The 72,089-nt window shown below is 41.9% G+C and overlaps 1 protein-coding gene and 1 pseudogene across 1 annotated transcript; both read left to right on the top strand.

The window, feature by feature from the left end:
• The first annotated feature begins 31,607 nt into the window (after positions 1 to 31,607).
• LOC147421798 (uncharacterized) lies at positions 31,608 to 32,377 on the top strand (annotated as a pseudogene).
• A 15,715-nt stretch (positions 32,378 to 48,092) lies between these two features.
• Positions 48,093 to 51,445, top strand: LOC147421797 (GDSL esterase/lipase At1g71250-like). The gene is made up of 5 exons (XM_086503237.1): positions 48,093 to 48,711; positions 48,939 to 49,066; positions 49,397 to 49,636; positions 50,434 to 50,689; positions 50,983 to 51,445. The coding sequence occupies exons 1-5, from the start codon at positions 48,477 to 48,479 to the stop codon at positions 51,171 to 51,173; spliced, it is 1,050 nt and encodes a 349-aa protein (XP_086359363.1). The 5' UTR covers positions 48,093 to 48,476; the 3' UTR covers positions 51,174 to 51,445.
• The last annotated feature ends 20,644 nt before the right edge of the window (positions 51,446 to 72,089 follow it).

Here is a 72,089-nt window from a genome sequence, read left to right as displayed (position 1 = left end):
CTTAAAAATCTCATTCCAACTATTGTGACACGGGATCCTTTTGTGAAATTATAGCTGGATCATGACCAACATTACGTCCTTCTTGACGTTGAGAGTATTCAAATACATATATACATGTTTGGGCAAATCTAGACTGTCCTTTCTAGGAAGAATTATAACAATTTTGTCATAAGAAGAATCCTTTACCGCATCAAGAAGAAGTGTAATTAGCTGATTTTGTGGAATAGGGTCACCCCAATAACAAGTTAATTAATTATGGATTTGAAAGACTCAATATGTCTCATCATAGTAGTACCAACTTCATAATGTAATTTGGTAAGAAAGCCTCTCAAATAAAGTAATTTTGTAACACGGTCCTTTTGAAAGCTTGCTACCTTGGATGTTTTGGGTGAAGCAACTAGTTCTCATTGCACTTTCTTCATCATCTACATGATTTGTAATTCAACTTGAAAAAAAAGTAGAAAGGTCTAATTTAGGGTAGTAACATTTCATTTTCAACTCACTATAAAGGAGATGGCATGTTGTGTATGCCATGTGTGGTTGATCATTTGTGATATTAATGGCATGCATCTAATCTTCCACTCATTGAAGGTCTTCTAGAAATGGCATGTACATTAGGCTCTCAAGGTGGACGCTAAAACAACCCCTTATGTCACTATATCCTATCTATGTGTTTCTTTCACTATAGGGGAGGATCTCTCACGCTCTATAGAGCAAGTTCAATAGTAAAATCTTGTATCTCCACCAATATGAATGACATTAGAGCCATAGAAAGAAATTCGTATCTACTAGGGAGATTGTTGGGGGGTCATAGCATAGTGAAATCCACCAACGTAATGTCAAAGTTACGGATCATCGACCCAACTAGCTTGTGGGTGCATGGAATTAAATGACATGAAAAAGGAGGAAGATGGTGAGTCAAGAATATGGACGGAAAGAGGAAGAAACCTACACATTCATTATCTCTAATCAATACTCTATCTTGCTAACATCAAAACAATGATGCTAATTTCTCTTCTAGTCGCAATCTCCAGACAAATAAGACAAGAAAAGAGCGAGTAATATCGATTTAAATCTAGTCAACAAAACCAAGCATCACTAACACAAGATTAAAAACAAGAGCCAATAAAGAGATAATTAACTTCCATTAGCAATGAAATATAACTCCAAGAGTGTGAGGGAGATTTCTCCCCCTTCAACTTTTAAAAAATGACATTCACACTAAAGCATTTTCATATATGTAGCTAGGGATATTTTGCAAATTTTCCACCGCCCAAAGTATGCATGAATTGAGCAGAGCATCTTCTATACTCTAATCATATTGGATCACTAAAAATAGAACATGGAACTCACATAGAGTCTAATCACTCAATATACATGTGTAGATCCAAAAATAGACATGCCTAAAAACAGCAAATGGTCAAAGAAAGGTATATGCCACCCATATCCAGTGAGTATGCTAGGTTTGTGGAATCTATCAATATAAATTCTAGTTTCATAAGGCGCTTCTTTCTTTCAAATAGGATATCTAGCAATCGATGCCTTTTGCATTTCAATATTTCAATCATGAGAAAAAATGGAAATTATATAATGCAATTTTTTGTTGATTTGTGAATGCATATCCGTGTTTAGGCAGTTTCCACAAGCTTTGATAGGGTGAGCCTATTTTCCTTTTCATTCCAGCCCATGCAAGAAATTGCATTGTGAAAGAATTATTTATTATTGTTAGGGTTGGTGATTTGTGCAAGCGCATAACCTCACTTTACAAAGTGGGCTTCAGTATCCTTAGTGCATTGTATTAATCTTTGGTGTAGTCAACTAGGGCCCAAAGATAGTCAAACAAATATTTTTTTGGCAATGAACTAACCTTTGCATTATATGTTGCATCAAACTCTAATTACCAATGCATAAGCAAAACAATTTTATTGCTTCTTATCTTATTAATCTTTTTAAAGCATAAAAATCAACCTATCTTCACCTACCTTGTGTTATCCTTCACATACCTTGAAAACAAATTGCAATAATAGCTAATGGAAGCTTGAGCCACTTGTATTTTGTGGTTGCTTTATATTTCAGTGCCTTTTGAACCCCCTCATGATTAGCAGTGACAAATTTCAAAATAAGTAAATATGGATCGGCCAACCCTACCTTCTACAACATGAAAATATCATGCCTAGGGGTATTTGGTACGTGCACAGAGGTGAGTTTGTACATGAAAATAATTCATTAATTATTAAAAAACTACAAAAATACCTCTCAATAATATCACTTGAATAAATAGGTACATTTATGTATTGATAGTGTGCAACACCATCGAAACTCTCTCTTCATCCTTTTTGAACTTAATACATGTGCTTTCAACTTTAGGCACTAGTTCCTTAACCATTTTTTCTTGCTTGGTCCACTTATGCTAGATACAAAGACGGGGGTTTCTATGTCAAGGTACAAATATCTTATTTCAAAATGTGGCTCAGCTGCACAACCAACTCGTGAGAGAGTTGCAAGTCCCAACCATCTGCGGCTTGTTGATCAAAAGGTATAGGCTCTCCATAATGATGAATCATGCGATAGTTGTTTGATAGAACTTGTCACGATGTTAGGAATTTTTTGGATGAGCATAAAGCCATTAGATCATGCCAAAGGGCTTGCTAGCTGGCCTCATGTATATATGTGTACATAGTGCTTCGAGTCTTGGGAGTGACCATGTAAAAATTCATGTACAAATATTTGATTTTATCAGGATTATTTACTGAATATTTGGGTTGGTTGAGTCCCCAAAAGTGGTTTTCAATAAGTATTTTCAGCCATGCTTTATAGCTTGTGAATCGGACTTGTACATCATGAGATATGTGCGTCCGAAGTGGGCGGTCTCGACTTAGAAAGTGGTTGCAGATGCATGCGACAAAGGCAACTGGGCCAACTTGATGATTTAAATTAGAAATGTTGAGTTTTAAAAGTTTTTGAAGTAGTCAAAGTAATGGGCTCCAAGTCGTGCTTTACGGCATTGCACTGTTCGGTGGCCGGAGTGGTGCACCATGCTCCTGGAAAGCTAGTCCAGAAAGAAGGTTGAGCTGAGAATTTTTGGTGGGGAAAGGAGGACGTTGGGAAGACTGTGGAGAATGTGCCAAGTGGAAATGGGATGAGTCTCTTTTGATCAAAAAAATTGCTTATATAAAGACATTTACCAATTTTGATCGAAATCGACGATTGTCTTTTGCATTGCAGAGGTTTGAGAGACTACCCAATTGGAGAGCTCCAATGCATTTACTGATGGATAGAGACTACTCAGGTATAATTTTTCACTTGCTTATGTGTACTAACTTGTTTTTCTGTGTTGTGCTAGACTCGTGTAGTGTAGCAATTTTTCTCTCACCACAGAGTTGGCTTGCAAGCTATAGGTAACTTCGTGGTGTATAGCCATCCGGCTCACCCATAAGTGAGTAGAATTTAGTCACTCTTCTTGTGTTGTGTAGCCACTTTGCTCACTGCAGCCTAAAGGTTTTAAGAAAAAACTTAGATTCTCACTCATGTGGTGCAGTAGTATATCTCTCACCACATAGTTGAGTTAGAATTTGGTGGTCAACTTGTGGAGTGTAGTAGGAATGATGCTACACCTCTCACTTCAGAGTGACCTATAGGTTTATGAATTTTTGATCAAGACACATCATCATTTGTACCACATAGAAATGCAAGAGTACTGTCCGGTCATCAAATAGAGAGTGCAGAGATGCATACTTCATGTCCTCTTCATCTTTGTGTGACGCATTGTTTACCCTTGTGCTTGAGACTCCAAAGACACACCATTGTTCATCACTAGATGACTTGGTGTTGTCTTGGATGTAGATACATACGAGATTTGGCCTGCATCTGAGATTGTTAAGTTGTTTGCTGATGTTTGTGTTGTGAGTTCCACATACTTTATCAGGGATTAGATTAGGCCACATCATTGTTCTTACTACATTGAAATATGAGGGTTACGCTAGTCTACCTAACAATGGAGAGATGCATACATATGCCCTCTTCATCATAGCATGATGCACCTTGTCTTTGTATTTTTTGATCCATAGATACGCGAATGTTCATCACTAGATGACTTGGTGTTGTCTTGAATGTAGATACGTACGATGTTTGGCCACAATTTGAGATTGTTAAACTATTCGTTGAGATCGTGATGTGCGTTTCACACACTTCATCATGGATTAGCTTGCACATATGTATGAAAATATTGTTGCATTAGTTTGTAACTTCCACATAGCTTGCCATATGCATGCAATAGTATTTCATGTAGTTGCAAGCAGACAAGTTTGGTATGAAAACTAAACAATCACTGCATTCACACCTTATTCCACATCAATCCTAATTCAAAAATTTAGAATAGTCACACAGTCTTATGTCTAGATGGGTTCCTCGAATTGAGTTGAGAGTCCAAACAGCTGGCTTGTCAAGCTCAATGTAGACCAATCTCCAGTGGTGGTCGCTCTTCTATGGAAAAAGTATTGTTGTGACTTGCAGCATTGGCAAACCACTTCTCGAATGTGCCATGAGGGGTGTTTCTCATTCTGAGAAGGACAGATAGTTGAGGATCCATGATATATATTTCTCACTAACTTTGTTTAGGAAGCTGGCTCTTGATCAAACTACAAAATATTTAATGGAAGTTATGCTCTATTCTAAATCCTGAAGCCAAGTATATTAAAGGATGTGAACATGTCTTATTTTAGGCATATATAGACAATTAAATCTATTATTTGAGCACCTCGATCCTGCAATATATTCTACAAGATCAAGTGAGAGTCTCCTTGGACCATCTTCTAGTGGTACATCTGCTATCATTCCTTGCTATCAATCCAACTTTCATTGATGATAAAATTTCATTATTACTCATGTCAATTTCATGCGTTAATGTGTCGTATCTTTTAATCTCTTCTTCAAAGCAACTGCTACTTTTTCTTTCTCTTTTAGCTTCTTCCTCTCCTCTGCACGACAGTTTTCTTGCTCAACTATGGTCCTGGTATTTACATCATGGGTGACCTCCACAATCTTCACCTCTGACTGTGGCTTTGATTGAGGTATGAGTAAAATGTCCATCATTTTCTTGTCTATAAATTCATTCAGTACAAGAAGTTTATCATATCTCCATCTTAGTCTCTTCAAGGTTTTGTTGTCCTTGTCCATAATGATTACCATGTATGCATGTGTTGTAACAATAGTTATATGATTGAAGTATTCAACCAAGAAATCGTATGCTGCCTCTTGGAGTGCCAACAGTGCAACAGGCTTCCACCTGATTGTGCTAGCGCATGTCTCCTTACATATTGATCATACTAGCATCTAAAAGGGAGGCTTAGGTACAATAAGCTCAATGCATTTATGTGCCTTCCTGATTTCTTCAAATATAGATTTAGGTGTCTTTGTATCCTCTTTATCCTTGGAGCCTTCAAAATTTTCACAGGCTTACCAAGTCTCTTCTTCTTGCTAGCCAACCTACCCCCTGCTTTAGCGACTAATCCAAGATCTTTTCTAGCCTTCCTAGTAGTCGCCTTTGTTCTTGCCATTTCCCTGTAAGAATATTATCTCTCTCTCTCTCTCTCTCTCTCTCTCTCTATATATATATATATATATATATATATATATATATATATATATATATATATATATATATATATATATATATATATATCTGTGTGTGTGCGTGTATCTGTATATATATATATGTGTGTGTGTGTGTGTGTGTGTGTATTTCTATCTATATGTGTGTGCCCACCTTTTAAGATCTTGAGTGTGCAGCCTTTGGCAGTAGAGGCAGGGAGGTCGGCCAGGTAAACCGAGGTTTCACTTAACATAGGTGCTAAGAAAGCCTTGTTGGGCAGGACCCAAAGATGATGGTCCACCCCAAAAGACTCGATTTCAATCTGTCTAACAGGTAAGAAAGGAAAAACTTTAGAGATTTTTGGCACCATTTCCAAGAGGTTAGAGTCATTGAGTGAACAAAGATTACTCTGAAACTCTTTGACGGCTTCAAGAGTTGCATTATCCCTACAAAAGATACCGCCAGTTTGAGGGATAGTAGGGGTAGCCGGGGTACTAACAAAAGATGGATTGAGGCCACACAGCTTCCTCAAAAAGTTAGACAGATTAGCCCCAAAAGAAGAGAATAGGGCAAGCTCATGTTGGTATTGTAAAGAGAGTATGGGAAGTTGGGCTATGTACTGGGAAATCAAATTCACCCCTTCCTTGGAGTCCTTATTTAAGGTAGCCAAAACTTTAACCCAATCATTAAAAGATAACATGTGCAAGATAGACATTTTCTTGTCTAATGTAAGAGCCGAGTCATATATTAGTTGAGATGCATCCAAGTTGTTAATACATCTGAGGACAAGAGACATGGCCACAAAGAGGGGCTTGGAGTTCAATTCCAAACCTTGTGAGAGAGCAAGGGTCTGCAATATATCAAAAAAAATTGGTGAGGTTACGATTACTTACTGTAATAAGTAATACAATCTTTGGCCTTTCTAGCAAGGAATGATCTGGTTCTAACTGCCAAAGCATTTTTTGGTTTATGGTCTTTAAGGTATAACTTAATCTGCTCAAGAATCTTTGTATGATTCTCAGGGCTATGTTTTACACTCATGCGGGCTGTCATTCTGAAAGGTTTGTGGTCCTGAAAGGAAATACATAAGATCAGTTATTGTAGATTGGGCCTGCAAACCTTAAACCGGCAAAAGTCAAAGACTATAATAGCCGTGAGCAGGAGACCAGAAAAATAGTCTATGAAGGACCACCTAACACCGATCAACCAATTAAGGGATTAGAGACTATGGGTCCATCTTAGAGCTAAGTTTCAGAATTAGTTTCCAAAGCAGCATCCCGGTTTTTCCATAAAAGAAAAAACCTTATGTCTAGGAGGTGTGTGTAGTTGTTTTATCATAGATAATAAGACATAATTGAACTTCTTATATTCAAAAGACAGCTGGCTTTAGAAAAAAGGAAATGATAAGTACAAAAACAATTCAGTATTAGAATTATTTTTGTACAATGATTGTAAGAATGAAGCCCCATTCGAGTATATAAATAACAAAAGAACTTCCCAAGCAGTAGGTGAATGTGTAATCCAGTGCTGGACAGCTCGCTACAACCAAAAAAAACTTTTCAAGACAAGATAGAGTCCTTACCTGCATCCATCCAAACAAGACAACAGATATGTTAGCCTTGTATGTGTTTTACAGGTATCAATGGACTATACCAGTTGTTATCCATGTCCATCTTACAAACTTTTTTTAAACTTACAAGCTAAGTCCATAGTATTTATGAAAAAATGTTTTCTCCGTTTTACAAAAATCCCAAAGTTTCTAGTAAAAGAGTATCATTTTGATTAGAAGGCCATCACCCCTTCTAATCTAAATCCCCCCTTTTTATTTTATTTTTATCGGTTTTATTAGTTATGACAGCTTCACCAAATGAGGTTTATACAAGACGTTTTTCTTAAAAAAAGTTCCATTTACAGTTCTTATAAAGTATCAAGCTCGTTTAAGTTTGTTTTTAGGTCAGATACCCATCATGGTAAATGGACTCCAAATCATCCCACAATATGTATATCACTTACCATATACTTCTCTTAAGCAATCCAAGTAGCAAGGAGCCGTGATACAAGCCAGGCCTTGAGCTGAATCCATGAAGTTTAAGGGAAAAATATACCATGATTAAAGTGCTAGTACCACATCAATACCCAAAGCTACAAAAGGAGCAACATCCGCCAAGTGAATGCAAAAACTGTAATGCATATCCTAACCTAATTAATAAAGTAAAGACCAAGTACTCCAACAGTGTGCAACCGGGCCTAACACCCCTAAGAACCCATTTGTTTTCTTAAATAGCAGTGCACGGTTGCCCCCACTGAGGATCACACTGATCTCTCAAGTGATGTCTTGGTTCAATAACATGATGCCAGATTGTGAGTTAGTGTTCTCAGGTGAGCAAGATGCTGAAGATTGGATGTCAGATGTGGAGCTCTGGATGTTGTCGATGCGGATGGTGACTGACGAAGCCAAGTCAAGGGCTGTGCCGCTGGTGATGCGAGGGAAAGCCAAAGCTTGGTTCGAGGGGTTAGAAGTTCTTGATCGGCAGCCATGGAAGGTGGTTCGAGCAGGGTTTATACAAGACTTCAAGCAAATAATTTCGCCTGCAGAATTGGATTCCAAACTGAAGGTTTTGAAGAAAAATGTAAGCGATGAGTTTATAACCTTTTTAAAGCAATTTGAAGATATTTGGCAGCAATTAGAAGCTGCTACACAATCTTGAGGCAATGACTACTTCAAGTTAGAGAGGTTTTTGGAGTGTCTACATCCAAAGATAAGAGAGAAGGTTGAGCTTGCTGATATGGAAAGTTATGCAGATGTTGTCTCCTTAGCCAAGGCAAAGAAGAAGCTGGTGATGGGTTTGTTGAAGCCGGCAGACTATGGATATAGCTCGACAACGGAGTTGCGTCATGCCATGAAGCCAAAGGTGAGTTCAAGAGTCAAAGACGTAGCTACTTTGCCATTGGTAAGCCATTCTGGTCATTCACCATTAAATACGTTTGAGGGCCGTATAGGGAGGGAAACTACGAGTTTTGAAATTTTTTTAAAATTTAAAATTTTTAGTATATTTCTAAATCTGATCCAAAAAGTAGGGGAAAGAGGTCAAAGTGGTCCCCCCCCCCCCCCCCCCCCCCCCGCCTCCCCTCACCTTTTCACTAGGTAAGAGGCCATTAAGAGGTATAAGGCTACCTTGTCCCCCTACTTTTTTGAGGGTATGGAGTGTGCCCACCACCCTCTTCTTATTGGATGGCCTCTGATTGACCTTAATTCCAAAAGGCCCCTACAGGGTTCATATACATCACTTCCACACTCCAAAGTCCCCCCAAACATATCTATAGCTAAAAAGTGATTTTCTCTCTCTACAAACCCTTTCCCAAGCTCTCCATTGTTGTAACAATCCTAAACCTCTATAGTCCAATATTCTCTCTTGACTAGCTTTCTCCCACCTCCATTGTAGCACCAAGCAAGCTCCTTCCCCTTCTTTTATCCTTGTCCATTACATATTTCACACCAAGCTAGCTCCTCCTCTTTCTCTCACCTCCCTTGCAGCATGAAACAAGCTCCTCCTCCTACTACTTTCATTCACAAACACTACATACAAACCTCTACTCTCGAAGGTGGCAAAAGTATGAGCTCACATGACTTGTATGCCACAACAATAGGAGGTGTAAATGGTGAGTGGGCATTGCAAGGGTTCATCTCCAACATAAAAACTAAATGGTAAGGAAACTATCTTTACCATTGCAAGGGTTCATCTCCATAGAATGGCTAGAAAAATATCCTTACCATTGCAAGGCGTGGGCATTGAAAGGGTTCATCTCCAACATAAATAGAATGGTAAGGAAATTATCCTTGTGGCTTACATTTAGAGCTTGACATAATTTCCATCTATGAGTCTATCATGCTGGAGACAATCAATGTCTTCATGAATTTCAATGCCTAGGGCTTCATAGGTCTATCATCAAAAGTAAGGAAAGCTCCTCATACCATTGGGGCGTGATATTTTGTTGGTGGCTTTACTGCACCATCTGGTGTTGCATAGCATGTGATTGAGTCTCATAATGCAAGTAAGTTACGCTATCTATGTAGAGTCATCAAAAATTCTCCTTCTAATGTCCTCTTTGTATAATTGTCACTAGATTATTAGAATGATATCATTTTGTACTTATACCTTTTTGCTCACAAAATCTATTGCTTACTTACATAGTCAACTTGTTTTGAGGGGACATGAGTAAGCAACCATGTGCAGAGATGGAAGACGCTGCATTCTTGGTCCATGAGGAACCTTACAATACCATGTTAAAAGATTCTGATAAGAATACTAGGATTTGTGTAGAATCTTGAACCAATAGAGAAACATTGTTGACCTTTATGGATATTTTGATTTTTTGTTATTGGTCGTCTCTAAGATGTTTCAAGTCTCAAGTCTTAATCACTCCACCATGAAGGAATTCAAGCAATATTTTGATTGCAAATTAATTATTAATGGTTATTCTTATTAATGTGAATCATCAAGATGTCATTATTGCGGGATGTTGAATATCATCATGCTTCATTAGAACATTTGACAAGTTGAGAAATATAATTCTTGCTTTCCAAAATGTTATTGTTCCCACATTAGTATGCCTATGCTAAGCTTGACTTAGAGATAGCTACAACCGTTGTGAACTTAACTGTTAAATTGTGGATTTGACTCCTACTATGTAGCTAATTTGGATATAGAAAATGTAAATATAAATTATAGATGCATGTATTGTTAACATAGAAGATGTGTGACACTGGAGCCTATGTAAATTGCTAATCAAGAAATCTTTGGTTGGATATTATAGCAATAGGGGTCACGTGGGTTTTCAAATACCAAAGAAACAACTTTACCAAAACATTGCCAAGAACGGGGGGTGGCCACACAGGAGTAAAAATTGACTCCTTGTTTGGCCAATTTTCTAGTGCTGAGTGTTTAGTGCACATGATTGTGAGGCCTTTGAGCAAAATGGCCCGCGAGAGAGGGGGGGGGGGGGGGGGGGGGGGGGGGTTGCTTTCAATACATGTAACACCACATCTCTATCTCATGTCCATGCATTAAAAAAGGGCCCATTTTCCATTCTAAGGCCCTAGGGCACCTCAACAAGAGGGGCCACAAGGGTGCACAAAATGACCAAACATGGACCCTTGTTTGGCCATTCTACATGCCCTTGTGGCCCCTCTTGTTGAGGAGCTCTGGGACCTTAGAATGGCAAAGGGGTATAATTTTTAGTTGTATAATTTCTTATTTTAGTTAAGTTTTTTTCTTAAGTCCTAAATTTTTAGGTTGTTTTCAATATCTTATAGCTCTCAATTAGCTTTGAATCTTCCTGCACTTGTCTCACATCAATTTATTCATCATCTCATCATCCTCTTTAACCATCATGTGATGGTGAAAAGTCATTTCCTACTTGGATTCTCCAAAAATCAACTTGCAAGTTGGAAACTTCTACAAAAATAATGTAAAATAGACATTTCTTACTCTTTCCTTAATCTACGGGCTTCAACAAGCATCAAAACCATGGAATATGAAAATACTCAAAGAACCAAAGTTTTTCCTTATGTTAAAGGCCGCATTTCCTACCTACAAAACTTTCCCAAAATATCGCCTTAACACCTTCAAAAGTGGCTCCCAAAGAGTGCCCTGAGTCAAAATTTGAAACTGGAGGAAAACAATCAGAATGAACTCCTAACCTGTGTACAAACTTTAACACAACCAAAATTTCCTTCAAATATAAGTTATTGCCAAAACTTTGAAAATAGGCCCCCCCTAGAACCCCCACAATGATAGAAATCAAAGGGTTCAAGGAGAGATATGGGACCTTGACCTATGGTCAAGCAACATAATTGTTTCAACAATATGATATTTAGTTTTGATGTCACAACTGCATAGTGGGAATCTCACCGAGGTTTATTCCTCAAACATCATTTGTAGATATATTCTACTTTATCACATCTTCTTGTGTACAATCTTACCAAAACAAAAACAAATTTACACTTTAAATGATTACAAGTCTTATTTACTTACAAACGAACTCAAAATATAGTAAATCTAGAGTGTTCTTACACAACAACAAATAATAAAGTCCAAAATTCCTCTCATTGATTTTGATCAAGATACTCCACTATACAATGGCATTGCTTTAGGAGAGCTTTGTGCCACTTTAGAAGAGTCATGTTATGCGAGCAGTTTGAAGCTTTGTCATGAAGACCACTCAACCAACATCATAAAACTCCACCTTGTACGATACCTTGCTTTTAGAGAACTGTTCAAACAAAAATATGCATAAGTTCAACATATAAGCTTGCTAAGTATATTTTGTACTAATTTGCAAGTATTTACATCCAATTTGAACTAAAATATGTGGAAATATACATTATGGTGTCATCGGCGACGCGGCCTTCTTGTGATGATCTTTGCTCACCCAAAGCAACCTTCGGTGCAAACTCCATGGGCAAGTGGATATGTAAACTCATGGTGGAGGAACACAAATTGTGATGTTATTGAGAACCATGGCAGTTGATTCTACGGAAGCAAAGGAGGAAAAGAGTGAGGGGGGAAGAGGAGAGGGAGGGGGGAGAGGGAGGGAGAGAGTTAGGGGAGAGAGAGAGAGAGAGAGAGAGAGAGAGAGAGAGAGAGAGAGAGAGAGAGAGAGTTAGGGGAGAGGGAGGGAGAGAGTTATTATTTTGGAGGGAAAAGAAAAATTCAAAAATTGGCCTTCTAGTGAGTGTAAGTCAAAAAAAGATCAAATAATGTTTTTATTATATATGTATATAGGTTGAGAGGAATTTTTAAGGAGAAAATAGGTGAAAATGGGGGTTTTGAAAAATAAATTCATTTTTTGCTTAGGGTTATGTCCATTTTTTATGATGTGGCATGGGAAAGGAATGGAAGAGGGTGGTTAATGCCACAACACCTTTTTCCTTCACTTTCAAAGAGCTAGAGAGAGAAAGGGACCTCTAGGAGGACCACAACATACATGGCCCGGAAAAAAGGCTAGAGAATCCTACTCAAAAGTAGCTTATTGAATGCACTTGTCCCCCAAAGTCTACACAAAATTAACCTTAATCCCTTAAAACTAGGGATTCTTACAAGGCTCATGCAAAGCTCATATTTTTTTCTAATGGAAGGTAATGCCTAAACTTTTGCAGAGCATAGACAATGTCCAAGCCCTCTCTATCTATGGTGTTATAGTTTCTCTTGGCCTTTGTGAGTAGACGACTTGCGTAGCAGATAGGCTGATCCAACTTGTACTCTTTGTTAGGCTGGGTAAGTACGACACCTACAACTATGATGATGGCATCAGTATGCACAAAGTGACAAATCTTGTGTGACCAAGATGGGTGCATGTGTGAGGTGTTTCTTTATATAACTAAAGGCTAGTTCTTCTACAGAGGTCCAGTGGAAGGTTGGGCTGGACTATTGAGACGAGACAAAGGCCTAGCAATATCAGCATACATTCTAATAAGTCGTCGATGATAGCCAATGTGGCCTACAAAGCTATGCACTCCTTTGGCATTGATTGGCCTAGGCATGTCTAAGATGGCTATAATCTTTTTTGCGTCAAGGGCAAGTCCTTTAGCTGATACAATATGGCCCAAACAAAGTATCTAGCCATAACATGACACTTATTGGGGTTGAGTTTCAGATTTACCTCTTGATAGCGAGCAAAGATGAGGGCCAGTTGCTCCATGTGTTCTTGGAAACATTCCACTGGACTTGCACATCCTTGGCCTAAGAATCAAGAAACGTTGTCTATGAAAATCCGCAGAAACTTGTTGAGGAAGGGCTCAAACACAATGTAGGGCATTCGGTTCCAGGAAGCTGGTGATTCTTCAAGCCAAAGGGCATCCGCTTGAAGAAGAAGACTCCCCACGGAGTAATAAAATCTATCTTGATCCTTCATCTCCTAAAATGGCCATTTGATTGTAGCCGTTGAAGCAATACATAAAAGTAAGCAGAGCATGGCCGGCTACATCTTCTAACACACGCTCAAAAAATGGTATCAGAAATCCATCTGGAATAGTGACCTTGTTGAGAGATCTAAGGTCTACACAAACCCTGATCTTGTTTGAATTCTTCTTTACGGTGATAACCATCGGGGAGAGCCATTGTGTGTGTTCAATGTGCTCAATGATACTTGCGGCCAACATCTTATCAATTTCCTTCTTGACTACTACTACATACTTGGGGTTAAGCTTTTATGCACGGATGTCGTGCACAAGCTTGGCATTCTCTTGTAGGGGTATGGAATGAACGCCCAAAGGTGGGTCAAATCCTGTCAGGTCCTTGTAAGACCATGCAAAAATATCCTTCCAACTAGTAATGAAGGAAACCATCTGATCCAATAGTTGGAGAGATGATCCTAGAGCCATGCTACCAGCAAAACTGGGTTGGGTTCATCTTCAATACCTAGGTTGACTTCTTTAACTGGATCTTAATAGTTTTCCACATTCCACTCCTCTACTACATCCTGGCCAACTTTAGTCAGTGCTTCCACATCATGAGCAAGATTCTGATCAATGGGAAAGTATTGTGTCTACTCTTGTAAACATTCTTGAGGAAGTTCATCCACAGTCAAGTCATCTCTACCTTTCTTGGAGCTGGTCTACTGACTCTCTAGTGGGGCGATATCAGGCCTAGCCTTTCCCAAATTGGACTGGGGAGAATCATCTATGTCTGCCTCCTATTGTGAATTCTCTTCTTGTTGCACATGTAGGAGATACTTATTACCACACCTGTGATCAGTGATGGGCTCACCTAGACCAAGGGACACTACTTCAACCCCTGGTGTTGGCTCCTCGAGGCTTATGTCTTTGTCAATTGCTATGAAGACTGTAAAAGTGTGGGGGTCAGTTGCTTCTTCTAACCATTTGAGGAGCTCACTTTCTTCATTAGGGACTATCCCTCTAGGCAAGACCAACTCCTCTTGTGGGACTTGTTCTGCTTGTTTATCTTCTTCCTTCTGGTTGTCATAGTGTGCATGATGAGGGAAGACCTGCTATTGGATGGGTCAGCTCCACTCTCCAGTTGGATATGTCTATGCCATGTGCTTGGTGTGGTGATCCACATGGTATCATTACCTCAATTGTGAAGTACTCGTGTATGTCATAGCCAAGGCCTACCAATAACTAGAAAGAAGCTGCCAATCACTTTTGGTAGATGGACCACCACAAAATCCAGCCAAAAGGTGAAATCTTCTACTGCCGTTGGTACTTGTTCCACCACTCCCACTCAATATTCTTTGCATTGGTCAACCAAAGTGAGAGTGAAAGTGGCAGTCTTGGTGGACACCAACCCAAGTTGTCACATGGTGAACTCTGGCATGAGGTTAATACTTGAGCCACCATCCATGATCACACCTGTAAACTATTGTCCATAAATGGACATTGTGAGGTGAGGTATTTTATAGTTAGTAAGTGGGGATGGTGGGTACTCGGGGGGTTCACTATGTGTAAAACTACCATATCATGTGTGTTCAAGACATGTTTGTAAAACCCCTTATCTATGAATTTTGTTAGGAATATAATGTACCCTTTTCTTTTAAAATCTGTAAGTTTTTTAAAAATTTAAAAAACTAATGTCCTTCTGTATATATATTTTTGTAAGTTTCAAGAACTTTAAATACCCTTCTGTTGAACTCACGTGATAGGTTACACTTTTCTTAGGTGACCTCCCCGGGGGTCGCTAGGATATCATGTATGACTCTTCAGAGGTAAGAGTTGGTAAGTGCTCACCACTATTTGTGCCTAAGGGGTAGAGAGCTAGGATTGCCTTGAGAAGGTCACCCCTAAAGGTCGGATCTATTTGGCGAAGTTCGTACATGGAGACACTTTTATAGGTGGTCTTCAAAATCTCCTCAGTTGGAAATGTTGTTAAGCTCTGTAGCCTTCCTTTTGGCAGATCTTGGGCTTCCATGTCCTATAGGGATTGTGTGTATGTTTGTTCCAATGCCGAGGGCATAACTGCATGTTGTGGCTTTGGTGTTGTTTCTTCTTCCACTAGTGTTTGCAATCCACTAGTCGACTCCTTTAGAGGTATCACATGCAGAGGCTTGTTTATGGACAAAGGTACGACTTGGGCTATTCTTTGAGCTCTTGTGAGTACTCCAATAGAGCCTAAGATTTGTTGTGGGACAAGGTGGAACGTGAAGGTTGAGGGGTAAGGACATGAGTGGATGGTGAGGGAAAAGTGGGTACAGTGGGCTCTTGTGAAGTATGCAGTGAGCTTATCGAGATCATGTTAAGAGAAGAAGATATGCGTTGCTTTGGGAAATCTCTAGTGTAATGGTCTTTGGCATTTGGACAATGCCTGTATGGTGGAGCCACACTATAGCACATCACTGATCGGTTGTCTAGTCGAGGATTTGTGGGGCATGGAGGACAAGGCTTCTATAGAACAGAAACTTGGTCTGGCTAGGAGTGGTATAGAAGCTTAGTATCAAAGGGCCACCATATGGGGACATTGGGGAATGGTAACAATGGAGGGGATGTACTAGGGCCTAAGTGGGTATCCTAGGATGAACTGGTTGAGACGCCCATGGGAGCGGAACTCATGTGCATGGCCGAGGCCAGATTATGGTGCACATGATGGGCAAGTTTAGTTAGCACGGTTTCATAAAGCTTTTGCTGAGACGTAGTGGGCAAGGCCTTCTCCACACACTTCTTAATCATGAAATATCTCGGTTGTTGGGGTAGTTGGCTACGAGGGATCTAGCCCATGTCCTCAATTTGGCGAAGGTTTCCCCAGGTCCCAACTCCAAACTTTCCAACTAGTCCAAGCACTTCTCCCTAGTCATATGGTTGAAACCTAGTAGTGAAGGCCACTTTGAGGGCACTTAAGTTGGTAAAGTGGCCCTCTAGAAACTGACTATACCACTTGTCGACTAGTCCCTCCCAAGGGTGGAAGGGAAAAGAACTAGGCATCTTCTCGGTTTAGCCCACGGCTTTGGTAGAGTGACAAGAAGAACCTCACATGGTCAACAACATCCTTAGGAGACAGTCCCTTAAAAGTAGGAAACTTGATGCTGACACGCGACAGAAGGGTTGTCAATTCCTCCGCCATGACAGGCCTGATGAGAGGGATGGAAGGTGGCTCTAGAGAAGAGTTTGGAGAAGGAGATGAGGGTGGGGATGTCAAGGTGACCTTTGTGACTATCTGGGTAAAGGCTCGGGTGAAGATAGAGGCAATGGTGTAGGCGAGGTTGAGTACAAGTGACGATGGTGATCAATCTTCATAGGACTTCTCAAAGATGCTCCATTCGACTGAGTGTGAGTACCATGCATACATAGACGCTAACATGCATACATATATGCAAGACGTGGTTTCCTAAATTTTAGGACAAGTGGTGAGAGTGGCTACAGATGCCTATGGTGTTAGCATATACATGTGGTAGTGATGTGTGTGAACACACTTAGGACCATCAGGGCATTTTTTCCCTCACTAGGAGGTTTTTTCCCCGTGCATTGTATATACGCCCAATCATTCTAGGGCTATCTATCTTTCCATCGCACACTAAGTAATACACTCTCTGTTGTGTGTCTTGAGCTTCTTTCGTCTTCTCCAAGCTGTGTGTGTTTTCTTGCAACCCTAATTCTAACAATTGGTATCAGAGCAGTTTGCGTCCTCCCAGGCTTAATCGCCAGCAGCTCCAGCCTACGCCTGCTCACTTTCTCCGATTTCAGTGAGCTTTGGCAAGTGTTCACATGTTGACAAAAATTTTGGGAGATCTTGTAGAACTCGGTCTGCTCAGATTTCTGAGTCGGTCTCATTTCGGCCTCTGTTTTCACTATAGGCAGTACTGTACTGCACATGCTATTTTGTCATTTTGTGCAATTTTTTTGTTAGTGTCGTTTTTTGCATAACAGGTCCCTTACAGTCTTCTATGGTTTGTTCTATATAGCACGTATTGTTCCCGCTTCATTTCTCCTCTTTCTGGGCAGTTTTCACATTAGATTCAACATTTACCATGGCTGACAACGACATAGATGTGTTCAAGATGTTTGCTACTCCCGAGGACAGATTGGATGGAGACAATTACCCTATGTGGGTTTACATGATGCAACATGTTCTTGTGTCAAAGGGCGTCTAGAATATTGTGCATGGCATTGATGTACGTCGTGGTTCTGAGGATGTAGGCGATGTTGAGGATGTTGCAGGTCTTGCTACAAGTATTGCTGTTGTTAGAGTTGTTTTGCCTACGGTAGAACAAGCTTGTTGGGATGTAAAGAATGCGCAGGCTCATGCGTTGATTGCATTGTCTGTGAAGCGCACCATTACTCCTCACATTCGTTCAACAAAATCTACAAAACAAGCTTGGGATATTATGGTTGGTCTTTATGCAAGTTGCAATGAGGCTTAAAATTGCATTGCTACATAAAGAGATGGAATCGAAGATTATGCATGAGGAAGATGACATGGAAACTTCCCTTGCTGTTGTCAAGGATATCAATGAGCAACTTATTTTTGCAAGTGAAGTCATTTCAAACAATTCCCTTGTGCAAACTGTCCTTGATGCCTTGCCAGATTCTTAGCAGACTTTTGCTAGTACTTGGAGACTTATGACTCAAGGAAATCCTGAAGTTGTCAAGTTTGATGCATTGTGCACATTGTTGTTGCAAGAGTCACTTTCAAGGAAAAACAAGACTAGACAGCATGCAGTTGAGCAGGCTTTTATTGCTGCTTAAAGAAAGGGTGGTAACAACAATGCAGCCACTTCTTATGGTTCTTCTGCGAGTGGAAAATCACTTGTTCCTAATGCTTCTACTGGTAGCAATTCATCTAGAAATTCTGGTGATAAGGGAAAAAGAAGATACGTTTCCATTATTGTAAATCTAATGATCACTTGATCAAGCAGTGTCCTAAGTTGAAGGACAAAGAGACTAAGAAGAAAGAGGGCGGTTCCACTACAAATGCAGCTATTGTTGAGTCTTCTGTGAAAGGAGACTGTGATGCTGATGTTGATGCGGAATGGGCTTTTAGTACAAAGTGTACCTATAATCTTGTTGTCCATGATGCATGCATGTCAGTTGTTGCAGATTCACATGTGTGGTATCTTGACAGTCGTGCTACAAAGTACATTACCTCACATCGTGATTTGTTCACCTCTCTTGAGTCTGTCCCTCATGGGAATTTAGTCACTTGTGCCAACAATGCCTCTTATCCGGTTCAAGGAGTTGGAAAGATTGTGCTTCGTGCTACAAATGGAAATTCTTTCACACTTGTTGATGCACTTTATGTACCTGGGATCAAGAAGAATCTTTTGTTTGTATATGCACTTGCTAGACTTGGTCTTGTAGTCAAGTTTGTGGATGACAGATGTACATTACATGATCTCAGTTTCGGTGATGAAATTCTTGCATCTGGCATTTTATTTTGTGGTTGTATAAGCTCACTTTGTATGACAAGTGTGGGCAGAATTTTGCAAATGCGGTTTTGGATTCAAAGGCTATTCCAAATGCAAAACTTTGGCATGCACGTTTTGGTCATCTGAATTTTGCCAGTTTGTTGCGTTTGCAGAAAACTGATATGGTTGCTTCTTTGCCGCCCTTGAAGCACCTGTCAAACACATTTGTGAAGGTTGTATTTTGGGTAAGATGCAGCGTTCTAAGTTTCCAAAGGATGGTTCAATTAGGGCCACATGCAGGTTGCAGCTTGTGCTTAGTCATGTTTGTGGGCTCATGAAAACTCCATCCTTGGGCAATTACCTTTAATTTGTGACTTTCATTGATGGTTACTCCAAGCATGCATGGGTATTTCCGCTTAAAGCAAAGTCCGAAGTATTTATGTGCTTCAAATTTTTTTTGGCTATGGCTGAAAATGTCTCGAAATGTACTATGGGCACCCTCCGTTCCGATCGAGGGGGGGAATATATGTCTCATGAATTTAATGCATTTTCAGCTAGTCATGGGATAAAACACCAATGTACAGTGCCTTATACGCCTCAGCAAAATGGTGTTGTTGAAAGGAAAAATAGGTCACTTACGGAAATGGCATGATGTATGGTCAAAAGTCAAGCTTTGCCGCATTCTTTTTGGCTTGAGGTCATCATGTGCACCACTTATGTACTAAACAAGTGTCCTACAAAATCTTTGCAGTCTATTACTCCATATGAATCATGGCATGATAGAAAGCCTTTTGAGCACATGTGTATTTTTGGATGTTTGGCATATGCTTTGGTACCACAAACACGGCGCAGAAAATTGGATGATAAGGCTGTTAAATGTATTTTTGTTGGTTATACTGTTGAAAGCAAAGGTTATAGGTTGTATCATCCATAAACAAAGTGTATTTTGGTTTCACGGGATGTTGTGTTTGTGGAAGATTCTGCTCAGCCCTTGCTGTCATGTACTAGAGACAGTAATGTAAGCTCACAGGACATTTATGACACTTTGTTGCCTCTTTTCAGTGGTGGAAGTACGAACGTAAATTCCAATGAGGCAAATGTATAGCCTATGGGGGTTTCTAAAAATGTTACAGATCATCATATTATTGATGTAGATGTACATGATGTACTTGACGAGGAAAGGGTTGAAAATGAGCAGGCAAGAGGTATGCCAAAATGGCTGGTGCATACATTTTGTGACAGTAAATTGGATGCACCTTTGTCTAGTTGCACTCGTTCAGGCTCTCCCCATGCATCTTATGCATGAGATTGTTATGCTTTGGTTGTGTCTAGCTTACATGATGTTAAGGAACCTCTATCTTTTGATGAAGCACAGAACTCAAAAAGTTGGAAGGCTAGCATGCAATCAAAATATGATGCACTTATACACATGAACTTTATGTGATTTGCCTCCTGGAAAAAAGGCCATTGGTATGAAGTGGGTTTACAAGTTGAAACGCAAGTCAGATAGTGAGATTGATCGCTATAAGGATCGAGTTAGGTCATGGAGCAAGCTCATTGGAACGAGCTTAGGAGCGAGCTTTTTTTTTTTTTTTTTTTTGCCGCCCTCCTTAGCTCTACTTCCTCCTCTTGCCGCCCATGTGCCTCCTCCCCTCCACTTGCTTCTCCTCCTCAGCCTCCTCCTCCAACATCCTCCCTCCCCTCCACCTTCTTCCTCCGTCACCTCCTCTAGCCACCATCCTCTTCCTCCTTAATTATCCATCTCTTCTACCTCATTCCTCCCTCTCTCTTTTCTCTCTCTCTCTCTCTCTCTCTCTCTCTCTCTCTCTCTCTCTCTCTCTCTCTCTCTCTCTCTCTCCTCAGACCTTCACTCTTTTCCTTTTTCACACTATTCCGCATACCGCCCCCCACATTGCAAAATGTTTTTTATATAATTGAACCAAAAAGAAAACAATTACTCTGACTTGGGTGCATGTTCACGCTATCGCATGCTAAAATCATTTAGGCTACAATATTCGCACTCTCTCTCGCACTCTCTCTCTCTCTATCTATCGAAGTGAACAGGTTCAACAAAATTGATTCTCATCTCCTATTTTACATACAATGTCTTCCAGCACTCGCAAGGGTTCTTCTTCTTCAACAAGGTCCACAACCATTGTGGAAAATGATCCAAAATCTCCTGAGTGTGGAGATAGCAACACAATCACCCAACCAACGACATCGGAAACCATGATCATGGCGTACTTGGTATCATTGCAAGAGACCGTAAACAAACAAGGCGAAGACCTACGAGCACTTGCAATGGAGAATGGCACACTAAGGGTACTTGTGGTTGAGAATGAGAATCTCAAGAGGACACTTGAGATGCAAACAACACGTTTGATGCAACTTGAAGAGGAAGTCAAGGAATGTAAACGCTCTCTTGTGGACTTGAATGCTTTGAAGGAGCGGATGAGCAAAGTAGAGCATGACCATGTATTGAAAGAGGAGAAATTTGACACTATGAGCCGGGATTATGCGACATGAAAAATGTATGCACAAACAAGTCTTGGGCTGATGTATGTGGTAGCAATGTGGTTTCTAATTCCTCACTCATGCGAGCTATGGTTCAAACAAAGAATGTTGAGAATGTGGATGTGGAGGAGTCGAAGGAACGAGAGCGACGTTCCAAGAACATTGTTATTCGTGGAATTCCCGAAGAGAAGTTAGAGACACCTCCTTCTCTTGCCATTGTTATCGAAGATTTCTTCAAAACCCACTTTGGCATGTCCGGAGTTATGGTCTATGGAGCACATAGAGTGGGGAAGCAAGGAGCTCCTCGCTCGAGAGAACGGCCAATTGTATGCACCATGCCGGATGAGACCAAGCGAAAGATTATCCTTGATAATAGTTGGATCTATTTGAGGGATACAAAATGTTTTGTATGTGAAGATTGCACTATTAAGCAACAAAATATGCGTCGCAAGGCATATGAGGAAAAGAATAATAAAAACAAGGAGATCTCTCATGAAGAAAATGTGCCCAAGGAGGAGGCAAGTCTCTCAAGCAAATAGGGATGCGTGACCTATGAGACCGAGTTACAATTGAAAATATGCTTTTGAAATTGTAATGGATACCCATGGAATGCGGGGGTTGGCATTGATGAACTAACAAGCAAAGCCGATATTGTACTTCTTGTTGAAACTTGGGAGCATGATACACAAAGGATTAACGGCTTGGAGGATTACAATGTACATTCATTGATGTGGTCAAAGAATCTCAAGCAACGAAGAGGACAAGGAGGGTTAGCATGTATGGTTAAGAAAGGATTGGAAGATTTTGTATCAATTGTGAAAGATGACAAGTACAAACGTTATGTATGGCTGAAAATTATGACACCAAAAAGAGCACCCATTTTTGTAGCCGGTTGCTACATTCCTCATCATGATTCTCCCTTTTATGCTTGCATGGATAGAGATCAACCATTTTCAGATTTGGAAGAGGACATTGCTTATTTCAAAGGTGAAGGTGATGTTATTGTATTTGGGGATATGAATGCTTGCACAAAAACATTGCAACATGATACTCAACAATTCGATATGCCATACATTTCAAGGGAGTTGGAGGAAGTTCACTTGTATGATCGTACTTCAATGGATGAGAAAGAGCCGGATCACTATGGAAAGTTACTTTTACACATGTGTAATAGCACGGGTATGCTCATTGCCAATGGTGTATCTTTGTGGAGTGGAACCAATGGATTTACATGTAAAAGACATAATGGGGAAATCTGTATGAAACTTCGGTAACCTAAATTAAATACTTCCACTCAATATGCCACCATTTAAAAAAAAAAATGTTTATATTGCACCAAAATGGGTGTAAATACAAAAGGATTTATAGAGGATTCCAACCTCATGGAAAAATTTACAACGGGAGACAATGTTGTTGTTGATAGGCTTCTCTTACAAGTATTTGTCTTCCTAATCTAGAGATTCATATACACTTGAGTCTTTGTGTGTCTATGACACTAGGGAAGAATGTAGTACTTTATAAAGGGCTTTCTCCTAGAGATTAGTGTGATTGACTATATGCTACTCTCTGAAGCCATCATGTATCGCATAAAGAGTTTTATGTTTGGTCAATGGACCCCGGAATCCGACCATCGCACCTTATGTATTGACCTTTCATGTGGAGAAGCAACTAAGCATGATAATCTTAGCCAAAGGAAAGAGAAGTTATCACTATGTATGGATTTCAAACGGGCACCAATGTACATTGAAATGGTTGAGCAAAAATTATGGATGACAAAGCTTCAATGTGATGCACCATTGGAAACTAAATGGGAAGCTTTCAAGAAAGCTATTTGTTCTTGTGCGGAAGAATGCTTTGCCATAAAGCATCTCCATGGTATCAACAAAGATAGATCACGCAAAAGGTGGTTTGATAAAGAATGTCAAGATGCTCGAAAGTCCTTGATAAAGCTTGATGCAACTATGGACAAAGACAACTATCAAAGTCATTTGCATACATACAAGGCATTGATTCAAAAGAAGAGAAGAAGATGGGAAGTAAAGCAACAAGAATTTCAAGTCCAAGAAAAGGCACATGCATGTGGAAGATTTTGGAGAAACTTGAGAGGCAAGCGGGTTGAGAATTTTGGTAACTTGAGTCTAGTGGATATGTACACACATTGTAGGCAATTATATGAGCAAGAAAATACTGAAAAAATGCCATTTTATGGTTCACTCCCATGTATGCCGTCTTTTTTTACTATTGAGGATGTATGCGGTGGGCTTGAAAAGTTGGCCACTCGCAAAGCGGGAGATCTTCAAGGTATCAAGCCGGAGATGATCAAATGGACGGGAGATTTTACCCATGAGTGGATGTGTGATATGTTCAACCTTGCACTTCAACATGGTATGCCTTATGATTGGAGTACTAATTGGGTTAAGCCTTTGCATAAAGGAGGGGATGTAAAGAATGTAAGCAACTACCGGACTATAATGATTGGGTCTCTTATGGCAAAGTTGTTTGGGTGCATAATGGAGATGAAATTGAGTGATTGGGCTGAAGAGAATGACAAGCGTGCAAAGGGACAAGAGGGTTTTCGTCGATGCCATAGCACCATTGATCATCTTGTCACTCTTCGTGTTCTCATGGAGGAAAGTCGGTTGAAAGACAAGCGATTGTATTGTTGTTTTGTGGACTTTAAGAAGGCTTTGATATGATTCCACGTAACAATTTGTGGAGAAGGATGGAAGAACTCCAAGTGCCAAGTGAGTTTATGCTTGCGGTTTCTCGAATCTATGAGAAGGTGATTTGTCAATTGCGCATGGGAAGAGAAATTTCAGAAATTTTTGTAAGCACTATTGGGGTTAAACAAGGATGTCCATTGTCACCAACTCTCTTTGGTCTATGCATTGATCAATTGGAACAAATGGTACTTGACTTTATGAAAGAAGAAGGCATTGAAGAGGTCACTATTTGCAATGCGGTAATCATGCTTTTGTTGTATGCAGATGATGTAGTGCTTCTAGCACACACTTTAGAAGATGCACAAAAGCTTGTGGTTGTCCTTGAGAACTTTTGCTTGCATAGTGGGCTGATTTTAAATGAATCCAAAACAAAGGTTATGCTTGTGAAAACCAACCATAAGGAGAAGCCATGCATTGTGTACAACAACGAGACACTTGAAGTTGTTGAGAGCTTTAAGTACCTTGGCCTTGAGGTTCCATCCAATCACAAGTGGCATGAATGTGCTATGCGTCGTTTGGAAGCGGGAAAGAGAGCATATTATGCATTTGAGAACATGTGTAATGCGGGAAACATCAAGTGTTGTGTTCTCAAGAAGTATCTTTTTGATGCATTGGTGACACCGGTTCTTCTTTATGGAGTTGAAGTGTGGGGCGGGAGCATCTCAAAGTCTACTTGGAAAGAGTTTGAGAATGTCCAAAAGTGTTTTCTTACAAACTTTCTCCAAGTTAAGACACAAACACCATATATGCTCCTACTTCTTGAGTCGGGATCTCTTCCAATTGAGGTTATGGGCATGGAAAGGGTTGTGGAGTACATGATAAAGATGCGTCAAAACCCCTCACGTCGACTTCCTACAATTGCATGGGAAGCAAGCAAAAAAGTTCAAAAGATGCATAAAAGCAAGATCTTGAGCACGGGATGGATGCAAGACATAAAGAAGTGTTTTGGGAGATGGGATGCATTACACTTGCTACATGATGCTTCAATTGACTCTCAAGTGAATGAAGCTTTTCTACAACGCCAATGTATTACGGCTTGGGAGAAATCCGGTGGGTCACGCTTCATACATTACACCACCTATATTGCCCCCAACTACAAAACCATGTTCTTCGCTGAGAGAGGAAACCGTACTCACACTTACATGCTTGAGCCTATTCCCTTGTCCGCGATACGCACTATCGCAGCAATTCGGCTTAGCTCCCATTTCCTTCGATGCGAGATAGGGCGTTGGGGCAATGGAGAAGAGTCAAATCGATTGTGCACATTATGCTCACTGCAAGTTCGAGAGTCTGAGTACCACACACTACTAGAGTGCTCAGCTTTTGATCACATCCGAACTTGCTTCTCTCACATTTTCAGCCATAACTTAGACCTACACACTTTCCTCTCCCAGCCAAAGTGTGGGCTCTCCATTGCGACTCTCATCACTACAATTTTGGAGCATCGAGAGTCACTCATCAGCCATACACATACTACATCACATGTAACTTTGGTCCCATAGGTCATATTTGACCTCCGAGGACGATAATAAAATCTATCAATCTCTCTCTCTCTCTCTCTCTCTCTCTCTCTCTCTCTCTCTCTCTCTCTCTCTCTCTCTCTCTCTCTCTCTCTCTCCTCCTCAGACCTTCTCTTTTTCCACACTATTCTGCATACCGCCCCCCACATTGCAATATGTTTTTCTAACCCCTATACCCCCCCCTCTCTCTCTCAATCTATCCATCTGCTACTACCCTCTCTATTCTCCTCTACCCCACCAATCCCGACCCCTACCCCCACTTTGCCATGTGGTTTTTTATGCAATTTACCAAAAAAGAAAACAATTACTCTGACCTGGGTGCATGTTCACGCTATCGCATGCTAAAATCATTTAGGCTACAGTATTTGCATTCTCTCTCTCTCTCTACCCTCCTTTCCTCCCATGTATCTCTCTCTCTCTCTCTCTCTCTCTCTCTCTCTTTCTCTCTCTCTCTCTCTCTCTCTCTCTCTCTCTCCTCTGTACATATCTAAAACCAAATAGATTAAAACAAAGATAGAGAGTGGATAGTAATAAGTGACCCAAATAATTGTATTTATTTGATGACGTTAACAGCTAAACAATGTTGTGTCCATAATTATCTTGGTCCCTCATCACATGTACATATCTAAATCCAAACAGATTAAAACAAAGACAAAAAGAGGAGACTAAAAAATGACCCAAATATTTTTATTTATTTAATGACGTTCAGTTACAATATAACAGCTAAACATTGCTGTGTACACAATGTTCTTGATTCCCTCATCACATTTTAGGATGTGCCATAACCGCATCTCCTCCAAGACCAAATGTCGCATCCAGTGTGTGCTCAACTTCCCCACCATGCGCTGCAGAAACTACAATCAAATTTTGGTTAGGGACAATGCTCTTAGCAAAAACTACATTAATACTAAAAGTTAACTAAGAAGCCGTAGAAGACAATATTTGAAACTAATCACCTATTAAATGAATCCTATGACACACATTGCGTACCATGTTTGAAAGGCGTGTTCTTGATATAATCCGTTGCTAACCCAGGATATGCATGAAGACCTTCTAGATATGCGAGTAAATTCATGAGGAGCACATTGTCGTTGCTCGCTCCATCGTAAAATCCTTACTGTGACAAGCGTATGTGGTGGGTTTTCAATTGCCTTCTCAGGATTGTCATCTACTAGAATGGTGTCCAGAGGGTCCTTGATATATGAGGCTACCAATTGAGATCTAAAGTTCTTCACAAACACAAAATTGATATTTTGGATGCTTGCCTTCGCAGTACTGAACCCTTGCCTCCAGAGGATATAGTTCGTTGCCCTTTTGCCTGGACACAAAATGTTCGATGTTGCTTTCAAAAGAGAGCATGTAAGACTGAATAAAATTAAGAGGTCTCATTACCAATTCTCTTATCGGCCATGCCACAACTATACCCACTGTTGCACCTACGGTGCACACATCATCGTCAATGGGTGGAACATGTGGCAACATGAGACCGGGATCTGATGCCGATTGGACGGCTACTCCCAATGTGCCTCTAGGCAACTCTCTTCCATGTAGCTTTTCGTGGGGTAGAGACTATATCATAATTCCTTTCCCAACTTCCTTGCCCTTGCTTAAGAGCACCACGTGCTCATTCTTGCTAAAAGACAAATTTTTCGTAGCCATCTGTTTTTCGCAAGAAATTGAAATTGTCATCAATGCACAAATGCTATGAAGATGGTAAGTTGTATATTAACTATATTGGATTGCATGTGAATAATGAATCTCAAAAAAATAGAATGCTTCGGCATCTGTTCAAAGTCTAACCTGTACAGCCGAATGTGGATGAATGTCCTCTAGATTTTGTTTTCTCCAATACTGCAACACCTTCAACAAAGTAAAGTGGGTTTTGTTTAGTCTTACATCAACATAGAGAGAGAGAGAGAGAGAGAGAGAGAGAGAGAGAGAGAGAGAGAGAGAGAGAGGACAGGGAGAGAGAGGAAGAGGACAGGGAGAGAGAGAGAGAGAGGAGGTCCGAGAGAGAGAGAGAGACAGAGAGAGGATGGTCGACGGAGAGGACAGGGATGGAGAGATGGAGAGAGAAAAGTAGAGGGTGAGGGAGGATGGCCAACAGAGTACAGGGATGGAGATAGAGGACTAGGAGGAAAGGCGAGGGAGAGCAAGAGGAAGAAAGAAAATTGGTGGGAGGGATACAGGAGGAGGGAAGAGGAGAGAGGTGGAGAGGATGAGGGATAGAGAGAGGATAGCTAAGAGGGGAGGAGATGGTGAGAAGGTAGGGGGTATAGAATTAGGAGGATGGGATGAGGTGGTAGAGAGGGAGGAGGAGGAAAGAAGGGAGGACCATACCTGTCTGGAGCAACAACATAAAATGGTCCTCTCAATCTTTACTCTTCTTTTTATACTATAGAGAGGGGAGAGAGAGACACACATATAAAACACACTCACACAGACACACAATAAAGGCGAACATGCTTTGCTGCAAATTCAAACAGCAGCAAGCATTGATCTTGATCAACACACTCTGGTCGTGAGGGGTATACATAAGAGACATTTCACAAGGGTTATACCAAAAATACGCCAAAAACACGAAAACAAACTGCCGACACACTTAAGAGCATTATCACATGGAATCTTTCTTACAACAGTATAATCACCATCACTACTTCCAGGAATATGGTGAGCATATGGGCATTCCTCAGCTCGCCTAGCACACCTTCCACGAGTAAATCTCTGCATACTTGTGCCCATACAAATTATACCCTGCTTGCCCACCATGCAAGCACAGCCAGATTGAAGGCTAGAGAGTCTCTCTCTCTCTCTCTCTCTCTCTCTCTCTCTCTCTCTCTCTCTCTCTCTCTCTCTCTCTCTCTGTGTGTGTGTGTGTGTGTGTGTGTGTGTGTGTGTGTGTGTGTGTGTGTGTGTGTGTGTGTGTGTGTGTCACAGTACAATGACCTTATAAAATTACCAAACCTCAAAATAAAAAAGCAGCGCCATATTTGACACACACACACACACACACACACACACACACACACACACACACGCACACAGAGATGGCCCTTGTCGGCTAAGCACGCTGACTGAACATAAGCTAGCCCCTTGTCAGCTTAGCACGCTGACTGATCTCTCGCCTACCCCTTGATGAACACACTGGCCCTTGTCGGCTGAGGCGGCAATACACGCCAGGCTTGACTACTGCCCAATTCACGCCATGCTTATGACTGAACATAAGCAACCTCTGAGGCCGCTTTAATGAACATAAGCTGCCCCATGCTTTTTACTGAAACGGCAGAGGCGCCAATCAGGACCATATTTATTTATTTATCCATGGCTCTCGAAGCGCCAATCTCCTTACTCTACAGATTCCATGGCTCTTGCAGTCGTGGGCATGGTAGCAATGGTGGGCTTGATCACGCCCATGTGTGCGTAGTTGCATAAGAGAGTGCAAAACAGGCTCTTGAAGCTCTACTTAATTGATGATGAAAGAGATGAAAATGAGCTCGACTAAGACGGAAACAAATTGTTGCTCTTGCAGTCGTGGGCATGATAGCAATGGTGGGCTTGATCACGCCACTAACAAGGCAAGGCTGCAAAGCAAGGCAAGGCTGCTAAAAAAATCGCTTACAAATTAGCCTCAATTGGGGGCTGCCTGCTGCCGCGCAAGGTGTACTTGTCCCCCTTGTCATTGACCTCTTGTCCCCCTTGCCTGCTGCCTGCTACCTGCTGCCGTCTACCTCTTCTCCCCCTTGTCGGCTAAGGTCGTTTCTAGACAGCAGTCGGCTAAGGCCGTTTCTGGACAGCAATCGCCATGCCTTGCCGGTTCGAGAGAGGACCGCTTGGCGAGAGAGAGAGAGAGAGAGAGAGAGAGAGAGAGAGAGAGAGAGAGAGAGAGAGAGAGAGAGAGAGAGAGAGAGAGAGAGAGAGAGAGAGAGAGAGAGAGAGAGAGAGAGAGAGAGAGAGAGAGAGAGAGAGAGAGAGAGAGAGAGCGTGAGCAGCTGCAGGAATTGTTGGCTTTTTTAAAAAACACAGGCTCTATTTTTTACTTAAAACAGGCAAAAAAAGGGAGCAATAGCGATATCGCTATTGCTCCCTTTTTTTTACTTAAAAATTGGCCAAAAATTTCACTTTAACCAGGCAAAAATCCCCAAAGTTCAAGATTACATCATCTTTATTCCATGTTGACAATTGAGATTGTTTCTGGCGATCATGTCTAAAATTAATGAAGCAATTCATCTTCAAAGCCTACGTAATCCTACGTAAGCTCCACTTTTAGCTCGAATTAAAAAAGGCAAAAAAAATCATATTTTTGACTTTTAAAATGCCAAAAGATCATGTCCACAATTGACATCGGTTTTTGCGATCATGTCTAAAATTCCAGGAGCAATTGATCTTCAAAGCTTACGTAATCCTACGTAAGCTCCACTTTTAGCAAAACTTTAAAAAGGCCAAAAAATTTCATTTTTTTGACTTTTAAAATGCCAAAAGTTCAAGTTTTTCTACTCTTTTCCCTGTGGACAATTGAGTTCGGTTTTTGCGATAATGTCTAAAATTAATGAAGCAATTCATCTTCAAAGCCTACGTAATCCTACGTAAGCTCCACTTATAGCTCGACTTAACGATGGCCAAAAAAATTCATTATTTTTTACTTTTAAAAGTCCAGAAGTTCAAGATTTTCTACTCTTTACTCCCTTTTGACAATTGAGATCGGTTTTTGAGATCTTAGCCTGCAGTTAAATTACCTCACAAAAAGGAAATCATGTCTAAAATTAATAAAGCAATTCATCTTCAAAGCCTACATAATCAACTAAAATTCTAGTTTTATCATCTTGTATTGATAGACATTCGGCCTTCTTATGAAAACCTACAAGTTTTATCATCTTGTATTGATAGACATTCGGCCTTCTTATGAAAACCTACAAGTTTTACCATCTTTGACCATCTTTTAGGGGACGTAGGTTCTTACCCATTGCAGCTCGACACTGAAAGCTCCATGTGTTGCAATAGTACCACCACAGCCTTGGAGCAACATCAACGTGCAGCATCAATGAGAGTGCAATCCTTCTAGAGTTTTGACATGTTTAATGGAAGCTACAACCCAACAAGAGCCCAAAGATGAGGGAAGGTTGCATGAACAAGATACCGTACCTTCACTATGTGCATGTGTGTGTGTGAGGGAGAGAGAGATTAACAAGAAAGAAAAAAGTGTGCGTGTTTGTGTTTGTGTGTGTGTGTGTGTGTGTGTGTGTGTGAGAGAGAGAGAGAGAGAGAGAGAGAGAGAGAGAGAGAGAGAGAGAGAGAGAGAGAGGACCGAGTTTTAATGTGGTATGAACAGACTCCTCTTGTTTTTTTTTGCTTGTGACCATTTCAAACTCCACCCTCCCTACTCTCAACATTTCACTTCTATCAAGGAGTTATATAAAGATATGGCTCAATACAACTTACCATTTTTTTCCATCTTTCCTCCTCCACCTCTCTACTTACCTTCACTCACCATCTCTACTCCTCTACCTCTCTACTTAGAATCACTCACTATCCACTCTACCTCAATTCTCTCCTCCAACCTCTCTCTCTCTCTTGACTATCTATAACATCCTCTATCTACTCTAGCACATTTCTCTATCATCTTTCCCTCCAGCTGTCCCTCCCTTCACTACATCCACATACCTCTCTCTCAGCTGTACTTACATCCCGTGCTCAGGACACCTTCACTACTATCTCTTGCTCTTTCCTCTATCTCCCCTTCTCATCCTCTCCTCCTATCCCTCACTTTGCCAACACATTCCTCCCACCTCCATCTCTCTCTCTCTCTCTCTCTCTCTCTCTCTCTCTCTCTCTCTCTCTCTCTCTCTCTCTCTCTCTCTCTCTCTCTCTCTCTCTATATATATATATATATATATATATATATATATATATATGGAAAGCTCTCATTTCATCGTTCACGTGGGTGGTGTGGGGGTTGGCAAACCACACCACCTATCATCGGAAGGATCTTTGTTGGTTCTATCTGGAGCTGACATAAATGCACCAGCTGGTTATAATGTGTTTTCCCTAGCAAAATCTGTTGAAGGTGAACCGTCAACATTTCCTTTGCAGAATGCAGGAAAAGGTAATAGCTCTCCTCTTTATGTTTTGGATGCTAAAGTTTCCACAGAGTATGTTGCATTCTTGGATTCCCCTGTGAAAGCTACTACAACACTACAATCTGCCGAAATACTATTGTTTTCTTCTGATGAAGAGAAAGAAGACTTTCACTTTGACCCCACCAACAAAACACCCAAAAATGTGGTGGTCGACCTAGACTCCCCACTACAAGAGGGATGTAAGAAGGACCGGGCACCGATGGGTGTTCCTTTAGCATAGTGGAGCTAGCGTTAAACCGCAATATGAGATCTCCGAAGGTGAAGACCTTGATTGCAACATCGAAATGGGAGTGGGTGGAAGAAATTCCATCAAGCTACAATGGAAACATGGTGTTTGAATTTCCACCTCAGCCTGATATCGAGAGGTCAGCTATGGATGGAATGGAGCAATCAGTGGATGGACATGTGTGGACAAAACCAACAACCACAAACATCAAATTTCCAGCAACTATAAGGAAAAGCTATTGCGGAGGTGATTTCGAATGTGTGTTTGCAGAGTGCTCGCAAGTGTTATCTACAGGAAAACCCAACCGTTCGTCTTAGACAGGTATTCATTATTCTTTTTTTTCATGTACAAGGGAAGAGTGTCAAAATCACAATTGTAGGCATGGAATAACAGGTAAACTAATTGAGAGACCAATGCTAAATGGTGACTTGCAAAAGTATGGAACCTTGAAGTGCTTCTATTGTCAACATGTGCCTGCTATTCGAAAAACTTGCGACTGCCAAGTATACTACATAATGCCAACCGACAAACGCTATTCTCGAGCCATGGTGCACCAAGGCTTCTATGACCATGATATGCGGTGTTGGGAGCCACATTGAATGCGATGTTGCATTGATCGAAGAAGCAAACTTCCGTAATTTGAACCTCTTGTTTTAGCTTTGGTCCATAGCTAGCATCAAGTGTAAAGTTGACGCTTCCTCTTACCAATTAGATTTTGATTCACTTGAGGTGGAGCGAGTATTACAGATAATCAACGTTCTCCATGGAGTGTAGAGTTGTGTAAAGACTCACCAACATTTGATGACTCCGACACTGAGATAGGAGTGTTTGATTCCACTTGTATGGCGGTCCGCCTTGAAGATGATGCTAATCCACTTGCAATGTTTGCATTCTCTCTTGCTTTGGCATCTTCTATTGCCTTCTTGGCCTCTTGTAACTTCACTTCAATCTCATTTGATTGCAAAAGGAAGTTGCAAAATTTCTCGTATCCCCTCAAATTTGGAAGGAAGACCACCATGTGCAAAGAATATGCTTTTTGGTACTCGAGAGCAACCATGCTCACCTTTTGATTTCTCCAAGTGTAGTGTGCTTTTACACGACTAGTGTCTCCATGCAAAGTATCTCCACAATACGATTTAGTGCTGCTAGAGGTCCTATATTTCATAATTAAGAACAAATCTACCCATGCACTATATTGATCCGTACTCCTTGGAGGCATAATGATTTGCAGTGGGAAAAATTGAGCAGTCAAACTAGGTTCATCCAAAAGTACCATTGCAAGGGTGAAGTCTTTGGTGGCTGAGGCCGTTGATTCGCTTGGCATCCAAGCTGGGCCGAGAAAAATCCAAATGGAGGTGGTTAAGCTTATTTCCCAATCTGTCCTTCAACCTTCTTCAGGTGAATGCACTTCGCTTGGACAAGTAGAGTTGTCAGTTCTACTTCAAGAAATATTTCCTCTTGTTAAAAGCCAAAGGTATGGGAAATGCATTTTAATATACTTTATAAACTTAGAGTCTTATATATTTCTAAACTTTCATGATGTTCTACACAGAATTAAGAACTGGGTGCATAAATTTCGTGGGGAGTCGAGTGCTCGTGGAGAGGAGTCATTGATAATTGACTTAAAGAGACGCTTGACATTTGTGTTTATCCACGGAATGCTTTTTCCCGGTCATCTAATAGAGAGGAGGATAGATGTTTTGTATTCAAGATGTCGACAACAGGTCCTGGCTCAGGCATAGATCTTGTCAATAGAATGCGAAGAAATGGAAATGGAGATCTAAAAAGAGCGTGGGTTTGCTTTGATCACGTTAGACGGGTAGAAGGATGGACAACCATGGCAGCCCATGTTTACGATCCAAGGCAAGTTTTAATTTAATTCTTTTAATTTTGTGTTCAATACATCCTACAACCTATTCTAGAACAAATTCTAGAATACTAAACACATATTGACACATACTTAAATGTTAATGTGGCTTTGTGTTGATGTTCAATGTCCAAGAATTAATGACAATTGCCATATGTGAGATGAAAGAAGAGGACACTACAACACAGATGATATTTTGGCAACAAATGATCATCGTGCTAGAGCGCAATGGGGTGCCCCCACCAGATTTTGTTGGCTTTATGGCAGATGAAGCCCAAGCAAACTGGAATGCGGTGCGCACAATTTTCAAGGGAGGTCCGGATATGGTGATGAAAGGTAGGGAGAGATCATTCCTTTTCCATTGGGAACAAAGTCTAGGGATCCACACCACAAAATATGTTCTCAATGCATTTAAAGACGAGCACAAACGACTATGTTGACTGTGGCGGTGCACGCATAGCAGTGAAGATGCAGAGGCCCAATATCGGTTCATTCGAGCTTGGTGGGCAACAGGAAAGGTGGCAGATGGGAATCTAGGCCCAATGGAGTGCTGGTTGAGTTGGTGGCATGTGAGGTACCCTCATTGGAGGAAGGAAATTGTTGGTGTAAGTTTTCAAATTTATTCTACAATAGTTTGTAGGATGTCCATTTAATTAGACCCTTCATGATATCAAAGAAGTAATTTTTTTTTTTTTTTTTGTAGGCTTTAGATGACTATTGCATCGAGGTCGTCCCTCGAACAAATCTCTCAGAGTCACGTCACGCTTCATGGCTAGCAGGCGAAGGTCACAAGCCTAATTTATGTATGCAACACAAGGCCATATATTCAGTTTGCAGTCTCACATGTCATCAGATTTATGCATAGCCCAGGGTCTAAGCATTGGCAGACTGTCAAGAGTATTTTTTGCTACTTGAGTGGCACTCTACACCTTGGCTTGTTTTATCCCAAGGGGGGATCATTGCCGCCAAACTTACATACTTTTTCGGACTCAGATTGGGCTGGTTGTTTTGACATGTGAGTGTCCACAAGTGGTTTTTTTTTCATTCTTGGTAGTTCATGTATATCATGGTTGAGCAAGAAGAAGCCTATTGTGGCCACTTCGAGTTGTGAGGCTGAGTACAGGGAAGTCTTCACAGCTACGGTTGAGTGTGTATGGCTCAGACACCTTATGGCTCATTTGGGTGTTGGACAGAACACTGCCAACACTATCTACACTGACAGTCAGAGCGCATTGGCAATTGCAAGGAACCCAATTTTTCATGCTCGCACAAAGCACATTGAGGTGCATTACCACTTTGTCAGTGAGAGGCTCTCAGCAAGAGAGATCAGCTTGGTTTATGTGCCAACACAGAACAACCTTGCATAACTTTTCACAAAGGCATTGTCTCTTGAGAAGTTTGAAGCTTTTTGCAAAGCTTTGGGCTTACTCCCCTTTGTGGACTGATCATGTCCTCAAGGCATGGCATTTCCCTTTACTCATGTGCCAGCTCTCGTTCACCGCATCACTCTAGGGGGGATTTGTTACCATATACATGTGGTAGTGATGTGTGTGAACACATTTAGGACCACCATGGCATTTTTTCCCTCACTAGGAGGTTTTTCCCCCCGTGCATTGTATATATGCCCATTCATTCTAGGTCTATCTATCTTTCCATAGCACACTAAGTAATACACTCTCTATTGTGTGCCTTGAGCTTCTTTCGTCTTCTCCAAGCTGTGTGTGTTTTCCTACAACCCTAATTCCAACATATGGCACCCTAGAATGTGTCCACACTATTGGCTTGCCTCAATTTGACTTCCTAGGGCTAGCTTGCAAGACCCGATCGAGCGGTCCCCTTGATCGAGTGGTCCCTTCGGGCGTGCCAAAAATGAGAGCAGTTGTAGAGGGAAAATGGTGCACGGTTCTCTCTAATGGTGGGATGCTCTAGATTCAGTATGCATGCCGACTCTCAAGCTCGCTCAAACCAAGAGAGAATATGAAAACAGGCAGAGAACAAGAATTGAAATAGTCGCCAAGGCAACCACAACCCCTCCAAGGCAACACCCTATACATAACCAAATGACCATACAAGTCTAGTCTAGCTATGGCCAACTCTGCCCAGTCCACGACTACAACAACAAGGTACAATGGGGATGTAGAGACTGAGGTGCAATGGAGAGTACATGACACAACTAAAATCACAATGTAACTAGCTAACACAACTTCAAGGGTCACACGCCCAACTTGTAAATAACCAAGGTGAAGTGCCCAAAGGGTAGTTCTTAAGAGTGCAAGAAAGTGCTCCAAATGTGACACATAGTGGACTCTCACTCCAAGGCAAGCGTATGGCAAAACTATCTCTGTTATCCACATCATGCTGCATATATCCACAAATCGAGGCCATTGCACGACCACCACATATCTACTGCTACTGAAAAATATCTAGCCAAGGCAATTCATGGGCAACTAAAAATATCCAATGCTAGTGGCCTAGGGAAGCCCTTGGTGAGTCTGGCCACTAGCCACTTGATTGGCCACTAGACAACCACTAGCTCGCAATCACTCTAGGCCACCCAAGAACTGATGTTTGTTAGCTCGTGAATGCTCTGAATGGGGTGTCCATAGGATGGCCACACTCTGTATGATGAATGCTACCTCTCTGGCCTTGGTGGTTCGAGCCCCACCTTGACCGGCCGATGTGTCAGTGTGGGCGGCCCAAGAGTGCTCGGGTGCCCATACCAAGTATGGTCCAACTGGAAGAGAATGTCCTCTAGAGCACTTCCACCAAGGTGGCCATGCAAGGTGAGCTTTATGTAGTGTTGTAACCTTGCTACACATTACATGAGCCTACACATCTCTAGCATCCCAACCATGAGATTGCTCAGCTGTAGGCAAAAAAAGTCTAGCAACAACATGTCTACTAGGACATGCAACATCCCCAATAGAGTCAATATCCATAGAAGGCGGATGTACATCAATACCCTACACAACATTCTAGATTCCGGCCTTTGACATAAGAATTCCCATTATGTAAACCTACATTAAGTAATTATGACATGCAAGATCCCCAATAGAGTCTATATCCATAGACGGCGGATGTTCATCGATGCCCTACACAACATTCTAGATTCCCTTTGACATAATAATTCCCATTATGTAACCTACATTAAGTAATTATCCCCATCCAATTTGTCCCCAGTAAACATCTTGAAAATATCTATGTTGTTGTTAGGCACGGCGAGTGACTGCACGATGTGAAAACTACCTCGATAGAGGAAAAATGAAGTAGGGATAACACATGCTATATAGAACAATCCAAAGAGGATTATTCTGCAATTTTATAACACCGACATAAATTTTGCACAAAAGGAAAAAATTTCATGCGTAGTACTGCTTGTAGTGGAAACAAAGACTGAAATGAGTCCATATGAATTATTAGTTGAAGTACTATCTACTTTTTTGAAGTATTAGTTGACATGTTGACGCTCGCCAAAGCTCCCAAAAATCTGAGAACGTGAGCAAAGGGGTGCTGATGACAGTGCCAAGAGAACATGACCTGCTCTAATACCATTTGTTGAAATTAGGGTTGAAGGGATGCACATAGAGCTTGGAGAAGATGAAGAAGCTCAAGTCACATAGCGAAGAGCATACTGTTGAGTGCACAAATAGAAAGATAAGACTAGGTTCAAACGGGGTGGCGGTAGAGAGAGGGGCAAGTGCGAGCATCCCCGTTGGCATCTTCAAATTGGGCAACAAAATTGAAGTTCTTCTCCAAATCCACCCAAAATTGGGCAAGTCCCAAGAAGAATCAGAGGATTGCTTTCTTTCCAGCAAAAATGCGGACAACAAGGCCTGAGCACAACGACACAAATTGTCAGCCATAAGCCTTACCACTTCACTACTCCCATTGGTTGATAGCATGTTTTAAAGATATGCTATTACCTTCGTTCTATGTGAACAAGGGAAGTGAAGGAAGAAAACAAAGCCAAAGTTGTCAGTGGGCTCATTTTAACCCGCCCTAATTAGCCCTAAAGTGATTGGCATATATACAATGCATGGGGGGAAAAACCTCCTAGTGAGGAAAAAATTGCCCAAGGATCTTAAGTGTGCTCACACAAATCACTACCACATATATGGGAACACTTTTGCATTGACTGTTGTATGTAATTATTCTTGTATTGTATTTCCCATTTATGTTTTTTTAGACCTTATGTGTAATGAAGAAGAAGAGGTAGCTTTCAACCTCCTTGTCAACCTCCATCTTCACTATGTGCTCCCTTGGTTATATGCATGTGTGCTTGAAAGAGCTCACACTCTCTCCATCTCTAGCTCTTCTACTTTTAGAGAGCTTGCTTTGGAGGTGGCACCTTTAGCTAAGACATGGAGTGGCACTCTAAGATTCTTTTTTTTTTGAGAGACAAAGTTTAAACTATATTATAAAAGGGCACTTCACAAATTCCCTCTCTTTCAAGGTGAGAACCACAAAGAATAACTGTTGTAAGCAATCCCAGGTAAGCAATATACAACAAGTGAGAGTGACCAAAACTATGGACCCGAGGGGGACCCTAAAAGTCTAGGAAAAAGTATCAATAGAGCTTACAAACTTAAATTTGTGAAAGAATCTCTCTATCCTTGAATAATCTACAATCTTTTTGGAGATTAGAACTAGACTTCAAGCTGACATAAGGCAGGTGATAAAAAGGAATCTAGTAAAAGGTAGGATCATATAAGGTCTTCAGCAAATAGTTTAGTGTTCTTGGCTTTCGACATTGTCCATAAGTAGGTAATCATTCAATTATGCCAATAGAGAAGATCCAACCCTTTGCATTCCTCTAGTGAGATTTCCCTTTAGGTGAAGGCCACTAAATGTAAAGGAAGGAAAGCCCTATGCAACACGTCCAAAGAAACCTTCTTAGCTTTACATGAAAGAATAGATTTATAATGTCCTTCTTATGTGTTTTACGTCTCTGATAGAGTCCATCTCCTATAACAAGTTGGCATGTTTTAGTGTTTTCTGTATAGCTTTGTGCATTATTAGCTATATGAGGAAGTAGTGTCTAATGTTTTGACTAAAAGCTCATCATGTTTTAATTTTTTAAATGCGCGGATGACATGTCCACTTTAACCTCCATGTCCCATTAAACTAGTTATATGAACTTCTCCTTGGAATTGCCTATTGAAAGACATCTTTTCTCAGAGATGAGCACGGCCCCCTTGGCATTTTCAAATACAAGGCAAGACCTATGAAAGAAGAAATAACAATATTAGCACAAACATCAAAGATTTTAGAAGTTTGAATCATTTCCTCCTTATTCATCCAACCCCATCACTTTTAATCTCCCTCCAAGCGTGAGATACCTATTGCATGACACTTGTGGGCCCTTACTCTTTGAGCCCTATACAAAAAACCAATGAAATTAATGAACCAAATGGAGCCACTTAGAGGTCAACTATATTTCTCCTATTGAGTAATCTTAAAAGCAATCTTTTTGGTCTGAAACCAAGAGAGTCAAAACTTGTAGATCAGATGACAACCTTTACAAATGAATGTGGCATTGGACATGCATTGATGTCTTCTAAGGTAAAATTTTTCCACTTCCTACACAATTCCACTTGGAAGGAAGGTATTTTTCTCTTGATGACTTTAGCACAATAATATGTGGAGTTTGTTGCTCTTAATGTCCATTTAGTAGCTAGTTTGATTGAATGTTGTATTGATTCAAAAGACCAAGATCTCATTAATCTTTAAGTAGAGAGAAAATGTGAAATGCCACCTTTGCCACCTTTTATACTTTTTGATCCTCTCGATTCTCCAGAGGAAAGACCTGGCCAATGCATATACTTGCTTAAGTTGGTAAGAAATGGGCTTCCAACTGCTACAAAACATCATTGCACATACTCCGAGCCGTACGCAATACGAGAGAGACCAAGAGCGAGAGAGGGCAAGAGAGCGCGTGCAGGTGCACCTCCTAGAGTGGAGTGCTACGCCAGCACGGCGAGAGAGAAGAGAGGAGAGGGGAGAAGAATACACAGACACTAGGTGCAATCTCCCCCCGTGCAAGATTTCCCTCTTGCACGTATTTAATTTATAGATTTCTTGAATGGTAAAAAATGATTACAAACTGGCCGGCCGGTCATAAATGGCCAAAGCTCATAAAAGAGCACTTGAATAATAAAATGTACATGATATACATATCCATTCGCATAGGCCAAGCTGGGTCTAGTCTTTTCCACCTGTCAGCTGCAATAAATAATAAAATATCAATTCTATAACATACCTCTCCGTTGGAAAGCAATTGTCCTCAGTTGCGAATGTAAAATCTGCAAACAATACTTGTCAAAAACAATGATTAGAAATCTGTATCAAATAGTAAAAGAAAAATACATAAAATTAGACAATATTGCTTATGCCTGCCGTCATCCACATACTACCTATTCTAGTGTCCCATACCACTAGAATAAACAGTATATGTCATACCCTGATGAATCAGGATATCATTGGTCACACTCATCATTCAATAATCAATTCTCATGAATCTCAAAGTTCACTTCCATAAATACTGTCGCAACAGAAAATCAACATATACCAATTCCAAATCCAGTTCCAAATCCAAATCCAAAATATCTTTCTTTTTCTATACCCCGATAACAAAATCATACCAGTTGCAATGGTGGCTAGCCATTGCAGCATGATTTTGTGATCGGTGTTGCCTTAACCGGCGAATCTACACTAATAAGATGTGCTGCCTAGATCGGTGAATCTGCACTAATGCTGCCTATATCGGTGGATCTGCATTTACCGTTGTGAATTTTACAAGTTTTCAGTGTGCTGCCTAAATCGGCGGATCTTCACAAATAACTAGTGTTGCCTAAATCGGCGAATCTACCCCAAGATGAGCATTTACACACTGCCTAAATCGGCGGATCTGTGTGCATGTGACAAATGGACTAGACAAGACATAAAAATTTCCTGCTTGATATCAAATTGGAGTAGATTGTAGTGTGAAACCATGTATCAAATGGAAACAGTTATCCCAAATCAACAGGTCTCATGCAAGTAGCTGTCTGATCAGTTATGTCAGTGTAGGTTTCAATAAATATAAGTACATTGACAACTTGTAACACAATGGAAATAAGTTAAGGGCTCTGTTGTCGAATAAGGAGATGTTGGAAAAGGTGATTTTTTTTTTGGAGTGCCAACATAAGAAAGTACGTGGAATAAGGACTTGGGTGGGGAATGAGGTAATATTGCATTCAAATTGATAGTTATATAGGGAGGGAGATTACTTATCAGGGAGAATTTATCTAGAGGGATGTAGTCATAATTCATACCTTGAGGTTCTCTGACTGTAGCAATGTAGTTGAACGTTATCTGCAAAAGTATTACTAAAAGACAAGGCGCCAAAAATAATTAAACGGCACATTAATATTGTCAAAGTTGATAATGGTAAAACGGATGCAAAGCTAGGATTGAAAGTGGGAAAGTGTAACTACAAACAGGCGAATAATGAAGGTCCTAAATGAGAATACCTAGCTGTCAATTCTTAGTGTTGCAAGCTTATAGAACGGTTGAGAAAATTACAACAGGAAGAGTGACAATAATGGACATACATATCTATAAAAGTCTTGAAAACATGATAGCATGCTAATTAGTAGCTTCTTATGAAGTATCATGTCCCGGTAAGGACTTAGAGTGAATAGAGTAGTGAATGTGGGTGTATTTGTGGATGATTTTACAATGAATTTATATTAGCTTGGACAAACGAATAATGTCCTTTGATATGTTGTGGGACATGGTGTAAATTTGGAGAATAGGAGAAAAGGTGGGACATCCTAGGGAAATGCAGGCACGTCACATCAAACTCCCTAGGTTTTGCTTATCTAGTTCATAGCGAGTTTCAAAAATCATTGAATTTAAAGAAAATAGTGATCGATACTGTTGATAAAATGAGGTTTTGCTTTTGTGAGCGGTATTGTTTTGATTATGCAAGAAGTAGCACTGAAATGTTAGCAATAGGTTTTAGAGTGCTTATCGAAATACCTCGATTGTTAGTCAATGAACATATTCTTAAGTAAGTGAAGCAGTTATGAGTAGTGTATCCCACACATGGTCTGTACACATAAGGAGGCTATGATTACTTGGCCAACACTTTATGTGCATAGTAAGTCAACCCACAATTTAAAACTATTGGGCCTCATGTCAATTGACAAAGCGAGCTATAGGCAATTTTGAGAGACATAAAAGCATTGAAGCAATTTATTTGACTCCAATAAAGCGACATGTTTTGATTCCATATGTTACAGTTTGGTTCAGATAAGTCTGCAAGTATCACCGCTTCCAAATCTTGGGCGGCACTAGTTCTTGATAAGAAGGAAAAATTCGGCAATCATCCTACAATCAGGCTAGACGAGGTGGAGGAGCCTCGAATACAAAAGTGGACCCCGCAATTTGGTGTGATATTCATTGTGATTGAGCATCGTGAGAAACGAAATGGAATGAAATAAAATGTTAGATTTAACGTCTTCAAAAGGCCAAAATGATCTACAAATAATGGTAGCAAACTAATACAATGCTTGTGTATTTAATCCATTGTCTAGCTGTAAAAATAAAATGAAGTAAAGTAAAAAACTACTAAAAGCCTAAAGTCTAAGATTGAAATCATCATCGTCGTCGTCAATGCCCGAATATGCCTAACATCGTGCATTTGTAGTGGGACGGGGAAGAGAGAGAGAGAGATAAGAAATGAAATGTTATATTACTTGGCTTCAAAAATGCAAAAATGGCCGATGAGATTAAACGGATACAATCCGTATGAATCGAGTACAATTTCTGGGTAGAAAATAAAATGAGGTAAAGGGGAAGACTAAAGTCGGCTTGGTTCTGATCCGCCACTTGCTTCGCAGGTAGTGAGGTACCATGCCTCGTGCCAATGCCTCTGTCTGCATAGTCGTAGTGTGGTGCCGCTATCTTGCACCACTTTGGGCACCGCTCGCCCCCAACGGCGGCGCTGTTGTACTGCCATCCTCACAACCCCATCTTGAAACTCCTTCCACGGTGACGATTTCATGCTAACATAAGGTGAGCTTCCATCATTGTTGTTGGTAACCATGTTCTGGTCCTGGCTGCATGTAATTCGATGAGAGAGAGTCGGTTGACTCAGGTTGGTGGCCCGATGAAATATTGTAGAGAGAGTTGATGTAGCAGGTAACGAGGATATGAATCTAGTGGCCTCCGGTGCTAGCTGTCGAGTCAGGTGACGAGGAGGGCGATCTCTGCATGGCATAGGACAATGGCAAGTGGCTATATTGTGAAGAGGTTGATGGTGCTGGAAGAGGTACTGGAAGGCAAGCCCAAATTATGGTCGAGGAAGAGGGGCTTGGTGGACTAAGTAGACCCGCTAGCTGCAAGGAAAGCATCTACAAGATATTGGGTGGGGTCTGCAGGAGTTTTGCGGTGGGGGAAAACAAGGACACAAGGTTAGCTATGGAGGGAGGAGAGTGCAGATAACTGCCAGCAACTGCATGCAAGTGGAGCGGGTGTTTCAAGTGGTCAGGGTTGATAGCCATGCAAAGGACAACAAAGGGTTGGTAGGCGCTACAATGTGAGTGAGAGTGGGAATGTATAGCTGCCAGTTGACGATGGCCATGGAGTGGGATAATAATAAAAAATAAAAACTGGTGTGCTCGTGAGTAGTTTTAAAAAAACTATGTCGCAAAGTTTACTCAAAGGAGCGTGGTACTATGCATGCAGCCATTCAACACAGCCAGACGCAAGCATGTTGATGAATGGACACGTTGGTCAAAGGTGTCTGATGACGGGTCTGATCCGGAGGAGCAAAGTCATACGAAGTCAGTGTGGGTGAATTGCATGGCGGTAGGAGAGTTGGGGGGGCCATCCACTTGGGAGTTGGCCTGCGGGTGAGGCTTAGTAGCCAATCAAGTCAGCCCACGTGTGTGTGTGTGTTTGTGTTTTGTTGGCTGGCAGATATGTGGCCAAGCTACGTGCAGTTTGCAGGTATGCATGCGCGTCGGGTTAGAGGTTATAGGGTGTGCCCGATTAACATTGGCGCTTGCCGCCGGTCGCAGTCAATGCCACGCCAGTGTCCGTGAGTGGGCGGACCATGCATGGTGAGGAGGGCGACTGTGGTTCGTCATTTGCAACCCACGAAAGTGGAGGCAGTCGAGGACAGGTCCCCTCTAGTGGTGGGTCGTTAAGCAGGTGGAGACATGGCAGATCTGTGCAGGGGGGAAAAAGGCAGTGTCGTCCCCATGCTGACGACGGGCAATTATATATCTAGAGATATATATTAAAAATAAATAAATAAAATTGGAGGTGGCTCCCACAGAGTTGGGATCGACCACACATCGACACACATAGGGAGTGTTTGAGGTCGCTTGGGATAGCTTTGTAAGATGTTCAGATTCTCGTCTTCTTCTTCTGCTTATGCTTTTATGTGTTGTACATCTCGCTAATCAGTGCAATTGCGACCATATATGTAAATCTTTCTCTTCTTAATATACAAGAGCAATTTCAAGAGTCTCTATTATTGATTATTATTCTCCAATTCGTCATAATTAGATCCTTAATTATACTAATCATGTGATAATTTATAATCATGAAGAAGATTTGTATTGAATGACGAGAAATTTTAATTACTAAACAATCTAGGTGCATTTACAATCTTAAGAAATTGAAGATAATCACCTACATATAATTTCAAACAGTAAAGAATTAAGTTTAAGGTAAGCATGACTCATCTCTAATATCGATCATCTCCACATCTATGATTATTATGAGTTCAAGAGTGTATCCACGGCTCTGATACCATTGCTACAAATTGGAGCGCGGAGAGCCCTGCAAAATACGACCGAAATAGCACATAGCAAGCCATAAATCGACAAAACTGTATACCTGACAAACATCATTGCACATACTCCGAGCCGTACGCAATACGAGAGAGACCAAGAGTGGGAGAGGGCAAGAGAGCGCGTGCAGGCGCACCTCCTAGAGTGGAGTGCTACGCCAGCACGGCAAGAGAGAAGAGAGGAGAGGGGAGAATAATACACAGACACTAGGTGCAATTTCCCCCTAAGCAAGAGTGACCATTTCCCTCTTGCACGTATTTAATTTATAGATTTCTTAAATGGTAAAAAATGAGTACAAACTGGCCTGTCGGTCATAAATGGCCAAAGCTTATAAAAGAGCACTTGAATAATAAAATGGACATGATATACATATCTATTCGCATAGGCCAAGCTGGATCTAGTCTTTTCCACCTGTCAGCTGCAATAAATAATAAAATATCAATTCTATAACACCAACAAGCAAATTAGTACACCAAAGAAGGCATCTTAGGATGAATAAAGCTATTGACAAATATGACTACATACTTTGTAATGTATGACTCTAGCACTAAATTTATCCGAAATCCACTACATCTATGCTTGAAAGAGACAAGAAATTCCAAAGGTATCCCTGGTCATTTGAAAATTTAGCATGCCAAGATTTCTTTATAACCAACATTCTAAAAAATAGAGGGGCATCTCCTTCTAGAAGCAAGAGATGACTTTGGCACTAAATTTATTTGGAATCCACTACATCTATGCTTGAAAGAGACAATAAATCCCAGAGGTATCCCCGATCATTTGAAAATTTAGCATGCCAAGATTTCTTTATAGCCAACATTCTAAAAAATTAGAGGGGCATCTCCTTCCAGAAGCAAGAGATGACTTTGGCACTAAATTTATCCAAAATCCACTACATATATGCTTGAAAGAGAGAAGAAATCCCAAAGGTATCCCAAGTCATCTGAACATTTAGCATGCAAAGATTTCTTTATAACCAACATTCTAAAAATTAGAAGGGCATCTCCTTCGAGAAGCAAGAGATGACTTTGGCACTAAATTTATCTGAAATCCACTACATTTATGCTTGAAAGAGACAAGATATTCCACAGGTATCCCCGATCATCTGAAAATTTAGCATGCCAAGATTTCTTTATAACCAACATTCTAAAAAGTAGAGGGGCATCTCCTTCGAGAAGCAAGAGATGCTGACATCTCTATCCTATAAATCTTTTGAGAGGGAGTGTACCAGCCATAGATTATTTACAAAAACTTGAGCATTGGCATTACCAAAAAGGACATGCACAAAACTATCGAACTTCATTCCTAGCTCGACATCTTGCAGCATTTGTAGCACAAATTCCCATTCTATACTATCACAAGCTTTTAAAGTCAACGTTGAAGAAAATTTAATTTTATCAAGTCTCCTCTACATGTATTAATACCCGCAGCACCGTAAACTTTTTTTGAAATGAATTTGGTTGTGGCTAGCTCAATTGTTTCAGATGCTTTCTGTCCAAAAAGACATAGATTATAGGTTTTTGCACATAAAGCCAACCACATGAGTTAGACATGAGGCATTTTGTTTAGCAATAAAGGAGGCTTTTCTCAACTTTGCTACAATGATTGGACGAGTTGCGGAAGCTTGGTCGTGGCAGATAGCCTGCCACATGCAATGGTCTCCGGTGGTGGCTGGCCGGTTGAGACCCCAACTTCACTACCTATCGGCACCTTGCGCACATGCTGCAGCACTATCGTCGGTGGCTGGCCATTCAGTCAAAAGTCAACCCGCTCCTGTCACACTGTTCCTGTGTTACAGCCAATGAGGCCCACTCCCTCCACGCGAACGGTTCTCATCGGAGGTTATCGTTTACGCACAGCATGTGAAGTTTCGCTGATGTCGGCGAGTCTCTTGGTGCGTAGCTATAGGGGCTGGCGGGCCTTTGGTGGGATCTCAACGCTTTTTCGTCGGGAGTAACCACCGCGGTGATGCATGTGCGCAAGCTAAGAGATGATGTCACACGACCCATCCCCTAAGCTGGCTTGTTAAAAACAAAATTAACAACAAGAGTGGCGGTTTAGGGCCGGGTCGCACCCAGGGGGAGTGGAGGGATCACATTTTCTATTTACAGGAATTCCGAAAAGGCTGGCACAGGATCCGAAGGATGCCAGTAATCCCACTACCACTTCGAAAAAGTAAGGGGTTAAGCGAGGGTTAAGGGGGATTTTCTTTATCCTTGAATGTAGGAGTTCGTGAGCCAATCACAGCACAACACGCACGCTGGCTCCTGCTGAGCTGGTCCTTTCTGCGTCGCTTGCAGCTTTGGGTGCGACTCTGTGCAAGGAACTACTCCCACTCCCCCCGCTGGCCCAGGTGCGACCCAACTCTTAGGTTATGGTATGGCTGGCCTCGTGAGCAATGAGGGCAGTCAGTTTTGGACAAGTGGGAGGGCCAAACTTGAGCTTGTGAAAGTTGGCCGGGTAAACAATAATGAGCAAACTAAAGACGCATCTACGCTAAAAAAAGGCCATCAATGCAATGGAAGCAAGTTTTTTTTTTTTTTGAGAGAGTAGAACTTTGAAATTACAACACACACACCCAACCCCCGTAGGTGGAGGCAATCCGACTCTTAAGGTGAGTCATCCAAGCTGTATGACATGTAGCCCTTAGGGGCTGTTCCCCTAGTCCAAATGATGGATTGGCCACCGCAATGGAAGCAAGTTGGGAAGAATGTTTTTATTTTTTTATTAAAAAAAGATTTGTAATTAATGGGATCGGTAGATTTGGTTGAAAGGTACAAGAAATTAAATAAATTGCAAAGGCGAGAATGAAATTGAGAGTAATTCTTTCATGGTGTTAAATGATCCCACATGTGACGGTTTTTGTAGTGGCATGCATACATTTCATGCCATTGTCATCATGAATATATGGGGGGGATTTATAGGATGTATACAGCCTTTAAAAAGGAGGCTTTTTTGAAGGGGCTTTTGCCCAAGTCTTGTTGGTGTGACCTCTCTCACTGGTTGGTGAATTTCTGAAATTTAGCTGGCTTCCGCCATTGATAGTGACCTTCGTGGGTAGCTTTAAGCATTCAATGCCCCATAGCTTCCTCTCTCTCTCTCTGTCCCTCTCTCTCTAGCTTTTGTTTCCTGTGTAAAATACACCGCATTTCTTTGCTTCTTCAGGCTTTTTGTTTGCCTTTTCTGGATAATTTGTGAGCTCAACTAAATTACACTACAATCATTTCACTGCAGTTCAATCTCTCTCTCTCTCTCTCTCTCTCTCTCTCTACGAGTGCACGAGGCTCGAGCCAGCATGCATACACTGATACACACACACACACAAGCACGCAGCTGCTCTTAAAAGGCCAACTTAATCCGGACAGCTAGGAGAGTAGGTGAGGGCGCTCTCTGCTCTCCCATATAGAGCTCCACTCCTGAATTTCTCTGCTGCAGCAGCCTGCAGGGAGCAGGGGAAGCCGTGCGCCGGAGAAGAGAGGCCAGTAAAGCTAGAGCTTGCCTTCTCTCGAGTCTCACCTGCTCTCGTCGCACAATTCTCTGCGCATTGTCAGAGCACGTGAGTGCGTAGAAGTCGTGTGTTATCCGCTGCATTAGGACTGAGCTGGAGAACAGGGGATAGCAGGCGACTCGGGAGAGTTGTGGGTGCTTTGCGTCCACACCCTTCAAGTACAGGAAGTGCAGGGTGAAGAAGGAGCGAGCGAAATGGGTGTGTGGGCGGTGCTTGTGTGCGTGCTCGCTTGCGCCTCTGTGGGCGCAGAAGCTATTTCTGCGAAGCCATTTCCCGCTTTCTTCATATTTGGGGATTCACTCGTGGATGTGGGCAACAACAACTACATCATTTCGGTGGCGAAAGCGAACAACCTGCCCTTCGGCATCGACTTCCCAAAAGGACCGACGGGCAGGTTCACCAATGGCAAGACGGTGTTGGACGTTATATGTATGTATCTCTCTCTCTCTCTCTCTCTCTCTCTCTGGCAGTCGATCTTCGTTTCTTCTTTCCTATCGATTATATGCTCTGATTCCATGCTCGCTTTCTCTCAATGCATTCTGGGCCGTGTCTTTGCTTCTTGGGGGCAGCTCAGAGAGCTCAGAGAGAGAGAGAGAGAGAGAGTTTCCCTTCATCGCTCTGCGATTACATTTTCATTCCTCATAATGACTTTGCAGCTGAGCTTATCAGCCTACCTTACCCCCCACCATATCTGGATCCTAAAGTCAGAGGCAGTGCTCTACTGCAAGGTGTAAACTATGCTTCTGGTGCAGCTGGAATTCTCCGAAGCAGCGGCTTTAACTTTGTAAGCGTCCATTGCTCTCTGCATATTTGAGTAGCATTCAACATTAATGAAATCAATCCATGGTGTCATTTGTGATTAATATGATTCTCCAGCTGTCATTAGGAGTAGATGCATCATTATACCTATCATTAGTGATTAATGTGATTCTTTACGTGTCATGAAGAAGGATTAGACATCTACATGCATCTTTCTACTATTGGTAGCAATTGATGGCGGATTCAATTCTCTTACCTGTCTTAAGTTCATCCTTTAAGTGGTCAATCTTGAAGTGAATGTTGAGAGAGCGATAAATGGCTGTGCTCAGCATTAGCTTTCTTTCCCTGCTTTCAGATTGGAAGAGTCGACTTCGATACACAGATTGATTGGTTTGAAAATACTTTGAGCCAGCTCAATCAACAGATTGGAGAGTCTGCTACCAAGGATCTAATTGCCAAGTCTCTGGTTGCAACTGTTTTTGGCAGCAATGATTATGTCAACAATTATCTTCTTAGCTATGCTCCCATCAACAAGGTCTACACGACTGACCAATTGAAGTTTGTGCTCTTGAACAAAACTGCTGAGCAGATTAAGGTAGGCCCTCATCTTATACACACAAGAAGTTTTGGACAAATTCTCACAATAATTCCCACATTGTGACCTACCTCTACCTAGGTACTATTGGGGCAGGGGATCACCCCCCCCCCCCCGGTTGGTTCCCTACCCCCCCCCCCCCCCCCCCCCCCCCCCCCCCCCCCCCCCCCGGTTGGTTCCCTACCCCCCCCCCCCCCCCCCCCCCCCCCCGGGTTGGTTCCCTTCCCCCAATTGTACATAGGTAGGTATGCGGTGCCTCTAGAGCACAAGCTCACGATGTTATGCATTGTATGAAAAACACTGAAAAAGATTCTGTTTTCATATATGAAAATTTCAAAATCTTCTCGTGGTACTTAACCATGGCATTGTTGTGGCCAGTTTTGGGGTTAGTTATTATACATATATGAATTTAATTTAACAAATAACTAAATAAATTTTTTTGTATGTTAAATGTATTGCGTACATGTATGTATGTACATATGCATGTATGTATGTATGAATGTACATATGCATGTATGTATGTATGTACCATATGTGTGTGTGTATACACAAAGTTTAAGGGGATGCTGTGTATATCATATGCGTAAATGTATATGTATATGTATGTGCAATATATGTATTATATTGATGTTTACATATTAACATTCGTGTGTGTGTGTGTGTATATCTATTCATATTTACATATATGTGTGCATACAAACACAGTCAATAGTATATGTATGTGGCGTTTGGAAAAGCTCCCACTGCGTGAATTGCGCTTTTTTCTCCCCTTCTCTTAACTACTTGATTGCATGCAGAGAATTTACAACCTCGGAGCACGCTTAATTGCTGTCTCGAACATTGGTCCTCTCGGATGTATTCCATCACAGCTTGTGAGACAGCGAAGTGTGAATGGCGAGTGCTCTGAGTACGTTAATGGCTTAGCCAGTGACTTTAACCAGGGTTTAGAAGGTATTCTGAAGCAGCTGGAACAGGAGCTTCCAGGCTCTAAGATTGTTTATGCAGATGTCTACACCAATGTGCTTGCATACGTCCAGAATCCTCCCAAATATGGTATGTCCCTTAATCCTTAATCTAAGACTGAAACATAAGTCTCTAATTAATGTGCTGTTGAATGAGTAGAGGTGGTATTAAATTTGCTTCTAGCAACAAGGAAGTGATAATCTAGTTTGAGAATGGATAGACATTGAATAATGGAAGTCTTAGATACACACATTGGCTATTATGTTGTATCCAGAAGATGAATACTCGGGGGGGGGGGGGGGGGGGGGGGGGGTAGGCAAACATCATGCTTTTACCCAATGCATTCCTTCACTTGCTAACAGATCATATGTTTTTGCTCGCAGGATTCAAGTCTGGCTCAATGGCATGCTGTGGCCGCGGCAAGTACAAAGGGCAGCTGCTTTGTCTACCTATCTTAAAGGCTTGCCCGAACCGCAAGGACTTTGTCTTCTGGGATGCCTTCCATCCCTGTGAGGCTGCCAATGAGATTCTTGGCAGAGCCCTTTATGAAGGTCTCAAAATTAACATCTCTTAATCCTCTCAATTAAGCTCTTCTTCTGACACGGATTGGTCTCTCGACTCGATGGGCGTTGTGAAAGAGGTTGTAATAGGAGCACTTGAGCATTGAAGAAGAGCCGATGACAAGCTGTTTTTCCCTCATTATTCTTTGCTGATTATGCTTGCATAGAGGGTTTGATTTGCAGTGGGAGGGAGCAGCCTTTTAACTGTATTTTCTTCATTCCTTAATTAACAGGGATGAAAAAGAGTGAATTTATTCTGCTAATGGTTTGATTTGTCTTTGATGTCTCTGGTAGCGTTCTCTCTCTCTCTCTCTCTCTCTCTCTCTCTCTCACTCACTCACTCACACACACACACACACACACACACACACACACACACACACTTTTCACGTTGTAATTGCCAGGTTTGTGGAAAGGAGAAAGGGGGTGCTTGTGCACCAATGGCTGTCATGATATAGCATAAGAAGATTCAATATTTAAAGAGGGAATTATAAGTAGCACAAGCAAGGAGTTGGTTGGTAGTGCTTTATTTTCACATTGCCATGACTAATATTACATTTTACTCTTGTGGTTCTAAGATTTTTAGACTTTGATTGCCTCTAATAATTTCTCTTTTTCTCTCGCTATCGAAGGCAAACGTTGACACAGAAAGTCACGATCGATCTTACTCTATATACATAAATCGACTAAATGCTTCGAAGAATGATACTCTTAACCTCGACATGAAATATTGTTATCTTCCCAATTTCTAAATCAGTACACAATGAGGAGGCATGTTAAGGTCATGATATAATTCTTGTAAATAAATGTACTAGGGTCAATTAATTACACTTCTTTATTACAGCTCTTGGAAATCGTACAAACCAATGTCATTGACGATCTCTAATAGCTTACAAGCCTAGTGCCCATCAAATAGAAGATACCCAGAGTAGAAAATGGTGAACTCCATTGAGAAGGAAGGTTGGAGATCCCAACAATCCAAGGACTAGTAGACCTGCATTCAAAAAGCACGGCATTTGATATGAAGTTCAAAATTGGGCTTTGGCAATGGTTATGAAAAATATAGTTACTTGTTGGTTTATCAAAACTATGTAGTCGGACACACCATTGATGCAACTATGCCAAAGTCAGCATGGTTATAAAAGACCATAGTTACACAAGACCTTGTGTAGCGTATAAGACAAATGACTAGTGCAATGTGGGACCATGCATGAGGTACCTGGGATCTTTGTGAGCTGTATCTAGCCATATGAGCATGTCCGGTCGTGTGCATGTGTTCTAATAATAATATCTATGGTCACACATACATAAGTATCTTGTCATAGGCAATTCTTTTGATCTTGGCATTGCTAAAGTAGAGTGCTTTTGCACATTGAAGGTTTCTTTGTTTCTTTTACCTCAAACCTTTGTAAAGTTGAAAAGCTACAACACCCTCAACGCTTATCGTCTCCTCTCTAAACGTTGCCCTTCAAAGCTAACTCTGTCAAAAATGCCAAAGTAGCCTCAAGTAGAGTTTTGTTTTCCAAGAAGAGGACAAGTGCGCACACTTGTTGCAGCCTTTGTCAGGCACAATAGAACAACATTGATGGAGCAAAAGACACCGTGTGCACACTCACACACACTCCCACCTTAACATAACACAAGAAATTCTTCTACTTTTCTTACCTCACTCAAGACCACTCATTTTCTCTCCTCATACTCGATTAAAGCTCCAAATATCTCGACCTACAAGACCTTGTCTACCCACACACTACGTAAATGAGTTACGTTGATCAAGGCTTGGAATCACACTTGATGGCTATAAAAAATTACAAGAAATATAAGCAAAAACACAAAAAACTCCAGCCACCAAAAGGCTTCTCTCAAACCCTTGCAAAAGCTTCACCAAACTCTACTCGTTGGACTCTTTGGTGTAGCCTCAACCTTAATGGCACCGATACAGAGTCACATAGTCTTGCAAAAAGCTGCATCTTCTTTCCTCAATTTCCCTCACACATCCATGGAAACCTTATAACTTCCATAGACTCTCTCAAGTGAAAAATTGAAGAGAAGAAATCCTCATTCGCTCCTCCACACACTCCAAAATAGGACGCAAATGAGTTGGGATTGCACAGAACTCTCTTCCATACCAAGAGGTGAAAGTGACGATCTTTGAATTGTCACTCTCTCAATTGGACACCCACGGCCACCGTTGTTGATATGGCAGATTTCAACATCATTTGATCCATTTTTTAAATCTTTTTGGATCATTTTTTGCCATTTTTGACTTTGGACGAACATTTTTTTGTGGAAATAAACCTAAACAGACTCCAAAATTCTCCAAACTTGTAGGCTTGATCCTTGACACTCAAGTTGCATGGCCACATACCAAAATTCTAATTTTAAATCACTTCTAAGTCGGTCCACACGTTGTGAGCGGAATGGAAACACACACACCGCCTCTATAATCACCCGACACACACTCTTGGGATAATACACACACACTATTGGGCACCACTCGGCTTACACAACCCAGCTAGCTGAGACAGAGAACACATGCCAAATACAATCACAAATTTGAACAGAGGCTTCGCTCACAGGAGAAACTTACACAGCCAAAACAGCAGGCAAAAGTGAGGGATTTGGCAAAATGGATAGCGCCATTGTGTCCGGAGAGGCTAAAAACCCAAGCCTGCAATATCAAGGCGCTCAAATTCGACCTCGGATGAGCAGTTTATGGCCAAAACAGGCTCCAAAAATAGCAAAAACTGAGTTGCAGTTGTTCCTCCTCTTCTCTCCACGTTTTGCTGGTCTTTTTCTCAGGTCTTTCAGTGTCCACACTTCACTTTATCCCTTTGGGCACCTTTGGCCTTTTATTGACTTCAAACGGACCCCGAACCATACCAAAAACTGGCCACGTAGTGCATTTTTGTCACCCTTCTACATCCCTCCGCACACTTGACACTCAACTTTTTCCAATAATGCATCTCGCAACCACCTGAAGTGGCCCCCAAATATAGTCCTCATGATGACCTTTTTGCATAATCATCACAAGAAAATACCCAGGTTGTGTCCTCGCTTACCCACACGTAAGTATTGACCCCCTCGACCTCCTGACGCCACTAGATGCCGTCTGACGCACTTGCTTATCTCATATCGTTGGCCTGCGGGGATGGCTTCCTTGAGAAGTTTTACGCGCCACCAACTCCTCATTATTATAGAAAAAACACACTCGTATTGGTGATAATGAAAATCGATGTACTATGTACACGCTGTCCTACCTGTACACATATGGTCCCCACGTAACCACCTGGCTCTGGAAAATGAGCAATTCTTTATTTGATGCACCATGCATGGGTATGTACATATGCGCAATCTAAAAAAATCCTAACATAATTTGGCCATCCCCTAGTCTGCTAGATCATTCATGATCAGCAACAGCAAAAAGAGATATGAGACTCGCCGCATCACAGGTCTCCTCATCCCTCACAAACATTACTTGTTCTGCAGATAGCTCATCTTGCTCCACCATCATCAATCTAGCATGATACAATTTAAGACGTAATCCATTTACCCTTGACTTATGTAGAATCCCATCCAGGTTAGCCAACTGATATGTACCATTCGAAAAACACTCCACTACCTTGAAAGGGCCTTGTTGTAGCGCAAAACCAAGTCATGTTTCTTGATACCCTTACTTTTGACTTTTTCATTTATCTTTTCTAAAGCCTTATCTTGCATCTGCCTATAATGTTCCAATGCACTCATCCTATCCAACTGAACCTCTTGTAATTGTAAGAGCCTCTCTTTGAATGCATCACTAGATTGCCCAAGCAACTTTTCTAACATCTTGATGGCAGGCAACTCTACTTCCACAGGCAATAGTGCTTCCTTTCTATATACCAAATGAAATGGAGTAAACCTTGTACCTGTCTTCACCAAAGTACGGTAAGCCCATAATGCACTAGACAATTCCAAATCCCAATTCTTTCCTTGGTGCTCTGTCACTTTCGAAAGAATTTGTACCAACTCACCATTGAATCTTTCATTTAAGCCACTACACTACGGGTAATAAGGAGTGGTATGCTGGTGCCTAATCTTCATCTTCGCGCATAAAAAGTCTAATAGTTTAGCTCCAAATACTGGCCCTTTGTCCGAAAGTAGCTCTAGTGGCACCCCAAACTTGCAACATATTTCATCGTACACAAATTTTGCCACATCTTTTGCAGTGATTTGCTTTACTGCTATAGCCTCTGTCTATCTAGAGAGATAGTCCACTACAGTCAAAATATAGCTTCTGAACCTCCTTGTGATATGTAACGGGCATATTGCATCAATCCCCCACTTTTCAAACACATCAAATGCCATAATGGTTTTTCGTAGCTCCGGTTTCAACACTCTCTCCCCAAATGCTTGACACCTATTGCAAGACCTATACCAATGGTGAACATCCTTGTGTAAACTAGGCCATACATACCCCTCTTGCAAGACCTTATGCAAGGTGATCTTTAGAGCAAATGTCTGCCACATGCGCCTTCATGATTCTCTTCCAACACTCTAAAAAGCTCCTCCCGCCAAGGTACATGTCTCAACACGAGATCAACCCTTTTTATGTATAAGACATCACCAATGAATTTGTACTTGGATGCTCTACGCACAAAACCATACTTCTTAGACTTGTGAATGTCCTTCAAAATGATTCCTGTTAGCAAAAACTCCTCTTCTTGAGCAAAACTTCCCCGACCATGATAAAGAGGTAAATTGGTCCTTAACACAAATAGCTCCCCAATCATGCTCTGAGCTGCTTCATGTGCCTCTCCATTTAGAGCCAAACTTCCCCAACCATGATAAAGAGGTAAATTGGTCCTCAACACAAATAGCTCCCCAATCATGCTTTGAGCTGCTTCATGCGTCTCTCCATTTAGATCACGTTCAATGTGTCTAATGCTCCATGCTTCAAACCTTTAACAGGCCTTTAATTCTGAAACACATTTCTTTCAATGAGGTGTTCTTGCTCTTCCACACGCCCAACACTTGCTTCACAACTAACAAGGCATCACCTTTTATGCACAACATTCTAATCCCATGCTTCAAACAAATGTGTAATCCGGCTTCCAACGTAGCATATTCAACCTCATTGTTACTATGCGCATCCAATTTGAACCCTCTCTTACATTCTAGTTTCCCTCTAGATCGTAAAGTGCTATACCCCCTGAAGCTGCATCATGGCTCTTTCTGTATGAGCCATCAAAGAACAACACATGTGTATTGCTGATCTGTGGCACTTCTTCAACTACCCGTTTCACCACCTCTTCCTTAACAAAAAGGGGATTCTCCTTGTAAGTCAACAAATCAGCTAGGGTAACTCTTGTACTGTCTTCCACTAAAAAAGAGAATTCAAACTCTTGCAGCTCAATTACCCATTTCTTGACCACGTTTGACATGTTAGTGCCATTAATGAACTGTGGCAAAAAGGTGTAACTCTTTAAGAAAACAAAAGGTCGTGGTAGCAAGTAATGACGAAATCGTCGCGACAGGCAAATATTACATTGGCCATCACTAGCTCTACTTCCGAGAATTTTCTCTCTACTACCAACTTCACTCGGCTTGCACAATACACTGGCCTCATATAATGGCCGCCCTTCCCCTTTTGCAATAGCATGGCTCCAATGGCATCATCCACTACCGATGGATTTACATAAAACACTTGCTCCCAATCAGGAGCCTGCATGGCTGACAACCCCCCTAACACCTCTTTCACCTCTTGAAACAATTCTTCACACTTGTCATCCCATTGCAATGGATCATGCTTTGCCACTTGTTGTAATGGATAAAGGAGCTGTGAAGACAATGGAATAAACCGTGCCATGTACTTCACTTTGTGTATAAAGGTTGCCAATTGCTTTGTACTCGTAGGTGATGGAAGAAGAATAATAGACTTAACCTTGTCTGGATCAGCCTCAATGCAATTTTCTGACACCATATGGCCCAATAACTTCACCCTTGGCTGTGCTAGATGACATTTCTTTGGATTTAGTTGTCCTCCACATTCATCATATCGAGCCAATACCATTTGCAACTTCTCATGGTGTTGAGCCCTACTGCTATAGACACAGAAGTCATCCATAAAAGCTTTAACACAACTACCAATGAATGGTTCCAATAACCAATTTGCTCTCTCTTGGTAGAAGGATGGTCCATTTGACAACCCAAATGGCAATATCGTGTAGCAATAACAACCCCTTGGCGTAATGAAATTTGTCTTTTTTCAGTCTTTAAGAGCAATCTTCAATTGAAAATAGCATGAAAAACCATCATACACACTGTACCTCTCATAACCTGCCATTGAATCCAAGATCTGATCAATGAATGGAAGAGGATATGGGTTCTTCTTAGTGGCTTCATTTAAGGGTTTAAAATCTACACAAATCCTCCAATTTCCATCCTTCGTTGGGCTAACTACTACTGGACTCACCCATTCTGTGGTTTCCATTGGGACTATGAACCCTGCCTTCAATAACTTGTACACCTCTTCTTGCAAGGCTTCCATCTACTCTTGACCCATCCTTCTTAGCCTTTGCCGCACTGGCTTAGCACCTTCCTTGAGCTCTATATGCATCTCTTCTCCTTTGAACCCTCTAATATCTTCATATGAAGTAATGAACAAATTAGGAAAACTAGCCAGCATGTGCAAATATATCTCCTTCTCCATAGCTGAGAGGTCTCCACTGATCATTTGTGTCATCAATTCTTGCTTCTTTGACAATTCAACCTTGGTTTGCATCAGCCCTTCAATCACTTCCTAAGGCCCTTCACTTTCATCTTGAATCTCATTTGCAAATGCAACTAAACCAGACTCATGGATTTCTTTGTCCATCAAAAGAAATGCAACATCAACATCCTCATCACTGCTGGTAGTACTATCACTATCCTCGTCAGTCACTAGTCTTCATCACTAGACTCATCCTAATCTTCATAAAGCTCCTCCAATACTTTCCTTGTGTCCATATTAGATAGCTTCTTGGCACCTGTCTTTCCATAGAGGCTAATCGTACCACGTCGCCAATCTTGAACAGCTCCCACTGCACGTAACCATGGTCTGCCCAGTATAATAGGGTATGCTCCCAACCCGGCTGGCATCACATGGAAATCAACCACCGCCTTTGCATCATACGCCTCTACTTCTAAGCTGTTTACAACACCCAAACATTTCACTTTGTGATGGTTTGCCAATCTGATCCAAAAGCCTGACACCCCAGTCACTGTAAGACCCATCTTCTCAACGCGTGAGTGTGTTATGACACATATTTGGGCTCCGCCATCAACATAATCTTGTCCCAAATTTTTTCTTTTGTGCCACACATCCACTATTGGGTAGATATCTGGTAGCTCATCCATCGCCAACACCTTCACTGAACCTCTCTCTGGTTCTTTCTCCATAGGGTTAACCATCCTCTTCCATTGTCGCTTTAGCTTAGGCACCATCTCTATAAGCTGCCAAAAAGTAACATCAGCTTTCCTGCTTGTCAGATCCTCCTTCAAGTCATAGCTTAATTGCCCATCCCCTAGTGGAAAATCTGAAACATGAACTTGCGACAAGCCCTTCTTTTCCTCTTGGCCTTGACATCCTCGTCTTCATGGCTCTTTCCTTTCTTCTTGCTAGGACCTGGGGCATTTCTTCCGTCCTTATCTTGTGTGGTCCTCTTCCCAATAGGCATCACTAATGTATCCTCTAGCTTTGCTGCCTTCTCCAAGGTGACCACACTTATCACTTTTGTCTTTCCCTTTTCCTCTTGGGTTAATCCACTGGTTCCTTCTTGTCCCTTAATTTCAGTGCCATAATCATTTGACGTAGTTAGAACGTGTCTTGGCAATGGATACATGTCTCCCCCCATCCTTGGTGGCTTATCACATTGCGGGCTGATGTGGCCCAACTCTCCACAATTATAACACGTGGCGTCTGCCTCCAGAACCTACCATTGTTTTGAACACAATTCATGGGTTTTTCTTCACCTCCTGGCTGATTTGCAAACCTCCCTCGACCTCGATTATTTCCCACATTACCTAGCATGTTTAGGCTGAGATTCTTCATTAAATCTACCACTTGCCTCATGTCTTGCCTTAGCCCATCATCTTGCACTATTATAGTGACCACTACTGGCATAACCTGAGGCATTAGGAGAAAGTTGGACTCACTTTTGGGCCCTGTAAGAATTGCCACGTCGGCTTAAAGAGAGAAAATAAAAATGTTAAATTGTGCATTTTATGTGATACTTTTCTGCGCAATAAAACGCCAAAATGACATTTTTTGGTAGGTAGCCGCCATCTTTATCATTCTTATCCTTCGTTCTCTTGTCAAGAATCCAAGTAACCGTATGACTAATGATTTGAAATGCCAACTTACAAGTGTTCCCTCGAGAAACATAAGCCACAAAAACTCTATCAACTCTAAACTTGAGAATATGGCCTTCCCTCCCAAAACCTGAGATATTTCATGAGTTTCGAGTCTCCGTCTTCTTCTCTATCAACTCTAGGAATGGAGAACGCTTCTTTTCCTGATGAAAATACTAATTTGAACTTGCAATCCTCAGCCCCTTCATCTTTAACACTTACCCAAAGAAAGAACACACATCATCTTCATGTTGATGTATTGCAAGAGTACGCACCGTTGCAGAAACGTAGGAGGGAGTCTTTCTTATCTCAACGGGAGAAATAACTTAGAAGGACAAACAAGGAACATCATTTGGATTTGTGGACAGATGGGTCTATTTATCCAAAGGATCCTACGACAAATGCGTCACCTCCCTTTGCTAATATCACTAACCTCTTATATTTTACAGGCGATGGCAAGGATGGGCTATTGGGATAAACCAAACATTTGGAAATGAGAGGATTGAATGTGGAAAGGCAAAGAAACTTCCTGGCAATGGAAAACATGCAGCTGAAGAAAGTTAATGAAGCATTCTCTTAAAAGATTTCATCAAACAGAGAGACAATCCAAGGCCTTGAGAAGAAGATCACAAGTTTGCGAGAAAAAGACACCGTGCTTGGTAGTCGAAAAAGAAAACAAGATCTGTGCAACATTGAGAACATGAAGGTTGGTAGTGGTGGCATGAAAAAACGAATACAAGCTTTAAGGTAACTCGAAGTTTGTTTTTTCAATGTGCTTCATTAAGAAATGGATACACTTTCCTATACATGATCATAACACATGGTGCTTTTTTGGCAGGTCTTTACTGCATCCAAATTCGAACGGTGCAGGCTTCAATGCCGGAGTGCATTACAGCCGTCTAGTTCCAAAAGAAGTAGCTGAAGAGATGATAATTCAGAAAAAATTTCGTAAGTTGAAAGGGAGGCTACTTACCTCCTTCATGAACGAGAATCAGCTGGAACCAATGGAAGTGCAAGCAATACTTGATGAGAGTGGCATCTCGCAGATGGGATATATGGCACTCTTCAAAGCATTAGCTAAAAAGTCTCAAAAATAAACTACAGAGAGAATCATTGCTGCCAAAGCCATCACATGTAAAGTTTGCTCGCCGGCACATAAACGATGAGGTGTTTGAGAAACTTGGGTCACCATTCCATATTGAAGCAACGTTCTTAGGCAAGGATGGCAGAGAGGTACAGTTTAACGAGCACAACAACCTCTTCGTTGATCTTGAAGCATTGCAAAGGTATGCAGTTCACTTCTTTGACATCAGTTGAGAGGAGTGTGGTGGGGTTCTCAAGTTTGTTTTGAAGCTCGACGAGTGCGAGGTCCTGAAGAACAAGAGAGTCACCATTACCCTCATGAACAGAGCTCTGGATCCATCAATAACGAAAGAGGATCCACGATACTTCAACATGCAATCTGAAAACAACATTCTAACTCTAGGATCATTTCAGGTATACTTCGTTCACTCTATGATAACAAAAATATTGATTATTTGGTTGTTGATTTTGTGTTTTCATTTTTCACTGCAGGTTGATAAGGAAAATTTTGAAATCCTCGATTGGGTTTTTAGTCAAACCCAAATTCCTTCTATCATCAGTGAACAAAGAAACGGAGCCGTTCTTTCAGTGGAAGGATTTGGTGACTACACAGTGGAATGGCACATGGCAGGTGACTTAATGACTCTTAAGTGTATGTACAACATAACACATGGAGCAGCTGTGGCAAATCCATGCTTATATTGCATGGCTGATGCACAATCTCTTGAGAGTGTGCAATGGAATAGAGCTCCCAACAGACATCTTCAAGATAAGACTTTTAAACCAGTGCTTGATATTCCTCTGAGTAGAGTTCACGTCTGTACACTTCATGCACTCTGTCAAATAATTGAAAAGGTGGTTCATTTGTACATATGCTTTGCATGGACATTAAAGCCAGAGAGTGAGTCGAAAAGAGTGATCAAAGCATTAGAGGGAGTGCTCTCAGACATTGGTTTGCATGGAGGCAATTTCAAAATTGAAGAGAACCCTAAGATGTCTCAAAGTCGGTACAAGGTACCGAGGAAAGCATCGATAGGTGGAGTGAAGGCAAGAAGGTTTCTTGGGTTTAGCCTCAAAGATTCATATAGATAAGAAAGGAGAAACCTGTTCAACAAATGGAAACAGTTACATAAAATGGTTAAAGACAATGTTGGTGGTGGGGCAATCCAGAATCACAAGGCGAACGTGTGGAAATCACTAGATAACATTTTTCATTACGTTGAGCAACATTCTTGGGACCAAAGTAAGCTCACATCATTTCAAGCAGCCTTGCTGGATTGGAAAAAGGCTTACCTTACAGGGTGGGGTTGGAAACATATCACACATTACATGGTGGGTTGGCATTCTACGTATACAAAACAAAATTTTAAATTGTACTCTACTGACCATTTTGTTTTATTTCAATACAGCACATACTGTTCAATACAACACATACTGTTCAACCATGGTCCATATTTTGCAAAGACATACGGCTCACTATCAATATGGTCCACACAAGACATGGAAAAAACCCACTACATGGCAAGAACAGGTTATTTTAAGCACACTAGACATGGGGGAGGAAAAGAAAAGGCCAATAGCCTATTAGAGTTACACCAATGGACTTATAGACGACTAATTCATAAAGCAAGGCAGAAGGAACTTCTTAAGAGTTCAGAAATTACACGGTCTTTACAACACATCCGCAAAGAGAAGAAACAGATGGCTTAGGGAGATTCAAATGCAGTGGAGCGCCATGCGAGGTGGCGACGGTCACGAGTCACGAGCGGGAGAAGATGGACCTGAGCCCGTCGTTTTTATCCTCTTCGATGCACCTCCTTCTTCCTCACTTTGTACCTCTTTGATGTGCAAGCTTTGTAGGCGAGCTCGTTCCTCTGTTGATGGCAGCATCCCCACGGGCATCAAGCGTCTTCTTTACCTCAGAAACAACCGCTTGTTGTATGGATCTAAGCTTTTCGGGTCTTCAACCCTTGCAGCCAGAGCCTGACCTGTGTAGGACATGAAATAGGGGACTCTGAGTGCTTGGCACCCATACCCAATGACAAATACGTGTAGAGAAAACTGTTTCTCAATCAGAATTAGTCTTTCTGCGTTTAGTAGGAGGGGGTGCCCACCACACAATCTTGTAATAACTTTCATTGCAAACAGTGGGAACTTTGCATTGTCATCGGAGTATTCCTTGTGGTATATTATGATCTACATAAAAATTGTAATAATTTATGGGCCGAAAGTGAGATGAGTACAATTGCCAAGTACTTGAATTGTTTCTACAAACCTTTTTGTGGTTGAAACGCCCGATGCAGTGAGACAACGCCGCATCCTTGCCTTGGACTCTAGTGACAAGCCCTTGCCGTGAGCCTCCCGCTCTTCTAAGGAAACTATCGTCATACACTAGCACTTGTCAACAAAAAAAATGATCATGATATTTTATCACTGGGCCATCTCCAATAACATCTGAATGCACGACAAAAGTTAACATCTGATTCTCGTCCATTTCCAGCATCGACCTCCCCCACAAGTGAATAGACTGACTATTCATTACCTGATCTCTGGGTGCCATGGGCCTACCCATGTTTTCCAAGCCGATTTGTTTTGTTGTCGATTCAAACTGCTCATCTGTTGGCAAATTGGCCTCTCTGGACTTCGCTTCATTGAATGTATCTTTGATCAGTTGCCACCCTGAAGTGAACTGTGTCGCAGACAGCTGTGTCAGCAATAAGATGTTGGTCCACTCCATCATCATCCACAAACCCCATGTCTGCCTCACAAAAATTTGCAATTGCAGCTAGAGAGTAGTCCTCCCGTATATTGAGCTCATGCATGATATTTGTGAGCAGAACATAGTGGGTGTCGCCTGCCATAGCAAAGCTGGGAGCACAATTCAGAGGCAAAGTCACTTCCTTACTTGGACTTTCTTGCTTGCACCCTATTGCTACACCCGCAAGAGAAACAAGAGTTAAGCCCGCATCAAATGTTTCCTTTAGTACCTCTACCCGCTCCTCTTCTGGGTCGAACTGCACCTCCACATCCTGTCTGCAAGTATAAGTAATAGACAAACCCATTGTAGAATTCCACTAAGCGACACTTTTTGAAGTGCTTCATACACCTGTTTTGTACAAGCAGTGCATTGGAGGGACACTTTTCTAGACAGCGATTCAGTCTCCTTGAAGCACTCTTGTCAGGGTCAAGGTCGGCTGGGTGCACATATCTCATGCCATCAACTATCATGGAATTGTCACAAGTGACTGCCTCATACTGTTACAAATGGGTTTGTAGGTACTCAAATGAGCAATCTATAATCCTCTGTATAGAAAACACTGCATTAAATATTCATGATAGTTCTAGTGCACGGTGATGAGTACGGGCGTTGTATAAGAACGTGAATAGTTTTTCTTCACATGTATCCTCACTCACGTCTGTCTCTAGGACTATGATCCCCATGACTGAAAGCAAAAGCAAGCCAAAACTATTTGGTGTCATAACCAAGCGAATATTGAGCTTCGAGTACCCCTCAAGGTCTCTTTTTGCTTGGTTCTGTCCCGTGAGCTAATGTCATAAAGAGGTGACATCAGTTGAGTCAGAACCAAGCGAGTAGGGGCCCCAAGAATCCCCGAAGGGCCCTATTCGCTTGGTTCTTTCCCGTGCGCTAATGTCATAAAAGGTTACGTCACTTGAGTCAGAACCAAGCGAATAGGGCCCCAAGAATCTCCGAAGGTCCCTATTTGCTTGGTTCTGTCCCATGCGCTAATGTCATAAAAGGTGACGGCTCTTGAGTCAGAACCAAGAAAATATGGGCCCAAGAATCTCCAAAGTCCCCTATTTTCTTGGTTCTATCCCATGCGCTAATGTCTTAAAGGGTGACGTCACTTGAGTCAGAACCAAGCAAATAGGGGCCCAAGAATCTCTGAAGGGCCCTATTCGCTTGGTTATGTCCTGTGACCCAAGCATTCGGAACAGGTGGATAAGAACACAACATTTAATGTTATCAATGATAGATTTATAGGCTTACTCACTCACTATGCCCAAACTCAGGCACGGTCACATAAGGAGTAATTATTCCAACCATGCGGTTTGAGACTTTTAATTTTACCCTAACGCAGGGGCTTCGGTGCGCACACAGTTAATAGCACACAGGAAGGGGAGAGAGGCAGGGAAAAAGAACATGTCTCTGCAATATCCAATGGCACTGAAATGGATGGTGATGTCGTAGGCCACCGACAACAAGAACCAAAAGGTGGGGATGGCGACGTGGCAGCAAAGGACTTGACCCAGTGGAGGTCGCTCAACGCAAGATCATGAGAGGTGGCCAAGGGGAAGAGCACAGAAAATGCAAAGGCAACGGCGATCTGTTTGTTCTACTTGGACATGGAGATGGCGACTGTAAGGGCAATCGACGTCTGACTCTCAACGCAGGATCACGAGAGGTGGCCAAGGGGAAGAGCGCAGAAAATGCAAAGACAATGGCGATCTGTTTGTTCTACTTGGAGATGGAGATGGCGACTGCAAGGGCGATCGGCGTCTGACTCTAAATGCAGGATCACGAGAGCTGGCCAAGGGGAAGATCGCAGAAAAGGCAAAGGCAATGGCGATCTGTTTGTTCCACTTGGAGATGGAGAAGGCGCTGCAAGGGAGATTGGCGTCTGTCTGACCCTAAATGGTCACTCAAAAAGGCACGTGGGCTGCGCTCACAAGGACAATCAATAATAAATGGTCTCAGATTCCCATGCAGTATGATTTACCAACCACAATCTCGTACATAAGTGAAGTTGTCACCCTCCTCGAGGTAAGCATTCTAAGTTTAGAGGCAATACCCCTGCCAAACATCTCAACTATTCTATCTCTTTTCACGTCCTCTACTGCGCATCATTCTAATTAACTCCACCCCCATCGACGCTACGCGATAAGCAAACCATCCCAACTCCATCACCTCTTACTCTCGCGCATCCTTCTCTTACTCCTCTTCTGCAGTGCTTTAGTGATGCAGAACTCTACACACAATGACGAGGTATGCTACTTACTACCCTTTTGTGCACTTGTATTTTGTGTAGTCAGTACCAGGCGAATAAGGGAAGGTAAACCCTGTTTGCTGCACCTGTTCGTTTGGTGTTGACCATCGTCTTTACCATAGGATGTTTGCTTTTACACTTTTCCTTGGTCAGTACCAAGCGAATAAGGGAAGGCCACTTAGTTTGATGCCCCTGTTCGCTCGGTACTAACCAAAAGAAAAGTTAAGTGATGTCTGCTAGTACAGAGGTCAATACTAAGCAAATAGGGGAAGGTAAATCCCATTTGTTGCGGGTTTAGGGTTTTTTTAACCAAATACTCGTTTTGAATTTATAAGGGAGAAACAAAATTACAACTTAACACCGGGTTTTGAGTTAGAAAACACTAGGGACAAGCGTAAAGGCCAAGTTTCAGACTTTACACAGAGTGGCCTACTAATTTTCGAGGCTTTAGGGTTCGCAATAACCATGTAGTCCTTTTCCTTCATAGCCAGACTATCTCTTCCTGAAGCCTGTTGGCAAGAGCAGGCCAAGGTGGACCCTGAGGCATCTATGGAGGAACCAATATTGAAGGAAAATGATACGGAGCCTGTGCCTATTAGGGAGGACCCTACGGCTGTTCGGGAGGAGCCTGAGGCAGCCAGGGAGGCAGCTCAAGAAAGGCAAGGGCAAGGCTCTGCATCGCAAGGGCCATCCAACGTATCAGATGAGTCAATTATTTTAGAGCAAATCAACAAAGAGAATGAAGAGGAGTTGAGAGTTCTATTCAGCTCAGCGCCTCTGCATGCACAGATACTGCTGCTTGGAAGGTCAGATGAGGCGACCCATGTCTTTGCAGTAGTCGTCAAGTTTTTCTTTATAATGGCTCACTACCGTTAAGACATGGGTCAATACCAAGCGAGTCAGTGGCGGATGGAATTCGATAACTGCCCCACTCACTCGATATTGACTCACGGGTTTGTGGTAGTGATAGCCCGCTGAAATACCTCAAGTCTAATCTCTGCCATTTATTTATGTTAGCCACGCTGTCTCGCTTCTACCGCCTGAGGTTCAAGACAAAGTATACGTAATAGATCCGCTGATATTGCCTTATCTACAGAACAACTCAGTTTCCTTTTTGAGTCTGATGAACTGGTTTAGCAGAGTCAACTTTGATTTGGTGCGCTTTTTGGTCACTGCATACAATCAATCGTGAGTTTTTTCTTGCCTTGTAAAAAACATGTTGCATTTAGAATCTTTCTCCTCATCTTTGATGGTGTCTTTGTAGTGATCATTGGAGTCTGATGTTATTTGACATGGAAGCTAAGATTGTTTACTACGCAAACTCTGGGCAAAGCAGGGCGTTTCACGGTCATGTAAAACGTAAGGCCCATTTGGGTACATTTGGAAAGCAGTGTCTCTTTGTAATGTGTTGCTGACTCAAGTGGTTATGTATGTGTTGGGGTATAGGCGTCTGTGCCTTGCCCGGCCGCCCAGAGTCTGGGCGCCCACTGACTTGTATACCTTATACATAGCATAAGTGTATAGGGGGCTGCTCACTCTTTGGAGTCTCCCCACCCATATATGTGTGTGTCGTGTGTCTCCTTCTCTCTCTCACTCTCCGTCTGTGGTGATCCCCGATCCCCTTCAATTGGTATGAGAGCGTAGGTGTGGAGGGAGCACGTGTGTGCACAGTCACGACGACAGCGGAGAGCCAGTTTCATTCCCGAAATCGCGTCCGCGCGCACGCACTTTTAAGAGTGCAAACAGGGTTTTGACTTCGGCATCGGCAAATTCAGCTTTCCGAGAGCGTTTCCAGTAGATGTCCTGGCGTTTTACCCCCCTTTCGAAGCCATTCGAGCCATCAAAAACTTCATTCGAGCTACGGTTGAGGAGCTGCATTTTTCAGCCCTCTTTTGGCAGTTTATGCTGCGTTTTTGGGTCGAAACGGAGGTTTTTGGCATAGCTTTCACACCCGGACTCGGATACATGTGATCCAGGAGTCTACCTTGGGGTTTTGGCACGCTTTGGACGCGCTCGTCATATCAGAATTTGAAAATTCTGAACGCTGAATTTTTTGCAGCAGTAGCTGTTTATTGTGTGTCGAGGATTCCACACATGGTTTGCTCTCAAGTGTGAGAGTGATATTTGCTGCAAGTTTCCTCACAGGTGGGAGGATACGATGTATGCCTTATGTGGTTTGATGCTCAGGGAGACTAATGTGATTTCATTTTGAGCTCGACAATGTATGCCTCGAGCATGTTTTTTGGCAGTCACAGGTAGAGCAGATATTTGTGTACTAGATTTGCAGGTGTTTGCAATGATGTATGCAAAGTGTGGAGATTGGTGCATGCATTTGGAGTTCGGTTTGATGTGCTTTGGTTGCTCATGGTTTTGAGTGTGCAGTCAGTTTGGTTACTGGTTTTGTGGTCGTTTTACTGACGAAACTCTGGCTAAATTTTCCCAGGAGTTTTATGCGCATCATTTATGTGATCTAGGTAGAGATTGCGGGTTGCACTCAGCATTTGCGTGCGGTGTTCTCTGCAGGTGGGAGATTTGTGCGTGTGTATGCATCGATACCGCACAGTGTGGGCTTGGTGATTAGCTCACGGTTTGACAGGCCTTGGCACACTCACAGGAGTGAGTATTGTGATGTATGCTTGTGTGGCTACGAGCTAGGTAGCTGGATTCGAGCACTAATGGCTTGAGGTTTTTCAGCAGGTTTCAGCTACAGGTTTACAAGTTTACAGGCAGGTTTGAGGGCTTATTTGGGTGCTGAATTTTCAGCCATTGTTTCCTCTTTGCAGGTGTCCATGTATGGCTCAGTTGTAGGCTGATTTGGGACACATTTGTGACTTGTTTATGCAGCTGTTTAAGAGCTGAATTTTGGGGTTGTTTTGGGGCTGATTTGCAGCCATATCTTACAACCATATTTGCAGACTTTTGTTGATGCGAATTCGAGCCAGTTTAGGGCTGATTTGGTTGACATTTGCTACTCATTGTTGGTTGCTCTTTTGCGAGCATTATGGCTGATTTTTCATTTGACTTCCAGCGTTATGGTCTGACACAGTTTGATGGTGTAGATTTTGTTGCTTGGAAGGAATATATGCTTGTTGCATTGACGGATTTGGGGCAGGATAAACCCTTGCGTGGTTTATCGGCGAAGCCCAATTCTATGCGTGATGATGATTGGCAGGATCTTGATGAGTTAGCCATGTCTACGATTTGTTTGCATCTGGTTTAGTCTGTTTACTGGCAGGTCTCGAGGGAGACTACAACTCATGCTTTATGGCAGAGTTTACATGCTATGTACGCGACATCCATGTCTACATGGAAGTCTAGTCCCACTTCTCTGTCCATGGGAGAAATTGGTCCCACACGCAAGTCTCGACGGCATAGAGACTTGACATGTTGGCATTGTGGACATAGAGGACACATTAGGCGTCGATGTTTCAGGCGTTTGAGACAACGGAGGCGACAGATGCGTGATGCAGATTTGGGCACGACAGATGCTAGTGAGATCAGTACGGTGGTTACCGAGTATGCTTGTGACGGCGATGTCACATTTACATCTAGCTTGTCTTCAGATGATCTTATGTCTACGGATTGCATATCGGATTGCACATTGTCTTCACATTGGTTACTAGATTCAGATGCTACTTTCCATGTCACGTCGCATCGTGAGTGGTTTAGCATGTTTTCTAGTGGGAGACTTGGTTGTGTGCACATGGCTGATGGTGCTGTGTATGACATTGAGGGTACAGGAGACATATGTTTGTCCTTGCCCAGTGGTATGAGATTTACCCTGCGTCATGTGCGTTATGTGCCAGATTTGAGACGGGATTTGATCTAAGTCAGATAGTTACGGGATAGTGGATGTCGGGTATCGCTGCTTGAGCGATCTTTTGCGTTGCATTTGGGTTCGCTAGTGATTGCGAGAGGTGCCAGGAGTGGTGCAAGTTACCCATTGCATGTGGATCACGAGAGAGACGGTGTTGTCTCTGTGATCATGCAGCCAGGTAGAGAGCGAGAGAGCAGGCGAGTCTCTTTTGCTCATGGGTTGCAGGGTACTTTGCATGGAGTGCAGAGTAGTGAGCTCGTTGTGCACATAGTTGGGGCACGACTTGAGCAGTCACACAGAGAGGTGACAGAGTCAGACATGCATGCTTTGCTAGTGACTGAGCAAAGCAGAGAGTCAGTTGTGCGAGATACTTCTATGCAGGATAGACAGGTAGAGCGGTCTTGCTCTAGTGAGTCACGACAGGAGAACATTGTGCAAGAGTCTATGCATACGAAGTTAGAGCATGAGAGCTCTAGTGAGTCACAGCAGATTGAGTGGTCATGTTTGCAATGGATGATTGCAGAGGAGACTGAGATGTCAACGATTATGCAGTCATTCCTTTCTATGCTCGACAGTGAGCATGGGGATATAGTTGTGCAGGATATGTCTTCCAGCAGACATCTAGAGCAGCTGGTTTGCTCTGAGGTTGCACGACAGGTTGATGCGTCTTTTGTGGACAGTCAAGAGATGCATGTGGCTGACACGCCTTGTCAGTCAGAGATGCCTATTTCCAGGGATATATATGTTGATGCATGCTCCGTAGAGCTAGCAAGGCCCGCTAGCATTGCATCGGCATTCGGTGGTCTCATGTATGAGATGTTGATCTTGAGACCGGATATCGCAGCTGCAGTGGGAGCATTTGCAGTTGGGGTTGTCAGTCGTTTGTTGACTGATGATGGCATAGTGCACGAGGGAGATATGCAGGTATTGCGTACATACTTGCAGTACGTGTGCGGTATGTCTGGTGGTGTATGGACTTACACGGGAGCAGGACAGCCGGATGCACACGATCACAACCAGACAGTGGGCATCGGTTGAGAGCGATTTTCTCTCACCTTTTGTAGTCTTTAGACTAGGTTCCCTTGCTTAAAGGCACAATCGCCTTTAAGTGGGAGGTTGTTGGGGTATATGCGTCTGTGCCTTGCCCGGCTGCCCAGAGTCTGGGCGCCCACTGACTTGTATACCTTATACATAGCATAAGTGTATAGGGGGCTGCTCACTCTTTGGAGTCTCCCCACCCATATCTGTGTGTGTCGTGTGTCTCCTTCTCTCTCACTCTCCGTCTGTGGTGCTCCCCGATCCCCTTCAGTATGTAGTGCTGCGAAAAAACTTGTATGTTGTGTAGAGCATGTTTTGTTAGAACATGATCTAGGAAATACCGTCCGACACAAACGGGTAACCGTGCCCATGTAGACTGATGACTATAGCTGTGGCTGGCGAACCTGTTTGAATGCTCTGTTGCTCCTAAGTCAAATTATGGATGTACCGAACGTAAGTAATCGTGTTGTTTCATTGTTTGCTGCATCGTTTGTATGAAGCAACAAATGTCTGTATCACGCTTTTACAGGAACTTCAATTACATAACTACACCCCCAATGATGTGCGGTATTTTTCTATAATGGCCATCCAACATATTATAATCTCGGTAAACAGACGCACAAGAGAGGAAGCGGCGAGAGCTGAGGAGTTCGAAGAGGCTCACATTAACAAAATGACGCAACGCCACAATCAGACTCAAGAAGAAGTTCGAAATATGCAAGAAGCAATAAATCAATATTATGCGGATGCCGTAGAAGTAGAGGAATGGGCTACACGTCGAGGGCAAGAGCAAGAACAGAGGAAGCTTCACAGGTGCAAGAAGCATGGGAAGCCATGGAAGAGACCCATGATTTTTAGTGACGCGAAAGGATGCCCGAGACCAGCGTCCCCAGAGACAGAAGTAGGATCAACCGGAGCAGAGGGCAAGGGACGAGTGGCACAAACTAGGGGAGAGGACACGGTACGAGTGGCACAAACCGGGGGAGAGGACAGTAGCAAAAAAAGGGAGCAATTTACTTGTATAAATCTTGACAGAAACAACACAATATGTAAAGTTTTGAAACAATGAAAATGTACATTTTTGAAACATTGTTTGACCGCCACAAAATGTCTCTGCATTAGTCATTTTGAAGAGTACATCATGGTTTGCATGGCATCAAAGCTCTTTACGTGCACAAGGTATGTGACCTAGCTTCTGTGGAAGCAATTAAGTGAAGTGTATTTGTTAGTGACTCCTTGCACAATGTTGTTTTCTCCTTGCATCTTGGAATCTGAAAAGAAGAAAAAGTTAGATTCTGTCTTAATGTATTAAAGACAATCAAAATTTATCGATTTAGTAAGCACCTTTCTATTGTTGAGACTGAATGCATACAATTCCGGCAAAAGTGGAAGTTCTTCACATGTAAGATCTACCCTGGGCTGTGCAAGAGTTGTGCTTGACATTGTCTCCATCACAGTAAGTAGGTTGTCTTGAAAGTAGAGCTCCATTGATAAAGGTTTGTTCTTGAGGCTGTTCTCTGTATCTTGGTCGAGTGGAATAAGCTTCCCACTAAGAAGATGATATCTAATATAGTAAAACGATACTAAGAAATTTTGAGAGCTTATAATGAACTTAC

Source organism: Adiantum capillus-veneris, chromosome 27 (genome assembly GCF_014529385.1).
Source record: "Adiantum capillus-veneris isolate H3 chromosome 27, ASM1452938v2, whole genome shotgun sequence".
Lineage (NCBI taxonomy): Eukaryota > Viridiplantae > Streptophyta > Polypodiopsida > Polypodiales > Pteridaceae > Adiantum > Adiantum capillus-veneris.
Note: the sequence above shows the minus strand (reverse complement) of the source record. Positions and strands in the feature narration are given on the sequence as shown.

Coding starts and splice junctions, on each gene's coding strand:
- LOC147421797 (XM_086503237.1), top strand. CDS start 48,477: ATGGGTGTGTGGGCGGTGCTTGTGTGCGTGCTCGCTTGCGCCTCTGTG. Junction 49,067..49,396: donor GAAGCAGCGGCTTTAACTTT/GTAAGCGTCCAT, acceptor CCCTGCTTTCAG/ATTGGAAGAGTCGACTTCGA. Junction 50,690..50,982: donor CCAGAATCCTCCCAAATATG/GTATGTCCCTTA, acceptor TTTTGCTCGCAG/GATTCAAGTCTGGCTCAATG.